We start from the raw sequence: 64,639 nt of genomic DNA, 5'->3' as shown, positions 1-64,639 counted from the left end.
GCTGGGTAACGTCACTTCTGTTGACATTCAAACAAAACAGAGAGCTAGCTCGCTACTTCCTCCCCCTCCCTCCTGTGCAATTGAAACTCTCCTATACGAGCATCTCGTCTGTGATTTGCTGGAACAGTTTGTTATGTTTTTATGGGCTAGGTTTACCCAGGTTGTTTTTGTTGCCGTTTTTGGAGACTGGGCTGTCCACAGAGATCGCGTTTTTTTACAGTGTATTCAGGACACAGGTAGCTAGCGGATGGTGAGGTGATGTTTGCTGTAAGTGACAAAAAATGTTTTAGCCTAAAAAAGTGTGGCATCACTTAGAGCACCTTTAACATAAGGCAGTGCGTGTATTACTTACATTCAGCCAATTGATCCTTGAGCGAATCCATTTCCTTTGAAAGTTCTAGGATCATCTCCTCCTGCTGTTCTACCTTCTGTTTGACCAGCTTCAGCTCCTCACGCATTTTCTTGGCACTCATTGCTGCAGTTGGAGACACAGAGCTGTTTCCATCTGTTGTAGACATGGTCGCAGGAGGACTATCTGGTACAACTAAAAAGAAACAAGTGGACAGAGTCTTTAACATACAGAATGTAGTTAGCAGTAACCTAGTGAAAGCTATTCTTGATAATACAGTAGTAAGTAGGCCTATAGGCCATTAAGTGTTTTCCATAAGCCATGAGTGTAGCCACATTAGGGCCTGAGTGAGAGTGCCATCCATGATGATAGCTGGCATGTCATAAAACAACTTTCAACAGTGTGTGTGTATGTGTACACACACTACCGTTCAAACATTTGGGGTCACCTGCTCATTTCTCCATTGAACTTCATTATACATTTCTAAAGAAATAAATTTTTTTAAAACAAAGCCTTGTATTGCAATCATACTTAGTGTGCTAGACTTCACAAGAGAAAACAATGCATCATGGTGCACATTTTAGGCTCTTTTAAACGGCCAACTTCTATTGTGTCTACACAGAATTTGGCACTCTTGGAATTCTCTTAATCATTTCTGATTAGACGATTGAAATGGTTTTCATTAAAAACTAGAATATTCCCATGCTTCTTGAGCACATCTTGAGTGATTTTCATAGAGCATTCAAGACCATCATTTCATCAGACTGGTTATAATGGAGTTCAATGGAGAAATGAGCAGGTGACCCCAAACTTGAAAGATATACATGCATGATAAGTAGTGTCATGAGAAAAATGAGGAGTGACTGCACTAGTCACGCTGGCTGGCACATTATTTCAGTATCAATTTAGCCAATAACCAGTGTTGGGCTACTTGACAATTGTAGTGAGCTAAGATTTAATGTTAGTCTGCCATAAAGAAAGCTTTACTGCACAAAAGCTACCACACGGTCAAATGTAACAAGCTAAGTAAGACAAACACAGCAAGTGCTGAGTGAAAAAAATAAAATAAAAAATACAAATGTAGTGTGTGTGAGATAGCGCTGAATTTACCCATTTCAAAGTTTCATCACCATAAATAGCACGAGTAACTTGACCGAGTTTAAAAATATACGGTACACAAGGAACATTAGGCCTAGCTACTAGCTTCTGTGTTAATGTGGGTAGGCTAGTGAAAAACATTAGCTAAAACAGACTTACCAGTGGCATCGCCCTCCTCATTTTCTTCCATTTGCTTCCTTTTCAAAGTTTTTTTCTTTGAGTTGGTTTTCGTCACAAATTTTGCAAGGGCAGCAGGTCGGGTTCGTGTGCGTTTACTACCTGACATGTTGCAGTAGGTGTAGCAGCTACTAAATGTCGTGCTCCGCTCTAGCAGTGTTGAATCTGGCTGGCTGATTCAACGGATGCATGTTCAAAATCTAGCCAATGACTAAGCAGGTTTACATGTCAAAGCAGATTCGCGGGAAAACAATAGCCAAAGCCTTGCTGTGCATCCAACCATCCACAGTGAATGCGAAGATGTCTTTACGAAGAAGGTTGAATAAGCTCATATATGCCGGCGGTAATTCCGAGAAAAATAGCCTGAAGCTGATCAAATGGCTTCAAAAAAAGCATCTCCTTAGGAGAAAAATGAGATGCAGCATCTGCCACAAAATAATGAAGCTAAAAAAATGGAGAACCAATGACCATTATAGCTGGTAGGTAGCAATTTAGTATTTTTCAAAAACTGTAGGTCCTACTTTTAGGCCTACAGCCTGTTTACACTTATTAGAATGTGTCTTGAGCTAGCCGATCACAAGTGGTCCGCCGAGATGCAGATGTGTTTACACCTATGTTCTTACATGCGTCTCAGCTGAGCACTTGAGATCGGTGTGTAGCCTATTCTAGAATTTTTGCTGTAGATCTACAGTAGGCTAAGTATTGTCACGCGTCATTGCAATTAGAATCGTACGGAATCGTCCCTTATTTGGCAATTAAATATTGCGTCCCATATTAAACCAATACGGGACGCGATTTGTTCCGTATTTCCACAAATGTCCAATACACATGTCTGTCACACACACATCAACACTAAATCTAACAATAATGATCAAAAGCCTCCGCTCCTTTGTGTGTCTTTACCGGTCTCTACCTGTCTGCCTGAGCGTGGCGTTGTCACTGTTGCCTAGAGACAGACACCACACACGGCGCTGCTCACAAAACCCCCGCCTTTTAAAAATGGCCACTACACCCCCCCGATACTCGACCAAGTCCACAAAAAACGAAAACGCTTGCAAAAATACAGACGTGAGTGGGGAGAGACACATCCTTGACTGGACAGCGTCAGTGGAGATGAGTATAATAGGGCCAACTGTAAAATGTGTCGGCAAGTGTTTTCAGTGGAACATGGAACAACTTTGACTGACTTATCATTTTCCGACATGAACTTGAGCTTGAACTTATGCAATATTTTCCAACAGGTTATGCCAAAGAGCAATTCACAGAGGCAGGAGGAAGGTCAAATCAATCAGACACAGGTCAATTTTCCACCGGTCCAAAGTGTCTTTGTTTAACTGGATGCATTTCATTTACAGGTAGTTAACATTAAAGCAAATATCAACTGTCCTTCAAGGATAGAACAACACAATTAATTATTTATGTACTGCTGTTGATGTAGATTTTCACAGGGCCTACGGCTTAGGCAAATTGATATGATGGAGGACAGTATAGCAGCAAGTTCTGCAACATTGACGAAGATGGCTAAAAAAATCCGGAAGGTCTGCATCACAGCGGTAAGAAAAATGAAACAATGCAACGGTCAGCTGATTGGTGGACGGCGTCAATTTGTTGCGATTGATGAAAGCCACTTCAGGCATAAACGAAAGGTAAGAGGTTACACTGTAATTCTGTTAAAGATGATGTGTGGAATATCATAGTCTACAGGTACTGTACCTGAGTCTCTTAAGGTCTCTGAGTGTTCTAGAATAAAATACTGCATTCATTGCCCACAGTAGCAACTATAATGCAGCTTCTCAGAATGAAGTTTGATATCTAATAGCCAATTGATTCTGATGATGCTCTTCTCATTCTATTATCAGACAAAGGAGAGCATTGTTTTTAAAAGAAAGGTAATGGTAGCATAGCCCCCTGATTCAACAACTAGTAGCAATATATGTAGGCCTAGTATAAAATTACATTCCACCTTAGGGATAAATAATGTGTATTTCAAAAGTTCTTTTTTTTCCCCCCCCAAATTTCTTTATTCATTTTCAGCAGACAATACAGTAAAGTATATCAACATCACATCGCTTTCATGTGCCTGCATTAGAGTATTTCAAAAGTTCTTTAGGGAAACGGGCCGTACTGAAGGATAGCCGGAATTCTAATAAATTGAAATGGAAAAAAGCAAAACAGAGAAAAGAACGGATTTTTTTAGGTGACAAATTTGCTAGGGAACAGCCAAAGCCTAACTGCTCTGTAATCTTAACATTCAGAAATAATAATAAAAAAGAAAAAATCTTAAACTTTGTTGTTCCAATACTTGATTGTGATTGGCTGAATCATGTTCCATGCCATTGTAAATTCCAGCATCACCTTTCAAGTTGTCCTCATAACATTCTAGGATGCATTCCATATCAACACAAATTATAGAATACTGACCACTGAGTCTGCGCCCAAATAAGCATTAGAAGACAGTTTTTTTACACTTACACTTTAAGTAGACAATTGGTTTAAGTGTTGAATTAATTTTCTATTTCCATGATACAACAGTATGGAAGAGGAAGAGTATCAGGAGCATGGAGGCGGAAGACGTGGGTATTTGGCATGCTGGGAGTACACAAAAGGCAGGGGAAGAGGGACAAACCTGTCCTGCGCCTCGTCGAGAGGAGGACAAGGCAGAACTTGGTGCCCATAATTGCCCACCACGTTCGCCGGGGATCGGAAATTATAAGCGATGAATGGCGGGCTTATCGTGTCCTAACTGGGCTTGGATACAGGCACTTTACAGTCAACCACAGCCGGAACTATGTTGACCAGAGAACAGGGGCTCACACGCAGCATATAGAGAGGGCTTGGCGGACCTACAAGGAACAGATCTGGCGACTGAGGGGGAACCAGAGTGAAAAGTTACTCAAAGAGCACCTTAAAGTCATTGAGTGGCAAGAGTGGCTGGGGAAAAAACACCGTCATGGGCCTCTTGGCCGAATTCTAAAAGACATAGCCAAGAAGTACAACTAAAGTCAGCTGTGTAGCCGCTAATTCTAGATAAAACCATAGTGCTGGTGTGGATGCGCAGAGCTTATACAACAGGGCCACGGGTCAATTTGCATCAAACCTGCACTTCACTGTTGAAAAGTTTCTTTATCTAGCAAAGCCCCATTAGTTGCGACACAGCTGTCTAAGCAGGAGGCATTTTCTGGCAGGTTCTGTTCTGTGGGTAACTGACCTTGTGTGTGTGTGTGTGGGGGGGGGGGGTCTTTCTCTCTCCTGTTGATCCCTGTATTCATTTGGTTGAATTGGTTTGTTTAATTGTTACATCTATGGTAATGTTACTTGTTAATTTGTTTTGTACAATAAAACAATAACCATTTTGAAATCATCTGGTCATTCATTGCCAGTAAAATGAATAAATTGCAATAAATAGATTGCTAATGAAATCCTTCTTAGGCCTAGGGCAGAGACGCTTGAGAAATTGTATTAAATTATTTGTTATTATCTGTGCCGATGCACTAGCTCTCATTGCAGGCAATGGGAGCTAGTGCTGCGCCTGCCTGTGCATGGCACATATATTACTATTGCTCGCGTTTATTATTCTTATTTATCTTCCGTAATTTTTCGGTTCGCTACTCCTCCCAGAGTTCTTAAGAAAAATAGACAAATTGTATATCCAGACGTGCGCCTTGATTGGGTGTGCTATGACTTTTCTAAGCGATTCCTCCAACGGGGCGAGAATAATCGGGCAAAAAGCGGGCGTTTTGGCCCATTGGAATGAATGGAGAAGCCCGAAAAAAGCGCCAACATTCCAAAATGTCAAGCTTCGCTTTGCCGAGCGATTACTCGGCCGTGCTTCGGAGTAGAAAAATGCTTGGAAGTTTGTACGAGGCACGGGAAGTGGGGCTTTCTTTTCCTGAAAACGGCGTTTCGATACCTTTTACGGTTTGGTCAGGGTCGCAGTTTACGTTTTGGAGAAATTTTGGAAAAAACGTCAGAAATCATCGTTTATAATGGATCTCTATGAGCACACTCTAACTGTCACTCTAGCTTCAGCGTTTCGTCGAAATTCTGAAAAAAAGAAGTTTAAATCTTACGGGGTGGCCACAGTTTTTGAGGTACAGAGATAAAAACTACATAAAAACGTAGGGATTTTTGTTGGCTTTCAGATGGTGTGGGTTTTATTTGTGTGGGACGTACGGTTTGGGCTGCAGGCTCCTCCGAGCGAGGAGTGCGCCGATCAGTTTTCGAATTTTTCCCCATGTGTGTGTATGTGAAAAGCGAGAGGGATTTTTCGACGATTTTTCGTGTCGCATATTTTTTTTCTAAAACGACTACGGCCACAATTTTCGCAGTAGGCGCGTGGGAACAACACTAAATTGTAGAAAACCCTCGGCTCACGCTCACAATGTGTTCGTTTTCCCGATAGGACTTGTAGTTTTTGATTTATGAGCATTTGTTCGGAGGGCAAATCCTAGGGTCCAGTTTTTTTTGGACCTCCCTCTCACTCAGGCAGAGGTGAGAGGCAGAAGGAGACTCCAGCAGCAGGTGGCCCTGGTAGCCGTGACAACCGGACCCTAACGAGCTTACACACGCTCACACACGCAGCAGAAGAGGAGCACATTCACACAGACACAGAGTGCCAAAACATTATGACCAATCCTGACGAGCAGACTCAGCACAGGTGCACACAGAAAGTGGAGGGAAAAGGGTTCTCAGTGGATAACAGGTTCTGCCAAAACATTAAAACCCCTCAAACTATTACTGCAGTGCTGTAGGGGGCCAGAACCTGACACTATGACCCCCCCACTCCAACCCCCCCACCCCCCTCCCACTATAGCATTACAGACACAGACTGCCAAAACATTATGACCCCTCAAGCCATTACAGGACTATAGTTGGGTGGCAGAATCTGACACTATGACCCCCCCCCCCCCCCCCCCCCCCCCCGACTCCATTTTAGCATTACAGTAATAGACTGCCAAAACATTATGACCCCCTAAACCCATTACAGGACTATAGTAGGGAGCCAGAACCTGACACTATGACCCCCCCCCACTCCAACCCCCCCCACCTCCCCTCCCACTATAGCATTACAGACACAGACTGACAAAACATTAGGGACTCTCAGACTGTTACAATGGGGAGACAGAACACTCCATGACCCCCCCCCCCCCCCCCCTCTCTCTCCCTCCCTCTCTCCCTCTTTCCCTCTCTCTCTCCCTCTCCCTCCTTCCCTCTCTCCCTCCCTCCTCTGTTGGTGCTATCACTTTATTAGGTAAGTGAGTTTCTAGAATTATTTATATGTTAAGTGTTTGTGCCCAACATAGCTGAACTGTTAATAGAAGTTAACTACTAGCCGCCCAATGTTTTAGCCTTAGGCTAGCCTTCCAGCATAGCTCATGTATGTTAGCGAGCTAGCGGAGCTAGCCGCTAGCTAACCGCCGCGGACGAAACCGCGGAGTTAGCCTCGAGCTAACCGCGAGCTAGCCTCGAGCTAACCGCAAGCTAACCGGGATTTAACCGCGGACCCGCGGGACTTAACCGCGAGTTAGCCGCGGGAGTTAGCCGCGAGCTAACGCGAAGGCTAGTGGGGTTAGCCACTAAAACTGTGTCAAACTGAAATATATATTATTCCACCACATAAAGTAGGAAACGTTTATGGCTTGTAACAACATTAATGACAGTATATATATATATATAATTGGAGTAATTTAATATAATATGATATTTTTAATTAAATAAATAAGCTGTTGAACACTCATAAGAGTTATATTAAGTATGTTACATAACATTATTTGACATGTCTATTTGTCTGCCTATAGTTTTCCTCCAGCTGATCCAGACAGACTGCAGTGACGAGCTGGACTCGCAGGACAATTTGAAGGTCATCACTTCATCACTGATTCCTTGTTACAGCCTGGATGTGTTAAGTAGAATACTGATGTTTTTCTAAATGTAAGACTGTGCCGTAAACTGTTAAACTATTGCTTAGATAGCAGAAATGAGTTTTATTATTAAAATGATTATGATTAATGATCAGTTATTACGATTTGCTCATTCTTTGTCTGGGGATCCTAGTGAGGACACCCCTCTTAAAGGTGGGGGTGTGACGATCCCTCCCACTCTCTTCCTTATTTGATGCTGGCTTTCAGGTGGAGCTGGGAGGGGTCTGCTGCCTGTACCTGCCCTTCAGTTTGTAGAAGGGCATAAAGGACGACCCTTCTCAGTGTCTCTCTCTCTCAGCCAGGCCTACTGCATCCTCCTCATCCTGTTTGGTTTGTTGTACCCTGCATGACATCAAACTCACACCCATCCAGTCACTTTGAGCCTAGCAGCCAGGCCTTTAGACCACGCACACTTGAAACTGGACGTCAGCATCATCGGCACAGTCAAAATTTCCGCAGGAATTTTCTAGTTATTATTATTATTGTTATTATTATTATTATTATTATTAGTACTAGTAGTAGTAGTACAGTAGTAGTATATTGATTTTCTGTCACAGTTATTCATCTGTATATAGCTTGGTAACTACTGAGACTCAGATGTGGGAGACCCGGGTTCAAATCCTAGTTGGAGCAATACTTTTGAAAGTGACTTTCAGAGACGAGCCATGTGAAATATAGGGATAAATGTTTGAGGTAGTGAAAGTATAGGAAGTAGTCCCTGCTTTAGATCCGGGCTCTGCAAATCTGCTTGTTAACTGTTAAAAAGCAGCTTGTAAGCGCTTATAAGCTGCTTTTAAGTTACTTACAAGTTGCTTTTTAACGCTCAACAAGCTGCTTGTTAACTCTTTAAAATATGCTTGTAAGTGACTTAAAAGCAGCTTATTAGCGCTTACAAGCTGCGTTTTAACAGGCAGGGACAGGAATCAAATATCAACCGCTGCATAGGGTTCATCACCCTTGCCGTTAGTTAACTATATTACATGGAATACACAGTATCAAGGTCATTACAGGAAAGAGTCACAGTTATTTCATCTGAATATAGCTCAGTTGGTAACTGCTGAGACTCAGATGTGGGAGACCCGGGCTCGAATCCTGGTTGGAGCAGTACTTTTGAAAGTGACATTCAGAGACGAGCCATGTGAAATATAGGGATAAATGTTTGAGGTAGCGAAAGTATAGGAAGTAGTCCCCGCTTTAGATCCGGGCTCTGCAAATCTGCTTGTTAACCGTTAAAAAGCAGCTTGTAAGCACTTCTAAGCTGCTTTTAAGTTACTTACAAGTTGCTTTTTAACGCTTAACAAGCTGCTTGTTAACTGGTAACAATATGCTTGTGAGTATTTAAAAAGCTGCTTATAAGCGCTTACAAGTTGCTTTTTAACACTTAACAAGCTGCTTGTTAACTCTTTATAATATGCTTGTAAGTGACTCAAAATCAACTTATTAACGCTTACAAGCTGCTTTTTAACAGTTAACAAGCTGTTTGTAAACGCTTAAAAAAGATGCTTATAAGCTGCTTACAAGCTGCTTGTTAACAGTTAGTGATGGGGAATAACTGTTAACAAGCTGTTAGTTATGCATTGTTAACGGCTTATTATGCACTGTTCAGAGTTATTAAGCACATGGTATTATAAAGCGTTACCAAACACGGTTTTAATCTCAATGCCTTATTTCACTATTCATGACAACTGTACGGGGGGTGAATTTTTTTCTAATGCGTTCGTTTATTTTTTATTAAGGTTTAAAATTCTGCATAATTAAGGGCGGTCCCGCCTTGAGTGACAGGTGACGTATGGGCGCGGTCACTTGGCGGTAGCAGCTAGCTTTGGTCTCTTGTTGCAGATGGTTTTGCTACAATGGCCCCAAAGCTCTGAAGTCTTCAGTTGCCCGATCATCAAATAGCATGACTCCATCTGCATAAGTAGAAAAAGACAAATGATTAGCCAGCTAGGCCTACTGTCGGAAAAAAACAACAAGAACAGTTATCCCATTGATTAACTACGACAATGGCGGCCCACCAAAGTCTCGCACAGGAATAGCTACTATCGCTCTGATAATGATAACGACCGACAGCTGTTTGCAATGTTGTTCACGTTAACGCTTCTGCAAACGTTAGCATGGTGGTCATGTTCAAAAGCTAATGAGCTGATGGGAAAAGATGTGTCTCGTAATGGAGGCGGGGCTTCCGCGAAGCCCGTATGGAGGCTTGCTTCATTTAGGGGAGGGGCCAAAAATAATGACGTCCGAAGGGCACTTAAGTCATGTGGATATCCCAACTGGGCCTTTCTAAAAGGCTCAAAATGATACCCCAAAAGGGACAGAGAGGAGGAGAACAACAAAAGAAAAAACATCGTCATCCCGTACGTGTCTGGAGTGTCCGAGAAACTCAGGAGAATTTTCAGAAATCACCGTATTCCAGTTTATTTCAAACCAGGAAACACACTTAGGCAAAGACTGGTCCACCCAAAAGACAAAACACCCAGGCAAAAACAGAGTAATGTGGTGTACGCTGTTCAGTGCAGTGAGGAGTGTACAGATTTATACATTGGGGAAACCAAACAACCCATCCATAAACGCATGTACCAGCACAGGAGAGCCAGCTCATCAGGAAACGATTCAGCGGTCCACCTACACCTGAAGGACAAAGGACACTCCTTTGAGGATAACAACGTCCAAATCTTAGCCAGAGAAGACCGATGGTTTGAAAGAGGAGTAAAGGAAGCCATCTATGTCAAACTGGAAAAACCTTCACTAAACAGAGGAGGTGGACTGAGATTTAATTTGCCATCTATTGACAATACAGTTTTAACTTCTGTCCCCAAGAAGTTTCAGTCTCATTCACACCTTGACACTGGAGCCTCTGACGGACAAGAGTCGTTATTCGTGATTCGACACGTGTCGAGGCTTCAACAAAGCCTCGATTGCACATCACTAATTACAGACACAAAAAATCAGTGCATCACACATTATGTGGTTAAGAGCTACAGCTGCCTGTGATTATACACCTGGCCAGTAGGTGGTTTCATGTGCACATGAAGCTTCGAGAAATTAACCCTTTCTCGAACCAGTTGGCTCAAGTGGTTCGATGCCTCATGAGGCTTCATCTCGCCATCACTACTGTTTAGATTAATATGCGACAAAGCTAAAACTGCAAACACTATAAATTAACATAAAGTTAACTAGGCAGTATGGGTTGACCGAACTTACCTACAATTTAGTGAACAATGATTTAGAACAGCTGTAGTAGAGGTCGTACCCTACGGTGCACAGAATCGGCCTTTGCTTCCACAGAGGAGTAACACCTGGGCCAATCGGAGTGGTTCTACGGTCTTCGTTGTGATGACACAATAGGCGTGTTCGACTTCATGCAGATCTGTGCAGATCTGACTTGACGTGATGCATGCTGGGTTGAACAAGTTCATTTTAACCAATCATATTCGAGGTCTATGAGCATGAACAACCCAGCATGCATCACGTCAAGTCAGATCTGCACAGATCTGCATGAAGTCGAACACGCCTAATGCCTCAGCCAGTTTGAGTGGCGTTGACTGGTTCAAATCATAATGGCCGGGTTCCGCACAGCCTGCGCTCCGCGAATTCGCACATATTTCGCCCGATATGACTGAGGCGCAGAAATCAGTTAAATTTAGCCTGACCGGATTGGTTTCACAAACTGCGATCCAGAGACCCTTAAATAAACCAGTAGGAAAAACACGAAAATGTAAAATAACGAAATATCGTGAGTTCAATAAATAAATAATAATGTTTAATCTCAAATCAACAATGAATATAAAATATTAATAATTCATATTAATGAATCATGCTGATAACAACAATTTTGATATTTGGCTTAAATAAAAAATAAAAAACATTTACATTTCCTGCACCTGTCTTAGACGTCCATATGACCTCCAAAAAAGTTATCTAGTCTGAGGATCAAATGTTGAACCGCATATTGACGTCTAAGTGGGGTCATCGTTAGACGTCGAAATAGCGGACCTAGTTTGCACGTCATAGACGTCCAGAATTGGTCATGGACCGACGGACGCAATATAGACATGATCTGCACGTCCATCCGACGTCTAATGTTTAGTGCTGACATGTTCTAATTTTAGCTAGCTCGCAAAAACGAAACTTTTCAACAGCTTTGTTCTAACACTGTTCTAAATGGCAGAAAATTCAACTGTATTTTGTGAATACTTGTGCAATATTGTTCTAAATGCATCTTACTTATTTTTATATATTTTTGTACAACTTTTATTCTATTGTATTTGCTCTGTTAACTAGCAACTGTCACTTTATGGGAGAAACAGCAACAAAACAATTTCCTTGAAGGATGAATAAAGTATTCTGATTCTGATTCTGATTCTGATTCCTTTCACCTTCCCATGATGCTCAGCTGTTTACAGTGAAGTTTGCAGAATAATCCTGTAAAAAAGTCATTCTCTTAAAGTGCTGTAATTTGCTGTAATCACTTTTTTTCTCCCAGATTGCATTGCAGTTTACAGTATGATACTGTGTGACAGTAATACAGTGAAATACTGTTCAGATTTCACTGTAAATTTACATCAAAGGTTTACAGTATACCAATTAATTTATGTGGACAAAAGTTCAGCCACTGACCATTTCAGCTTATATACTACATAAAGAACATGGTGATATCAGATGGCTCATTTTCCTCTTATTTCCTTTGACACACTGAGGGCTCACAGGGGGGCTCCAGAATTTTATACACTGCCTGGCCAAAAAGGTCACACACTCTAATAATTTGTTGGACCACCTTTAGCTTTGATTACAGCACACATTCGCTGTGGCATTTTTTCCGATAAGCTTCTGCAGTGTCACAAGATTTACTTCCATCCAGTGTTGCATTAATTTTTCACCACATCTTGTTATATACAGGAATACCAGTGTATATATGAATATGAATCCATTTTAATGAACATGCAATAATATGGGGTGAACACCAGAGGACACCTGTTTCTCACATGTTTTCTCTTTCCTACATCTTTTGCGAGGGGTTTGTCCATGTCACGCTTTGGTCACAGTGGCCTTATGTATATACACACACAAACAAACACACATCTTGGCAACAAAGACTGATGTTAGTATTACAAGTGTCAGTTTGCCAGGTAAGTAGCAGGGACGCTTATGTGTTTAGATGACTGTCCTGGTCATACAAGTGAAAGTTTCCGATGAGGCAATAGGTGTGTTCGACTTCATGCAGATCTGTGCAGGTCTGACTTGTCGTGATGCATGCTGGGTTGTTCATGCTCATAGACCTCGAATATGATTGGTTAAAATGAACTTGTTCAACCCAGCATGCATCACGTCAAGTCAGATCTGCACAGATCTGCATGAAGTCGAACACGCCTAATGTTTTTTAAATGATGACTCTTCTTTGGTCTTGATTTCACTGCCAACATCATGACATTAAAGAGCACTCCACTGGTGGTGAAGTATCTTCTCCTGGTGCATTCTGTATGTTATGCAATTTTATTCCTTTTTTTATTATTATTATTTCTTATGTTCTAAACAAATCTTAAATCGTTCATGAATCAACCATAATGGTTTTTCTTTATTTTAATTATAGTGGCTGCATCCATCTATCAAGGTGATAGTGGTTATGTTTATTATTCTCATGCCAGGTAAGCTTTTTGGCATTCACAACATGAGAACTTGAGTTTCACTAGTACCAGGGCAAGAGTTTGTTTCCTAACCACAGGTACTTTACACTCGCTAACTCACTAAAACTACTCACAATGAGAAAGAAATTCGGGATTGAACAGTTACTTGTTACTGTAGTTACTTGTTATTGTAATTTCTATCTGTTTAAAGTGTGCAGTAAACTCTGACGGCCTGTAATCAGAGCTGGCTCCATTCAATTTTCCTGCCAATATGGCGGTGTCAGTGTCAACAAAAAAGTCATTAATGTTCTGGCTAATGTTCTATGGCCAAGTTAGTTTTTGTAAACGCAGGTGAAGTTAGCTAATGTCCTTACCACTAGCAGCTATTTCTAAGACATTGTGTACACTGACTGGATGAGATAATAAGCCTAGGTTAGTACTTTTATGTCTTCCATCCTGAACTAAATAGTCTTGAATGTGAAAACACTTTTTAAAACCACCATTCACCAACAATAACAGTAAGTCAGCGAGCAACATTCTGATTTCATTATTAGACTATTATTGTTTGGGGTGACTGAGTAGTAGGCTGGCCCAAGGCTAAGCTACTTTTTGGTCCTGGAAAAATGTGTTAGGCAGTTTTTATGTAGGTGGTTAGAGACAATGAACAGAAATGAAAGAAAATCACACTTTTAAAAATGATATCATTTTGCCTGTTGCCTACTGTTATGCCCAAGCTAAGCTACTTTTTAGGCCTGGAAAAAAATTAGTTTGGGGCAGTTTTTATGTAGCCTAGATGGCTACAGACAATGTAGGCTACAATGAAATCACACTTTTTGACATCATTTTGTTCATTGCCAGTGTTATGCCAATGCAGCTGTGTGTCTGTTTATCAGAGAATCCAATAATTCTTCACCCAAAAAAACTCACCCCACAGTCTCTATTCATGTTTTGTTGAGCTAGGTTGAGATAGCATCCCCAGAAGAGGAGAGAGTTAGTGAGAGAGAGGAGAGAGTCAGAGAGAGAGAGGAGGACATATATTACTTTGCCTGTCCTGAGCCTTCTATGGTACAGAGCTTTTTGGATCACCACCCACAACAAAATGCCAAAAATCCAGTAGAGCAAAGGGTATTGACCAGTAAAAACAGATGAATGCTGCTTTAAGATTCATTACTGTGATGGAGTGGTGGAGTATACATTTTTGTAGTGTTAATAAATGACACTTTTTGGAAGAATTTAATGTGTCCACTCTCACTGATTCCCGTTAACTCGTTGCATGGCTTAAGGTACGTGGTTTTAAAGAGTTGCACAACTGGTATACATATTCAAGAGACCAAGAAGACCAAAAAGGTGTGCGTTATCGAATGAGGTGGGTCGGTCTGGTCCAAAATACCAGGGCCGATTTTTTTGTCCCAGTCTGCCCCCGGACATTACACTTGGAAAACGCTGGATTCTGCGCCAAAACCTGACCTCTACTTCAACACTAACTTTAACCAGATATAATTATTTAAAATTAAATAAAATGTATATGTAAACATGTTTGTAAAAAAATCCTGAAAATACTTTACACAACAGATATTCCTATACATTCATGTTAGCAGCAGAGCTTAAATTTCTAACTTGTCAACACACGGATACTAGATCATAGTATACAGTGAAGAGTTTTAAAAGCATTTTGTATCAATTTGACAGTTGTCATTGTTCTGTTCATTAATGCAAGGAATTGTTGGTTTACTGACTGTAGCGGCAAGATGATTGAAGGAAACCGAAAAAATGGAAAACTTTGAGGATATTTGAGGATATAGGGAGCACAAACACATCCCACAGTTTTATGAGGGCTGTGGTAACAGGTGTAGTTGAACACAAGAGGGAGACACTTTCCAGTAAATATCCCGACTCAAATATACTGTAGTGTACAGTATATTCAATAGACAGCTGAAATCAAACAACAAAATACACACAATTAATTCAATCTGTAAAGTGAATAAAATTTACTCATTCAACATTGAACATGAACTTCCTCACCAATTTAACAGAGCAGCTGGACACACACGCACAAAATCGTGGCGCCTCACAACGACTAGGTCTCTATGGAAATACAAAGCCAACTGGAGCTTAATTTACACTTATGAAAAAACGTATAAAACACACCACTTACTTAACCTGTCCCTGTGGCTGTTCCTCTGGCCACGACGATGCCAGGAATAAGGGTGTCTTTTCTGGGGCTCCTGGTGCCTTCAGGTCCCTGCTCCTGAAATCTGGATTGTTGATAAGAGTGGGAACGGTTGAGTCTTCATCATCCAAGGGACCATGGGGCTCTTCTTGTGAATCTCTTCCACTTCCCCCGTATCCATCCGGCTCTAGACCTAAAGACAAAGAAGAAAATATTTGTGAAAATACTGTGATGGTGTCGTATACTTACTTGTCTACATACTTGTCTCTTTTAAAAAAAAGTAGGTGTGCCGACTTCTTCAGCTGTTTACATATAGATGAGCCCACTGTCTCAGTGAGCTTTGAGTCGTTGAGTTTGACCCAGTGGTCAGTCAGCTTCTCTGGACAGTTGTCTGGATGGACAACGTCAGCAATGTAGTGTCCTTAAAGTAGAGAGAGCCTTGTTCAAAAAAAATTTGATTAATTCACAAGTTAGTTTCTGTATAAAAGCAGTGATCTGTTCACCAAAAAAATATGTATTAAGTTCCAAATGAAGTGTGATTTTCTTACCTCCTTGCATGGTGCCAAAGTGGCTGATGGCGCTGACCAGACTGTAGCAGCCGCACCCCTGAGAAGAAATAGATGACAGTTAGATTGACGAACACACGTTTTTCAATTTTTTTTCAATTTTTTAATATTTTCTTTCATTTTGGCTGAGTTATAGCTTGTGGCATGCATTACTGCAGGAACTATTCTTTTTAGTCAAATTTATGAAATCCAGTGTATTTTACTCTCTCATGTCATTTATACTTGTGATGCATTTTGCACCCTCTGGACTCCTTCGTGGCAAAAATGTACAGTGCCCCATAGACTTCCATTCAAACCACATTTTTTAAGCCGACTGTCATTACAGTATAAAACCATGCATTCTGTAATGTCAGCATTTCATTCAGAAGAAAAGTAGTGATATTTGACATTCTTACAGTTTTGTATGTGTGTGTGTGTGTGTGTTTGTGCGTGCGTGCGTGGGTGTGTGAGCGTATGAATTTGTAGCATGAACTGATCATTTCAGGGTTGATAAAAGTTAATCTTCTATTGATAGATGTTTTTCTTGGGTCTTTCTTTCATTCCAAAGAACTGGAAAGGGCTCATCATTTCAAAGAACTGAGAATTGAACACAACCTTACAACATGTCTGACCTACGCTACCTTCTCCCCTCTTCCTGTTTGATGGAGATAAAGAAAGTTTTCTCATTCATTATGCAGACGTTTACACACTTCTGAGCAATAACTGTAAAACTGCTTTTATTAATTTACTTATTCATTATAATAAAAGAGTGGCAAGCTCAGCTTGTTCTCAATCATCTGAGATATTCTTTGATACGAAGAGTTGTGTCCTTATTTTTAACGTTGAAACAACATTAATGTTTGAATCTGTGCATAACTGAGTTAAAATAATTCATTAATATTCATAGAGGGTAATGAAAGAAGCTCAAATATACTGAGACACCAACAAAACTCAAACTACTGATGTCATTATCAATTATTGTACATTATTACAGTGTCTAGCTGGACCTGTAGTGTTGGGAAGGTGAAAATTTAATGAACAGTTTTCTTCAGAAATAGAAAGCTGTAACTGATGATGTTTTCTGTGAAGTCTGATTTCTGATGCCACAGGGACTTTATGCAGTCAAATGAAACACATCTTCACAATTGAGGACAGTTGTTTAAATTTCACAATAGCATTAGTTTTGGAGATTCATTCATTCATTCATTCACCTTCTATACCCGTTTAGTCCTGTTAAGGGTCACGGGGTCTGCTGGAGCCTATCCCAGCTGTCATCGGGTGAGAGGCAGGGGTACACCCTGGACAGGTCGCCAGTCCATCGCAGGGCCAACACAGAGACAGACAACCATTCACACACACACACCTACGGCCAATTTAGAATCATCAATTAACCTAATGAGCATGTCTTTGGATGGTGGGAGGAAGCCGGAGTACCCAGAGAGAACCCACGCAGACACAGGGAGAACAAGCAAACTCCACACAGAAAGGCCAGCCGGCCCATGGATTCGAACCGGTGACCTTCTTGGCATCAGTGCTAACCACCTCGCCACTGTGCCGCCTAGTTTTGGAGATAAGTCCATTTTGAGAGATTTTGTTACCATTTTGCATGGTAACAAAATCTGCAATTTAACATACAATAAAATCTCAACCAACACAGGAGTACTCTTTGTGTATCACAGTGTGCATTAATGGAGCAGCAAAACAAACCAGCAAACACATTCTTGCTGTGAGTTTATTAGGAAAAGTGGAGGAAGAAAAATTCATCTGTGTCGTGCACAGTAATGATAATAAGATAATGATAACATTTATTTGTATAGTGCCTTTTACAGAACAAAGTTAGCAAACTGCTTAACAAGTAAAAGTAGGAAGATAGACACACTTGTAGTGTGTGAAACAACTTTATTAGACGTGTTTGGGCTTGTGGCCTAAATCAGGATCATCAAGAAATACAGTGGTAAGGAATTTTTAGATAGTGTATTATGTAAAACAAAAGTAGCACACAGGAAAATTACTAAACACTGATAACCCACATGAAAACATCCTGTCTGGATTTGAACCCCCAGTGCAGAAGTATGAAGTATTCAGAGCACTCGAATAGGTCATAAAGGCAACAAAGTATCTCATCAATGTATTTAACAATGTGATATTTATTAAAAGTCTTATTATTCATCATATAATTCAGAGAAACTGAGTGTATTGCAAAAAGGCCACACCAGAGAAGATCCTCTGGTACCTTCAATAGAATGAACACATAATGAACACATTTGAAAGAGTGAGATTTCTTGTATTGAAGAAACATGTTAACAACAAATGTTATTATTTAAAACAACATTGAAATAAACATTAATGTCTGAAACTCTACACAGTTGAAATAACATAATTAAAAGTTGTAGTGATAAGTGATACAATGCCACTCTCATCACTGTACAGAAGACTATGTAGACAGTTAGCTTAGCTTAGCTTAGCACAAGGACTGTAACAAAAGACTAAGATGACCAGCTGTGGTCTTTGGCTGCACATTGAACAAATAGCCATAGTAGTTTAAATATTTCTATTTGAATTTAAACAATGTATTTTCAAAAATGAGGGCACTGGAAACAGCCATGGAAAGTTGTGTGAAATACAACACAATGCCAACCGTTGCACTTTTCCACATCCAGCAAACATGAAGCCACATTAGTACATTAGTGACTTCAACCTTCTTTAGCTGCTAAATGCCCCAAGTTCTCCAGCTGGTTAACATTTTCTGTTTGCTGTGTGTTGCTGAGCAGCTCATTAACATTTTAATGATCATTTGTTCACAACTGTTAATATTAAACTACGTCATAACATTTTAAAGAGGAATCTGGAGAATCATTCATGAAGGTTGAGCAACACAATAATGTGAGGGCTGTGGTTTGACATAGAGCTCCACCCATCATGTCTTGGAGCCACCCTCCAGTCTGAACCAGGTAGTAACACTGTATAAATATGATTGATAACCACTTGACAATAACCATTTGAGACACACCAAAGAAGACAGTTTACTTCTCTGTTCACTTCAAGAACTTCATCAGAATGGCTATGTGTGGAGGATTCACAGAGACAAGACCAGCCACTGAGGACATTCAGCAGATCTGTGATGAGGTGAGCTTCAGTTCACATTTACTTTACATTTACACATGCTCCACTCTTAACTCTCTGCTCTGATTTTCTGTCTGGATTCAAATCACATTATATTTGTTCATACAGGTGAAATGCCAGGTGGAGAAAAAGACAAAGAAGAAGTATGAGGTATTCAGAGCCCTTGAATACAGAAACCAGGTCGTGGCAGGAACTAACTATCTCATCAAGGTAATTAAGAATATGATATTTATTAAAAGTCTTATTATTCATCTTACAAATCAAAGAAAATTGACTCTCAGATGTGTTTCTGGACTGAGGTTATTGTGCCATCCAACTGAGTTGTTAAACAAAATCCTGGTCTTCATTGTTCAGCTAAACAAGACTCATATTGTCTTTTTGAGAGTTTCCTCTATTTTCTCTGCAGATTAATGCTGGAGGATCCAGTTATCTTCATGTGAAAGTGTTTGAAGCTCTTCCATGTAATGGAGGAGAAAAAACAGTGAGTGGTGTAGAAGGCGGCCACACCAAAGACGATCCTCTGGTACCTTTCTAATGTGATCACACAGCCACAGTTTCATCTGTCACTGTCTCCAGGCTGCTGCCTCTGAACTATTTTGTTATCCTGAAAGAATTAAACAAAATAATGTTCCTTCACAGTAATGACACAGTACTAATATTCAACATTTGTTGTACTCGAATAAACTGTAAAGGAATAATAAAGAATGAGTCATAACATGGATTGGAACTGTTCATTTGTCACCTTCACTCATGAGGTTTAGATCCTCATTTAGGCTAATTTCTGAGCCAAAAATAATTTATTTTTCAATATTTTTACTTTATTAAATAGTTGTTAATATTTAATATCAATATTAATCTTTTATTCTTAATATTTTTTGCAAAACTATTGATTTATTTAAAAGTTTAAATTCAGATAAGTCATGGACTACCAATCCAGATTAATGGATACACAAGGAAGCAGTGAATATTCAATAGAACTATTGAAAATCATAATATAAATACATATTTTTAATTAAATTACTCACCGTTCAATCAACTTTTTGAGTTGTTCCTAAAGCGTTTTTGTGTGCCATCCTGCTGGGGATGGCTGCTGTCATCAAGGAGTGTCATTGCTATGGGGTGGGGGTGCCTGGTCTGGTCTAGGTGGGTGCTACATGTCTAAGTAACATCCACATGAATGCCAGCAGTCACAAGATGGATTTGCTTCTCCCGTCAGTGGTTTTAATTAACCAGGGACATGACACTCTCTGCCCACCTCTTACTTGTCTAGAACATCTGTTTAGTATTTAACATGTCACTTTCTTGAGCCTTCCCGAACCAATTCTTCTGTTACATTTTATCTGACCCATGGGAATGCTCTCAAGTCACTGCTCAAGGGTCAATATCCATCTTGAGGAATGCATGAAACAATCAGCAGGTTCCCTGCTGCAGAGACGATTCTAGACTGAACAATTAACATGACAAATTATTGTCCAATTTAGCATATTTTCCTCCTCCATAACTTATTTTGATTTGGGCACCATTGTCATACTACTTTAAAGATTCATGCACACAACATGTAACCGTGACTGAGTGCGCAGGTTTGTGTCAGGTGGGGGCCCCTTAGGGAGAATTATGACTGACTGAAAACTTGCCACGCTGCCAAGGAGTTGCCTGTTTTGCATGTCCACAAGCTGCACCTCTGCCACGGTGGGATAAATTAAAGGATTATCTTATTGCATGAAGACTACTGCAAAGACTTTAGATGTCTGGTCTGAAAGTAGCTTGTGCAGTTTCAGGACCAAAGTTGTGAACCCGCAAAGGAACCGGCTTCGACTTTCTCAAAGCTTGCATTGAATCCATAAGTAGAGTAGGTTTAACTCTACTACTTTATATTCACTGCACATAGAAAGAACTGAGTTACTCAAAAGCAAATAATGTAAAACCCAAACATCACTTGAAAACGTTTGTCTTTTTAAAAAAACTCTATTTATACAATAGCTTTTGGTAAAGATGCACACAGATGACTGTTTTACAGCGGTGGTAATGCAATACAATAATCACAATGGAATAAGTGAGCTGGAGGCGAGGTCAGAGAGGTCTGGATGGTGAACAGCCTGCAGTCAGGACTCAGCGGCAGGTCACAGTTCCAGCTCCAGTCTGGATTTTGAACCTTGAGTGCAGTAGCTCCTTTCATAAGACCAAGTTGCACTTCACTTTCACTTTGGAGGTGTGTAGTGGATTCTGCACCTTTCACTGAAAACCTGAGCAAAGGCAAATTACATAATATAAGATAATGACAGCTCATCTACATTAGGGGCAGAACACTGATTACAGCGATCATACTGTACCTTCAGACTTCTATCATTGACGACTTCTTCAACATTCAGCTCTGACTGCATTAGCTTTAACTGGAAGAAAAATAAATTATGCATCAATTTGTTTCTTACTTTAGCTCGGAGTAAGACGGTTGATTGGTCTTACAGCGCAATAATCAGACACATTTTTGTCCCATAAATAAATGTTTGAAGTTTGAGAGACCCATGTCTGAAATATATGTAGTGTCATCACCACACAAGAGGATAAAATTGAAAGTTTAAAGGATAGAACAATTCCTTTGGTTGCAATCTGCAGTCTCATCACTGGGTGTCACTAAACCCTACACACTGGACCTGACATAACCATGATGACATCCCACTAACTTCATGTCTTCATGTTTTTTCTGAACTTTGGGAAGCTGCTCAGAAGCCACTTGCCTCGACTTTCATTTACGTGACAAGATAAGTGTAAGGGAGGATATCTTAAAATTCTTATATGTGAAAATTTACAGTATTTACCTTGGTCTGCTCCTTTCTGAGCTGTTTGATTAGTGTCAGGTTTTCGTTGTCCTTTGCTCTTTCTTCACGCAGCTGCCCCACCACTTCAGATGTCTGAGCTATGCAGGCCTTGATAGCTTTGTCTCTGTTCAGATGGGCCTCCATCAACTGTGGGATGCATGTGAACCACAGAAAGTCATCCCTTCGGTTTAGTAATAGGCCAGGATATTTGATTTTTGGCTTCATAATCATACTCACAGATTCATAGAGTTGTTTGCAGGTTTGTGTGGCATCCACTTTGCCTGAGAAGGAGACTGTGGGCACGGTAGTGTTCAGGGCATGGACGATGCGGTCATCTATGGTGCGCATCACCTTCAGCACCTCCTGAGGAAACCACAGGAAGACACAGGGTCGGTAAGCAGCTTCACTTCAATTGACTTCGTTCACATGAGATGATAAGAGCACGAGATCAATAGGTCAGCTGGTGTTTCATAATGTTGATCAGTCATGGTGAAGCACATAGCCTCTAAATAATTGCCAGACACATTATATGTCAGACAGTTATCACTAGGATCAGGTATTAAACCTCAGCACCAATAAAAATATGTACACATGGTGTATTAAATCTCATCGAAAGCTAAAATAAGATTGTTTAAGCATATCGGTAAAGATCATGTAACTCTCAACCCACATGCTGCTACTTTTCGGTCTGGTGATTCAGTCTAGCTCCTTGAACTCTTGCAGAGTAGTTCAGGGTGCGAGCATTAGTTACCTGGAGGGTCAACAATCCACTGGATTATACAGAAAATAAACGACACGGCGAGTGAACTTCCGAGAGGCAATGATGTTTGCACGCATCGGTGAATCTGTCGTTAAAATTACCTGAAACATTGAGAAGTCCTCACAGTTTAACGTTCCAACGGGCGCCGCCATAGTGGACTGCGGGGACCTACTCGAGGAGACTGTTCAGGAGAGTGCCTGAATAAAACCCACATCGGCCACTCGACATTTATAACTACGCGATTGTTTATTTGCCGCATTTATTTCTTAAAACCAGTATCGTCATCTCCGAATAGCTCAGTCAATATATATATTTAAATAAATTAAAACAAAGTTGCTAAACAAAGTGTTACGTAATGCTGTTATGCCACGATGCCGTATCGTAGTTTATCCCTCTCATCGGTTTGTGTTGCTCGCTACTTAACTTTAACTAACCCGTCGTATATTTTATTTATAACTATAATCAAACCTCCACTCAAATAAAGCATAATCTCAGCCACAGAGAGCAGACACGGTTTAATTGAGACGTTTTTTGTTTTGGTTTGGTTTTTGTTCAGGCACACGGCACAGCCTCCTATGGTAACGTCACGGTCCTTTCGCGCAGGGAGACAGTAAACGCAGATAGTTGACTTTGAGCAGCTGAGTGGGGGGCTTCGAGGATTTCCACGCAGTTTAATGACTTTATAGAGGCATTAAATAACTAAAAACATGAATTTCATCGGATCTCACCTCTCCGTCTGCAACCTCCTCGGTTCGTATAGTTAACTTAAATCTCTGAGGTTCTTTAGTTTAACAATAACAGGATCGCACAATCTATTCTCAGACCTGCCACTTGTATCTCAGTTTATTGTGAAATTAGCTGCTGCAACCTAGTAGTAATCTTGCTTATATATACTTCCTTATATTGCTCTTTGACTGCATGTTGATAGTTTTACCTGTAAAATTCGTGTTTCATCAATTCATAAAAATCTCCACACCCAAACGCTTTGGTCGACAGATACTTTCATTATTATACATTTTTTCAGTCCTTGTTGACCTAAAATACTTAAACGTTTTTTCTACGGCGGCACAGTGGGGTGGTGGTTAGCACTGATGTTCCGGGTTCGAATCCAGGCCGACTGGTGCCTTTCTGTGTGGAGTTTGCATGTTGGCACTGTGTCTGCCTTGGTACTCTGGCTTCACCCTTCACAGGTGGGATAAACTCCACCCTTCACAGGAAGTCAGTTACAGAATTTACACGCATGCCTCTGTCCTCACCTGCTGAGTTGTGATGACTTGTGTTTTTTTATCATCTTGTCCGATGGTAAACTCATGTTGCCTGGTTTGAGACTGGACTGGACAAAATAAGAAATACATATATAAAAATAACTTTCTTCCTGATTGTCAATTTTGATTCCGATTATTTATCCATTAATCACAATTCCCTGACCTTTAGCAGAAACAGAAGTTGATTTCATTGATAATGAGAAATGTGTTTAGTTGCTGCCTGAATCAAATGTTCAAGTGTTTCAGCTCTAATGCACTAGAGTTGGAATAATTAGTTCATTGATTAGCTGTTGTAATAAGTTTGATAATTGATTAATCATATAAGTTTCTTTATAATCAAATTGTCAAACATTTGCTTATTTCAGATTCACTAATGTGATGACCTCTTGCATCGATAAATTATTATCATCTACAGATTAATGGATACTAGAAATAGTTATTGCTTGTGGCTCTACAGCACACTCAATTCCTGAATTGTTTTATATCTGAACAGGTCAGAGGTGCAGACAGGTCCCCAACACATGGAGCCATAGAGGGATGTGCAATAAACTGCAGGAGACCAAATCAGCGCCTCCAGCTGCAGCACCAGAGCAAGGTGGAGTTTTGGATCGCTTGACGGGCTGACGTGTCTTTTTTCCCTTTATCCCACGCATGTACACCACCACAAAGCTAAATCAAGTTCAGTCACATCCATTGTCCCTCCAGCTTTTTTCTCTTTCAATGCAGAATACTCCCACATTTGTGGAATTTAACAATTACTAACTTAAAAGGCTCGATACAAATTTGTAGTTTGAATTTTTTATGTAGTTCGTAACTTCTAAAAACAACAAAAGCAATCTCTAACAGTTGTCACACAGGTCACCGGGTACTTGTGAATATTTTCTTTCACTCCCAAAGGACTAAAGGAGGGATACAGGAAGTGGTATCTGCACCCCTTGGGTGATGGACTCCAGCTCTGTTTGTTTGTTCATTATATGTGTGTGTTTGTTCTTTCATACAGCAACACGTGCTACATTCAGAGTCCCAGGCTATAAACCCTCTGAGATGGACAAGAAGATGTTGGTCTGGTCGGGACGATTTAAATCCGCAGACCAGATACCAGCGACTGTGTCGTAAGTAGCCTTTTCCTGTTTATGCCAGACCTTCCAGCACACTGGTGTCCGATTGGCTCTTTGTGTGATTTAGTTAGGTCGCATTACAAGAACAGGGCGAACTAACTGGATGAGTGGCGGTACAGTGTGTAACTGGTGCTCCAAGACAGCTGCAGTTCAAACAAGACGGCTGTCTGTGCATGGAGGTAATTACTGAGGCTCCTGGCTTCAGGGTGGAGATCACATCTGATCTGCTGCTGTGATAAAAGATCTGCTTGTCATGCATAGAGGCTGCCGCCCGCCCGCCCACGTTCTGTACTCAAAGCTCCAAAACAAAACAAATGCGGGACGGACTCGAGGGAGTGTCGGATGACTGAAACATTCTCAGACTCTACTTGAATTGGTGTTAGCACTATCGCTGCTGTGCAAAGGAAGCGTGAACACAGAGCTTGAACTTTGAACTCTTCCGCATTATTTTATCATCTTGTTTGTTACGGAGAATACTTTCTAATAGGTGTTTTGTCTGCCGACCTTTCCACAGGTTCGAGATGCTTGATGCTGCCAGAAACAAAATCAGAGTGAAGGCAGCCTATTTGATGATCGCGGCCACAATCGGGGCCTGTGTGGTGATGGTGTATATGGGCAAAAAGGTGAGTAACAGAGGATGAATCCCTTTTGTATGGACACATTGTTTCTCTGTCAACAAAGAGGGAAATGTTATAGAAAAGTCTGAAGTAAAAGACCAGCTTTTGTACCTCATCACAAGCAACAAACTCTCCATCCTGTAAATAAATTTAAAATGAATCGAAACAATCTATTACCAAAATAGTTGCTGATTGTTAACTCTTTGCTTGCATTCATTTCAACAAAACCACCTGTATTTTGTCTTATTTGTACAGGCTTCACACAGAAACGAGACCCTGACAGCATTAAACATGGAGAAGAAAGCCAAATGGAGGGAGGAATTCAGAAAACAGAACACAGACACTACTCAGTAAAGTAGGACAGCCGCCCCGATACGGTCATAGTCAACACTTACCTCTGAACACCTCCCACTTTAAAGCCTCAGGCGGTGGGGTTTCTAAATTAGCTTGAGAGGTCTTTTACGTGTAGTTAGCTCGTGCCCAGTGTGGCATCTGTGTTTGTCTGTAGGAAGCACCAAACAAAGTCAGCTGAATAAAGTATTTCTTGAGATGTCTCCTCTGTTATATGGTTCTGGTGCATTTACCTCCAAAGCTAAAGGAAATGTCATTTCCCCAGGCACTGGCTGGTATCTTCCAGTCCTGTGTTCAGTGTGAACTGAAATGCTAACTTCACCTAACACCCTAATTATCTCAGTGTTTTGTGACATGTACTGTTTCAAAGCATTATGAAATAGCGTTTTAAAACCCTTAATTCAGCAGAATACTGAAGTAATTGTTAGTTGCTGTCTACCACACCAGGTTCATATGTATTTTGCCGTATGGAAAATATATTGTAATGACAGAAAATGAGAGTCTAATTAAACTGATTAAACCTGTAGTTCATGAAACAACTTTTATGCAAATGGTATAACAGGGGACAGATGCACAAACTCAATACAACAAACAGTAATCAACACGTGGAGCTGGTAATCTCTTGCAGAGATTTCGACAAAAAGTAAGCAATGTAAAGAGAACTTGGTAAACAAACATTCTGTTTTGCTAACTAAGGTGATCACCAGGATTTTCAAGTTTAATCTGGATTTTCGTTGAAATTATGTCTAAAAGGATTTTTGCAGAATAAGGATTATGGCACCATCAGCTAAATGACAGATGCTAACATCCAATTAAAAATGGCTTGTTTAAAAAAAAAAAAAAAAAAAAAGACCAACTTTGGGCCTAATCGCTGGTATATGTGTTTGGCATGATCAAATTGAAAAATACTACCTGAACATGTCGCGTTTTAAACTGCGCATAGCTAAACAGACAATTCTCCAATTAGAGTCTAACCGGTATAAGTTACTTAAGTCAGAATAAAATCCTTGAAGCTTTGCTGATGCAGCGTGATCCTCTGATTGTGATTAAGTGTGCGCGCAAACAGTTTCAGTCCCCAATCTGTTTGAGACCCATTATGGGGAGGGTAAACAGTGTTATCCTTGTCATAGCAGAAGGGGAATGAGAAAGCTGACCACCCCTCTTTACACCTCACTTCCGGAGGAGAGAGGAGCCGGGTCATCAACCAACTGAATAGCGAATGTCAAAACTATGGTATACTGTCGATGAACAGGCATCAGTCCTGAACTAAAGTGCTGCAAATGAAATGAAATGGATTTATGGTAAGATAATAATAAAAATCCCACTGGTCTGCGGTTAAACAGAATCCAGGGTTAAATAGTCTGTTTTGTCTAGTCCAAGTCTGTCCAATTGTCTCAGTGCGAGGGAAGACTCCAATTCCCATGGTTCCATGGGGTTATTCACATCACACCAGAAGGCAGGAGGCAGTCTAAACTCTTCAGAATGGAGCCTGTGCAGGTGGAGAAGTCCCATTACTGGATAGAGGAATGCATGATATGAGATCCAGGAGCAAATGCAAGCAGCCTGGTTTGTCACTGATGAGCTCCAGCCCTCAGCGACACAGTCTAGTTTCTAATCTGTCCACCTGTGGTCGGAGTCGTTTAGGTGCCTTTTGAAGAGGTCAGTTGAGTCCTTGATTTTGGACCGGCCACATGGCCCCAATGTGGGTTCAGTCCAGTGACCACGCATGTGGTCGGCGTCTCATGGTCAGTCCAGTGTTTAGGTTAGTTCATTCTTCTCCGTGTGTGGGAGGGGGTCGAAAAATCACATCCATGTTTGTCTGTCTTGCCAGTCATTAATGCATCAATCAGACAAGCAGTGCAGTCCAAATACTCCCACTTACTCAGAGATAGTGATTGCCAATCCTACGGGAACATGGAGGGGTCCTTTTCATTTTGGATGAGGTGAGGAGGAAATCCAAAAGGTAACACAGGGATGGTGTTAGAGGAACAATCTGCCAGTAGGAGACGCTGTGGCCTGAGCAGGTAGGAAGGGTTCAGGTGCTGAGAAAATCGGTGCAAGACAGAATGATGAGTGAAACCTTCACAAACTGGCTGATAAGACTGCAGAACTTGACCCATGCTGGACGTACGCACACACGTGCTCCTGTTACACTTTGTATAATCACAATAATGATTTATTTAACCTCTCTGACAATGAGAAGGGGAGAAAGGGTTGCTGTCACCCTGAATCGTGGCAGAGAGTGGGAGAAGTGAGCATAGGTGAAGATGAAGGTGGAGCACAGGGAGGGAGCATATAGCATTATAGCTGGAAGCCTTCCATCGGGGCCTCGCACTGCTGGAAGAGAAACTGCTGCTGCTGCAGGTCGACGGCCGGAGCCAGAGACGGGTCCTCGTCCTCAGTGTTGAAGTAGCGCTCGATCAGGTCGAAGGCTTTCTGGTAGATTTCCTGGTTCTCGTGGCCCTGCAGGAACTCCAGCTTGTCCAGACCTGAGAGAAAGAACAAGGGAGTCAGCCCAGAAATGATACTGTCCACGAAAACAACGGTCTGATTAAGAAAAACTAAAACTGCTTTGCAACAATCAGTCGATTAACAGAATAGTTGACTGACTGATAATTTATTAGCTATTTTTAGCAGCCGAAATAATAACAGAAATAGTTACTACCTGTAGGTGTTTCTACACAACCTCATAGCATCACTGACAGGTAAAACATTTCATTTCTCATTTGACACCAGCTGAGAAGTGTCTACTTGAAGATGAGTATTTAAATGGTGTGTTCACTTACCGTAGGCCTCCTCAATGAGCGCACAGTAGGGGTTGATGCCTCCCCCTCTCTTGGCCTCCAGTTCTCCCAGTCGTAGGATGTTCTCTATGCCATTTAGAGCCACCTGAACTATTTTGGAGTCCATAAGTGTGAGCAGGTCACACAGAGGTTTTATGCAGCCCATTTCCACTAAGAGCCTGTAGGAGGCAGCATACACACATGGATACTCAACAACAGTACAGTCTTTACTCATTCAAAACAAATAAAAAAGGTCTTTGGGTTAACGACTACTAGGCATCTGTGAGTAAACCAAACATATGGCATCTACAGATAGAAGTACACCTGAGGCCTTAGTACGAGCTATCTAATGCCACTGCAAGCCTACTGCCTTAAAATTGTAATAGCGTAATAAGGGATAATAGCTAATTTTCTAGCATGCCACATGTAGTTTTTGGATTTTTCCAAATGTATTCATTTTAAAATATAAACTGAGCCTTAAAACTGTGGGCTTTAAGACATCTAGAAATATGCAACAATGCCATAAATATGAGGCAACAGAGCTAAGATGTGAATTGCGTATTAGGAGAAGCCAAATGCTTGGACTCTTAATATTTTTACTCTGTCACATGACTTCATCGGTCACTGTCAACCATAAAAAAAAAACACAACAACAACCCACATTTCAATGGAGACACTCTAGCTGTGTACTGTATGTTAAACTGCATCGGTGCCCCACCTGATCTGCTCTGCAGAGCCGCCCGAGGTGGCGTTGGTGATGGCCCACGCTGCCTCCTTCCTTGTGCGAAACTCTGCGACCTGCAGGATATTGATGAGAGGAGGCAGCAGGTGTGCTTCTATCACCATCTACAAAGACGGGGAAAGACTCGTTAGATGCACTAAAATACTAATAACCTTTCCAGGTTATTCCACAGGATGCCACACACACACCTGTATCTGTGCTCGGTTCCCTGCAGTGATGTTGGAGATCGTCCAACAGGCTTCCTTCTTGATGGACTCCTTGGGGCTGCTCAGGAGGTGCAGTAGGGACTGCAGGGCCGAACAGTTCAGAATCACCTAGAAAAAAGTAGATATTACAAAGATAGTCCGATAACTCCAACTGACATCTGCACAAGTATTATAACTCTGTGTAGATGCTATTACCTGCGTCTGTAGATCATCTCCAGTGACTATATTTCCAACAGCCCGCAGTGCAGGAGATACCACTTTATAATCAGAGTGCCTGAAAGAAAGCAGCGTTGTAGAGTGAGATCACTCAGAGGATGTTACCCCAGGTTTGTAAAATGTTTGACCTCCAGGTTCAGGAAGGTAGAATTAAATGTTAATACATAATTTCTGTACATTTTAGAGCAGTTTTTCATAGCTGCTAATATATTTGTCAAACTTCATTATGGTCAGTGAAATATTGATAACACACCCACATCCGGACAGTTACTCCCAACGTGAGATTATGTGCATTTGTCTCTGTGAAATACTGGATGTGGGGGTCATTGATTATTTTCCATTAAACTAGAGGCTATTATGTTTATCAAACAATAAAAACATCAGCAGTATTATCTCTCTGAATTGTAAAAATGAATGTCTCACATCAGCAACTCAACCAGCCTGCGACAAACTCCTGAGTCAATGACAGCCTGGATTTTGTCATTGGGGCCATCAGACAGGTAAGAGAGTGCCCAGCACGCATCAGCCAAGATGTCTGTGTCATTGACAAACAGGAGCCAAGACAGCACGCTGAGACACGGGGACACCTAGAAGAAACATTGGGACAAAGAGAGGTGGTGGAAGAAAACGTGTTTGTAGGTCAAATAGTTTTCCAGTCTAGATGCAGCATATGCAACTTTGTAAAGCTCGTGAACTTGAAAAGTGAGATATGGTGTATTTGAGTGTGCAGTTGCCATAGTGACATGTTTGTCTTGGCAAAAGAAATTACCTTAGAGAAGTCTGGAGGTGGGTTTTTTCCTCTGCACAGGTTTGAGAGCGCCCACACTGCGTTCCTCATCATCGTTAGACGATTCTGTTTGGCCAGTAACCTGCAAGATTAATTTTACCAAGCATGAATTCTCAGATATGTGGGATCAAAGTTGACCTTTATTCCCAAGTATAACTTGATTATTTAGGAAGAAAACTGAGTCGCTACTTACTGCACCAAGGAAGGCAAAATGTTGCAGTCTATGACAAAATCTCTGCATTCTGTGCTGTCTCCTGCTATGTTTCCCAGGGCCCACACTGCCTGAGGGGCAGAGTAATTATTCAAGTCAGAAAGTAAACAACATTAAAATGTACGGTCATCATATATTCAGCCTCATTAAAACAGGCAGATGGGACAAGAATTAGCTGAAAGAAGGAAGTGATGACCAGGACAGTCAGGGAATCCTCCTTACCTGTTCCTGTACGTCTTCAAAATCCGAGCTTAGCATCTCTATGAATATGGGCACAGCCCCTGCCTGGATTACCACCCGTGTCTGGTGGGATGTACCTGAAGCAATGTTGGTCAACACCCACGCAGCCTCAAACTAAAACAGTATTCAAAATATAGAAAAAGAGTTTGAAACACACAGAAATGTATGTTAGGACAGGAAAAGCACACTAAAAACAAGGAGAAAATTTGAACTGTTTCATGCCTTGTCAGCTTAGTCAGCTGATTCACACCTGCACAAGATTTATTAGAGACATTTACCTGCAACGTGCAGTTTTCTCTTCTCTTCAGGAACTCAACAAAACGCTCTACCACCCCTGGAGTGGCAATGACTTCATCAATAGGTGGGTTGGGTTCTGTGTGCGATACCAAGTATGGGACGGTGATAAGGCAACGGTTAATACAGCCGTGTTTATAAGACAAATCAAAACATACTGCAGTATTTACCAAGTACTGAAAGTCAGGCAGATGTTGAACATTTACAGTTTTATTGAAGAAAATATACGTTTGTGGTTTCTAAAAAGTGCACATGAAACAACACATTATTTCTTGAGCTGAGGCATTAAACGATCACCCGCCTTCGTGGGACACATTGCACAGGGAGGTGCCACTGATACGAGTTTAAATACAAACATAGATGATGACTTATAACTAAGGTGCACCTACCTTTAGAAAGAAGCTTCCTAAAGCGCTGAGTACCTATTAGCTGCTGCTCGGGAGAGGTGGAGAAGATCATTTGAGTCATGTCTTCAGAGATCACCCCACCCTGTAAGACACGGCAATGGAGATTTAATGATATGCTGTCACAGATGACTTAATATGTGTAGTGAATGATGACATTTGAAATAAACAGACAGCAGGGTTCGTTTCATTAGTATAACAGGGTATTTGATGAATGCTTTTTCACCATAAGTGGGTCCATGTTGTTGGCCTGGGATTCCAGGTAGCCGCTATCGGCCATTCCATCATCCTCCAGGATACCATCATCCTCCACGGTGGCGACATTCCTCCTCTTAAAAAGCTACAACAGAATGATAGCCAGTATATGTAAACTCATGCGCCGTCTCCAAAGTAATGCCACATCACATTGCATGGATTCAAGTTTACGACTTGACAACACTGCCAGGACCTATAGGCCGGCCTGTAAAGAGACACAAGCCCTTCACTTCTATATTACACACAAGAATTTCTCTAGACTCTGCTCACTTGTTCGTCCTTCTTCTGTTTCCGTAGCTGCAGTCCTTCCTCTTCCCTCCTTCTTCTCATTTCATCTGTGTTGAGAGACTTGTTCTTGTAGCTCTTGAGGCGTGCATTGTCCTTACCCTGACTCATTGTGTAGCCTGAGAAGATCAAAAAAAAATATACAAATAGGTCAGCAAATCTTTTAACTTCCCAATTCAGATGAGCACTGAGCTGACATAATCCTATTTTACACCTCCATCTGGATGACAATAAATGTAATGCAGCGTTCACCAGTGTCCTGAACGTGTCAATGTCAGGGTTAAAAAGATAATCATCAACTAATGTAGCAGCGTTGACATCCAAACTTCAGCTGTAGTCCACAGAGCCTGCAGGATATGCTTCACAAAGACTGTTCAACAAACGGGGGCATCTAAGGATACTTGCTAGCTAGTTAGCTTTCTTTGACCTAACACTGTGTGATTAATAAGCCACCAAAGATAAGTATACATGTCAACTGATAAGGGACGAGTCTTCCTGTTATGTGCTGACAAAATAGCACAGAGCACGGCAAAACTAAAATAATGACGTACCGCTCAACTGGGAGGCTACACTTGATCAGCTGGTTAATGTCAAAGCCGTTGTTAGCCCCCTTTACTAAGGAAAGCTAGCAGGCAAACGGCGCCGAGCTGAAACAGCTAACGTTAGCTTAGCTCTGTAACCCACCGCTAACCTTAGCTCACGCGACAGCCTAATGTTTCCCGAGCGTTTTAAACTTCAAGAATTCAACGAGCAGCCCTTTATAAAACGTTGCCAAACACATACAGCCAAAGTCGATGTATTTATTATTTTCTGACCTGTCAGATTGGGCACTGTAATCCCCTTAGTCGCTAGGCCACCGTTTCTACAGCCGTCGCCGGTATGACACTGCGCATGCGTGATATTCACCCTCTAACTCCCCCGCACTTGCGTACACTCCGCCCTGCCCACGCCACAGTTTTCCTTTGTAAACAACAAGAAAATGAGAAGAAAATCCTCTCCATTCACGTAAAACATTCTAAAAATAATATTTAAAAAACGATTTCTGCACCTAAAAACTCTCCCTTCCCAAAAACTAACTAGTTTTTTTATTTAAATATACGTATATTACTCCCTGCTTGTTAAAATAACACATACTGAACTATAATTGTGAACAAGTTGGTTGAGTACAGCAAAAATTATTTCTACTACACTGAGAGATTTTTTTCAACTTAGAAATAAGATAAGCAACTAAATACAGGTCCTTCTCAAAAAATTAGCATATTGTGATAAAGTTCATTCTTTTCCATAATGTAATGATAAAAATTAAACTTTCATATATTTTAGATTCATTGCACACCAACTGAAATATTTCAGGTCTTTTATTGTTTTAATACTGATGATTTTGGCATACAGCTCATGAAAACCCAAAATTCCTATCTCAAAAAATTAGCATATCATGAAAAGGTTCTCTAAACGAGCTATCAACCTAATCATCTGAATCAACGAATTAACTCGAAACACCTCCAAAAGATTCCTGAGGCTTTTAAAAACTCCCAGCCTGGTTCATTACTCAAAACCGCAATCATGGGTAAGACTGCCGACCTGACTGCTGTCCAGAAGGCCATCATTGACACCCTCAAGCAAGAGGGTAAGACACAGAAAGAAATTTCTGAACGAATAGGCTGTTCCCAGAGTGCCGTATCAAGGCACCTCAGTGGGAAGTCTGTGGGAAGGAAAAAGTGTGGCAGAAAACGCTGCACGACGAGAAGAGGTGACCGGACCCTGAGGAAGATTGTGGAGAAGGGCCGATTCCAGACCTTGGGGGACCTGCGGAAGCAGTGGACTGAGTCTGGAGTAGAAACATCCAGAGCCACCGTGCACAGGCGTGTGCAGGAAATGGGCTACAGGTGCCGCATTCCCCAGGTCAAGCCACTTTTGAACCAGAAACAGCGGCAGAAGCGCCTGACCTGGGCTACAGAGAAGCAGCACTGGACTGTTGCTCAGTGGTCCACATGGTGTATCCATTTTGCATGTCATTCGGAAATCAAGGTGCCAGAGTCTGGAGGAAGACTGGGGAGAAGGAAATGCCAAAATGCCTGAAGTCCAGTGTCAAGTACCCACAGTCAGTGATGGTCTGGGGTGCCATGTCAGCTGCTGGTGTTGGTCCACTGTGTTTTATCAAGGGCAGGGTCAATGCAGCTAGCTATCAGGAGATTTTGGAGCACTTCATGCTTCCATCTGCTGAAAAGCTTTATGGAGATGAAGATTTCATTTTTCAGCACGACCTGGCACCTGCTCACAGTGCCAAAACCACTGGTAAATGGTTTACTGACCATGGTATTACTGTGCTCAATTGGCCTGCCAACTCTCCTGACCTGAACCCCATAGAGAATCTGTGGGATATTGTGAAGAGAAAGTTGAGAGACGCAAGACCCAACACTCTGGATGAGCTTAAGGCCGCTATCGAAGCATCCTGGGCCTCCATAAGACCTCAGCAGTGCCACAGGCTGATTGCCTCCATGCCACGCCGCATTGAAGCAGTCATTTCTGCAAAAGGATTCCCGACCAAGTATTGAGTGCATAACTGAACATAATTATTTGAAGGTTGACTTTTTTTGTATTAAAAACACTTTTCTTTTATTGGTAGGATGAAATATGCTAATTTTTTGAGATAGGGATTTTTGGTTTTCATGAGCTGTATGCCAAAATCATCAGTATTAAAACAATAAAAGACCTGAAATATTTCAGTTGGTGTGCAATGAATCTAAAATATATGAAAGTTTAATTTTTATCATTACATTATGGAAAAGAATGAACTTTATCACAATATGCTAATTTTTTGAGAAGGACCTGTACTAGACTAAAGTAACAAACAAAACAAAAAAATAATATTTTATCATACTCAGGGATGACATAATGTGTGAGGAATGAGAGCAAAAGAAGAAATGGAATTAGAAAAAGGGATAGAAACTGAAATGGATGGAGGGAGTTGACTCAAAACATCCTATAAAAGTGACCACAAAGGAGCACAAAATTAAAAAAGTTATGCAACTCTTTCACTCAGTGTGTCTTACGTGATATGGGAGGGTTGAGTTGTCTTATAACATTTAATGTAACGTGTCTATGTAAGTTTATGGAATTTGCCCTCAGTAACTCAGTAACAAGCATGTCATCGGCTCTTTTTTCATCCCACCCATAGAAGTTATAGAACTGTGACAAATTTTCTCCAGTTCACAGCGGGTCACCATTTCATAAGTCTGACAATTAAGTTCCTCATTCGCCGACTGCAACGGAACAAATTCTGGTCTAACCTGCAGGGGTGGGTCATTAAGACCTGTTACCAAACATGACATCCATTCCAAAGTCCAACTCTTATATATTTTTATAATCCTGCTCATAAAATAGTTTACATATAGCTAACTGCATTGTTCTTTTTAATTCACTCAACATGGAGGGAATCTGAGGACATGCACACGTGCTGAAGTGCCATAAAAACCCCACTGTTGCACAACTAGCTCCTTTTTATAGAAGAAAGCCCCTCCACTGCAAACAGTGTTCACTGCTCTCACCTGAGAACGCACAAGAAACGGTTCGAGGTGACTTGATTCATGCTTATATTAATACCACTGCGTATTTTATTTTAAACATTGGTAAATAACTTACATTTCAAGGCTGATTTAAAGTACTTTTGTTTTCAGATAAGCTGACTTCTCTACAATGGCAAAACACAGCATTACCCTTTTGATCGCCATAATGATGGCATTGATTTTCTTCATCATCACCATGGTGTTCACTGCTCTGTCAGCTCCAGGAGTATGTAAGTCAGTCTTTGAATGCTCTGTTTATACACATTATGTTGAGATGTAAGAATTACGTATTATTTCCACCCTACATGGTATCTTTTGTATGTGTTGTAATGTCTTTTTTTTTTTTGTTTGTTTGACCCCAGACCCATTTTTGACGACTGCCAGAAATGTTTCAGATGAGTTTGTGACCGAGATCACTCCGTCAGGATGGACCTTCACGATATGGACGATCATTTACATCTTTCTGTCTTTGGTGCTGGTCTACATCATCTCTGGCATCTTCAGAAAGTAAGTTTTCCTCTTGATCAAGGAAACACGCAGCTGTACTGTCAAATGCCATGCACCATATTTGGTTTGTTGAAGTGTACTTTATTGTCTCTGTGATTCATAGGAATGCCTATGGCTACGTCTATTGCAGCCCCGCTGTTTTGCCCCATGGATTTTTTGCAGCTTGGTGCTTAAATCTAGGATTTAATTTCGGGTGGCTGTTCCTGTGGGACAGAAAGTAAGAGGAGAATTTTTCTTCATGTGCAATTTGCAGTTCATTTCACAGTTCTGAGAACCAGGTTTCACTTAATTGTTAGTCATGTTCATTGCATTGATTTTAGAGGCACTGTAGTAAACCTGAGATGAGTAACAAAGTGAATTAGTATTGGACTGATACTGATTTCACAGAAAAAGGGGTAAAACAGATGGATGTTGTTCTGTGGTTTAGCATCACTGGAATAAAATGTGTTTTTTTCATTTCTATTACAGGTTGGCATCTGCTTCTCTGGTTTTCCTCATCCTAGTTTCCTTGTCTAACTACGCTGTGATATTCTTCTCCTGTCTTGGTCTACACAACTATGGAGCCTGGCTCAATAAATACCACAAAGCAGATCTGTGGCTGCACCGTGTGTTGGTTAGTATATGTGATGAACTGCAAATGTGTGTTTATCTGCTTCTTCAGCTCTGCTCTCTTTTGAAATATAGTGCATCCCTTTCTGCATCTGAATCTGTTCTGTCGTCTCAATACAGGTTCAGAACGGAGTTGCCATTTATGCAACATGGACGACCATTGCAACCTTAGTAAACCTGACCATTGTGCTGATTTATGAAGCAAACATGTCCCAAACGGACGCTGCAACTCTCTCGCTTTCTCTTCTGACTGCAGTGTTGGTTGTGTGGTAAGTGCAAAACCAAGAAAGAAAGTACTAACTTCACTAAGCTACCAATAACGCCCAGAGTAAATGGATCGAATCTCTCACAGGTTTATCGTGGAAAACTTTGTCCTCGACAAACACGTGAGGTTCATCCTCACCATTTACCCTGTTGTGATTTGGGCGTTGGCGGGGGTGTTCACGAAAAACTACAACGCAGAATCTCCCACACGCAATAACATCTTCATCGGTGAGGAAAGAATTCATTTGCATTGACTGTGAATGATTTTTCCATGCGGACACATAACGGACAATCAAGACTTTTGACCTGCACACTAATGATACTTCTCTGTTTTCATTATAGCTTCTCTGCTGGCTGTGGCCTGTGTCTTGTTTGCCGGACGAATATTTCTGGTCATCTGGAAGCAAATCAAAAAGCCATTTTATGAAGATGAAGACCCAAATGCCATGTCTCCTATGGACATTGCTCAGAAGCAGAAAAAGATATTTAAGTGATTGTTGGTGGATCGTGTTTTTGATGAACCTTTAAGTTTCGGTGCAGTGTGGTCACTGTTTCATATGCGCTTTTAAATCCTTTGTATATATTGTAAATGATTGCCTTGGAGACACTGCTGACACATAACCAAGCCTTTTCAAATAATTGTGACATGATGCTGAAGTACATTTTATTTTAACTGAACGCATTTAAATCACTCTTGTGCTCTGATATCCCTGACACACTGGAGTCTCGTGTACAACTCTATTTCACTTGTATTTTTCACACCAGTATGAAAAGTTTTTGTTCATGCACTGTGAGTTTTGTTTTCTGCAAAAATAAATACTGTTGCTATTCACTTTTATGCTTTTGTGGAATCATTTGAAATACAAGCATCCAGCTTTTTATTGAAATGCCCCTGAGAGTAATGATAAGTTGTACAGAAGCTCAGTTAATAGAAGATCCAGTGATAGTTAATAATGATGAGGATGGATGATGATAAAGGGCCAAGGTTAGCCTTATCTGTGTAACGTTACAGCTGATGTAATATTATTAGATATATTTCTTCATCCTTAGCATTTGTAACATTATAATGTTTCACACTGGCAAGAGCAACAATAGACGAAAAGCACATAAATGAAGGTGTAAGCATCAGGTGGCTTCATAGTGTAGAAATCAGTACATCATAACAGCTGCTGAGGAGCTGTTGTTACAATAAACAACACAAGCTACTGGTTGCTGGTTTCTCTTTATCTTTTGGTTCAAGGGGTCTCAGCTCCCTGGCTGGATTTGTGAGGTTGTCTGTAACTAAAGCGCCCCTTGTTCCAAAGTAATCCTCCAGGGTGCTGTCTATTTACCCATCTGAAAGGCTGACACATCTCCCTCATTATTAGAGACGATTTTGGAAGAGATGTTTTTGTCTTGTCCACTCTTTGTAGGTCTCAGCTGATCTTCAGATTTGAAATAAACTATATTGTTAAGCTGTGTATTCTGCATACCTTGTTGTGTGGACATAATTCTTAGACCAACCTTGACTAAAACCATAATGCGTGATCAAAATCAACCAATCTCAAAACTGTGCACAGTCCCTGTCTGTTTCAACTTGTTGACAGCGACATGTGAGGCTGGGGAAGAACACCTCTACTCCTCTGACCAAGAACCACAGGCAGGCGCAGCTCCAAGTGCCTGGAGCTAAATACCCTTAAGGCAATATAGAAGACGAAAGGCCTGAGGAGAGCCTCTCAGTCTACGTATTCATAGCTGTTCACCTCTCGTTTGACAGATTCTAATTATGAAAGATATTAGGAGAAACGTTTGTCAGTGTTTTATGATCCACTGAACTATAGCAGCAATGTATACCTGATAAGAGATGCACGTGGCGTTTTGAACGGCCATAAAACTTCTTCTGCACAACTAGCAGTTTTTTGTAAATACCAGGCAGTCCCCTGTCCTCTGTATAGTTACTCTGGATCTCAGCTCACGTAAGGAGGAGTGAAGCACGGTAATCGCTGTTTATTCTGTAATGCTGCCAACATTTTTTTTTTCATTTAAGACGTAATTCGATGCACCAGCTGCACGTGGATCCATGTGTGACGTTACACAAGAAGTTTTAAAACTTGACTTTAAGCTTTTGATTAGAACGACGGATGTTTAAACTGTGTATAGTGGTGATCCTTAAATGAAATCTGGTAGTTTATATATGTAATAAAACAAAGATAGGAATGATGATTGACTAAATTGCTTCTGTATATGAGCGAAATCAAATGATTATGATTCCTCGGGTTAAAACACAGATCATAACGGCTGAAGTTAGAAGAGATTAAATGTCCTGTTCCTTCAGCAAGATTGAATCAGTAAATGTGGAACAAGTTGACTCATTTGAAAATAATATCCTCTATGTGTTTTACCTCAAAAAGAAAGTCCGTTTTTGAATCATTTTTCTTTGTCACAGTGTCACACATTTAAAGGTTGATTTAAAGTACTTTTGTTTTCAGATAAGCTGACTTCTCTACAATGGCAAAACACAGCATTACCCTTTTGATCGCCATAATGATGGCATTGATGTTCTTCATCATCACCATGGTGTTCAGTGCTCTGGCAGCTCCGGGAGTATGTAAGTCAGACTCTGTTTGTAACACATCATGTTGCAATGTAAGAATTACCTATTATTTCCACCCTACAGTGTATCTGTTATGCTATTTAATAATTTATTTTTTATTTGTACCCCCAGACCCATTTCTGTCAAGCACCGGCAACGTTTCAGATGAGTTTGTGACCCAGATCACTCCGTCAGGATGGACCTTCGCGATATGGACGATCATTTACATCTTTCTGTCTTTGGTGCTGGTCTACATCATCTCTGGCATCTTCAGAAAGTAAGTTTTCCTCTTCAAATAAAAGCAAATGATCAAGAAATGCACAGCTGTACTGTCAAATGCCATGCACCATATTTGGTTTGTTGAAGTGTACTTTATTGTCTCTGTGATTCATAGGAATGCCTACGGCTACGTCTACTGCAGCCCCGCTGTTTTGCCTCATGGATTTTTTGCAGCTTGGTGCTTAAATCTGGGATTTAATTTCGGATGGCTGTTCTTGTGGGACAGAAAGTAAGAGGAGATTTTTTCTTCATGTGCAATTTGCAGTTCATTTCACAGCTCTGAGAACCAGGTTTCACTTAATTGTTAGTTGTGTTCATTGCATTGATTTTAGAGGCACTGTAGTAAACCTGAGATGAGTAACAAAGTGAATTAGTATTGGATTGATACTGATTTCACAGAAAAAGGGGTAAAACAGATGGATGTTGTTCTGTGGTTTAGCATCACTGGAATAAAATGTGTTTTTTTCATTTCTATTACAGGTTGGCATCTGCTTCTCTGGTTTTCCTCATCCTAGTTTCCTTGTCTAACTACGCTGTAATATTCTTCTCCTGTCTTGGTCTACACAACTATGGAGCCTGGCTCAACAAATACCACAAAGCAGATCTGTGGCTGCACCGTGTGTTGGTTAGTATATGTGATGAACTGCAAATGTGTGTTTATCTGCTTCTTCAGCTCTGATCTCTTTTGAAATATAGTGCATCCCTTTCTGCATCTGAATCTGTTCTGTTGTCTCAATACAGGTTCAGAACGGAGTTGCCATTTATGCAACATGGACGACCATTGCAACCTTAGTAAACCTGACCATTGTGCTAATCTATGAAGCAAACATGTCCCAAACAGACGCTGCAACTCTCTCGCTTTCTCTTCTGACTGCAGTGTTGGTTGTGTGGTAAGTGCCAATGAGAGAAACTAAAGTACTAACTTCACTAAGTTACCAATAAGCGCCCAGAGTAAATGGACCGAATCTCTCACAGGTTTATCCTGGAAAACTTTGTCCTCGACAAACACGTGAGGTTCATCCTCACCATTTACCCTGTTGTGATTTGGGCGTTGGCGGGGGTGTTCACGAAAAACTACAACGCAGAATCTCCCACACGCAATAACATCTTCATCGGTGAGAAAAGAATTCATTTGCATTGACTGTGAATGATTTTTCCATGCTGACACATAACGGACAATCAAGACTTTTGACCTGCACACTAATGATACTTCTCTGTTTTCATTATAGCTTCTCTGCTGGCTGTGGCCTGTGTCTTGTTTGCCGGACGAATATTTCTGGTCATCTGGAAGCAAATCAAAAAGCCATTTTATGAAGATGAAGACCCAAATGCCATGTCTCCTATGGACATTGCTCAGAAGCAGAAAAAGATATTTAAGTGATTGTTGGTGGATCGTGTTTTTGATGAACCTTTAAGTGTCGGTGCAGTGTGGTCACTGTTTCATATGCGCTTTTAAATCCTTTGTATATATTGTAAATGATTGCCTTGGAGACACTGCTGACACATAACCAAGCCTTTCAAAATAACTGGGACATGATGCTGAAGTACATTTTATTTTAACTGAACGCATTTAAATCACTCTTGTGCTCTGATATCCCTGACACATTGGAGTCTCGTGGACAACTCTATTTCACTTGTACTTTTCCAGTATGAAAAGTTTTTGTTCATGCACTGTGAGTTTTGTTTTCTGCAAAAATAAATACTGTTGCTGTTCACTTTTATGCTTTTGTGGAACCATTTGAAATACAAGCATCCAGCTTTTTATTGAAATGTCCCTGAGAGTAATGATAAGTTATAAAGAAAGCTCAGTTAATAAAACATCCAGTGATAGTTAATAATGATGAGGGTGGATGATAATAAAGGGCTAAGGTTAGCCTTATCTGTGTAACTTTACAGCTGATGTAATATTCTTCTTGAATAATTAAATTCAGCTCATGTAATCATTCTTACTATTTTAAATATTCAGTTGTTCATCCAATGCCTCAAAAATATCTGCTTCTGTCCATATGAATATAAATATGTGTACACTGTGGAGCGAAACTGATGCAACATGACGTAGACCATGCAAGTTAATACATTTATTATAATGTTTCACACGAGCAAGAGCATCAACAGGCAAAAAGCACATAAATGAAGGTGTAAGCATCAGGTGGCTTCATAGTGTAGAAATCAGTACATCATAACAGCCGTTGAGGAGCTGTTTTTGCAATAAACAACACAAGCTACTGGTTGCTGGTTGCTGTCTGTCATTTGGTTCAAAGGGCTCTCTGCTCCCTGGCTGGATTTGTGAGGTCATATTTTTAAGCTGTGTATTCTGCATACCTTGTTATTCTTATCACAAGCCCCCAAAAGCAAAGCATTAACAGAGCTCAGTGTCCACAAGCATGTTGCTCTGACCCCTGTGGCCATGAAGGTTTTTTCAAATACCCATTCTGTTTCAGTAACAAACAATCTGCAAACCCCTGGAGCACCTCGTGCAGTTAACACACAGTAAATTATGCAGTCAAACCTAATCCTGCATTTCATCCTCCATCCTGTTTCATGACATTACTTCTTCAGTTAATAAGGTTGATGTGGAGCTTCTTCTCTCCGAGCGCCGACTGTGCCTGAGCTTCTCAGTCTGTGGATCACTAACTTGTTGACAGTGACATGTGAGGCTGGGGAAGAACACCTCCACTCCTCTGACCAAGAACCACAGGCGGGCGCAGCTCCAAGTGCCTGGAGCTAAATACCCATAAGACAATATAGAAGACAAAAGGCCTGGGGAGAGCCTCTCAGTCTACGTATTCATAGCTGTTCACCTCTCGTTTGACAGATTCTAATTATGAAACATATTAGGAGAAACGTTTGTCTGTGTTTTATGATCTACTGAACTATAGCAGCAATGTATACCTGATAAGAGATGCACGTGGCGTTTTGAAAGGCCATAAAACCTCCTGTTGCACAACGAGCAGTTTTATATATAACAGGCAGTCCCCTGTCCTCTGTATAGTTACTCTGGATCTCAGCTCACATAAGAAGGGGCAAAACAAGGTAAGCGCTGTTTATTCTGTAATGCTTTTCTTTTTCATTTAAGACGAAATTCATGATGCACCAGCTGCATGTGGATCCATGTGTGATGTTACACAAGAAGTTTTAAAACTTGAGTTTAAGCCTTTGATTAGAACGACAGATATTTGAACTGTGTATAGTGGTGATCCATAAATGAAATCGGATTTATATGTGTAATAAAACAAAGATAGGAATGATGATTGACTAAAATGCTTCTGTATATGAGCTGAATCAAATGATTATGATTCCTCGGGTTAAAACATAGATCATAACCGTTGAAGTTAGAAGAGATTAAATGTCCCGCTCCTTCAGCAAGATTGAATCAGTAAATGTGGAACAGGTTGACTCATTTGAAATTAATGTTTTACCATAGTTTCCACTTTTTGAATCATTTTTCTTTGTCACAGTGGATCACAATGGGAAAACACAATCCTGGGCGTCTCGCTGCGATAGTCGTGTCTGTCATCGGCTTTGCCATAAGTCTGGTGTTCAACGGCCTGTCTGTGGTTGGAGTGGGTAAGTTGAAGCCTTGTTGATCTTGGGTTCAGTTTCTGTCGTTTAACACGATGTTGAAGCATTGTGTACGCAGCAGGTGTGTCAGGAAACCACGTATATCAGCCCAAGTCGTCACATTCCTCTTTCACTGTAAAACATTACGGTGCCATTAAGTTATGTGTACACTTGTCTTCCCTTTAACTCCAATAGTCTTGACAAGATTCTGATGCTGAACTCAGTTTGTTTTCAAAAACTAAACTTAAAGCAATCCATTGATTGGACTCAGTGTGAGTTTTGTCTGTGTGGTCAATCCATCCAAAGCTGAGGTGAACTTTAAGAACATGGCATTTATCGTCAAGATGAGAAATCTAACTAGAGACAATTTATCTATGAGTATCAGTACTCTCAACTTGAAATGGTAGGTGATATGAATAAAGTGTAGTTGTTTAGTTGAAATAGTGAGGAACTGTGAGTTTATTTGACAAAATAAAATTAGTTTTCTTCAATGGATAATGTAACCTAATAAGTTTTTTTCTAACTCACAGTGTCAAGCTGAAACAAGAAATGATCATTAGTTATAACTTAGATTTTTGAGTAGAAACAGTTTTACCGACTTGATATGTATTGCCATGTGTAATCCAACTCAGTGTTTGTGTTTTTCTCCCTTTAGGTCCCTATTCCACCACTACGGCCAACGTTTCTGCGTGGTTCGACACCGAGCTCACGCCTTCAGGATGGACCTTTAACATCTGGAGCGTTATCTACATCTGGCTGACGGCGATGGTTCTCTACATTGTCGCGGGTCTCTGCAGAAAGTTAGGACCGGCTTTTACTTCCTTCGATTAGACTCAACCATTGCAATGAAATGGACAAACATACATGAAATTTGGATGTTTAAACGGTCAGCTGTGTCTCACCAAAGCAGGAATCTCTGGATCTCAGGACCTTTTGTGGCTTTTTCTGTCTTGTAGGAACGCATATGGATATGTTTACTGCAGCCCGGCTGTGCTGCCTTATGGATTCTTCATTAGCTGGTGTTTGAATCTGGGTTTCAATATTGGCTGGCTGCTTGTTTGGGATAGAGGGTAAGAGTCTCCACTGAGAGCATTTAAGTGGCTTCTTTGAAATTAAGCAGGATTAGTTAAGCAGTACATTTAAATGCTTCCCTGTTGTTGTCGTCCTTTATAAAGACAGATGATTCCTGCACTGGTGTTTCTCATCGTGGTCATCATCACAAACTACTCCATGATAAGCTTCGTCTGCCACGGGCTTCATATTTACGGGCCCTGGCTGAAGAAATACCACAACGTAGACCTGTGGCTCATCCGCGTGTTGGTCAGTGTACAATATTTGATCTACAAGGTTTTAATCATGCATGTATGAGGTTATGTGAGCCTACAGTGTTCATATAGAGTTAACACAGTGTGGTTCAGGTGTTTGATCTAAGCTTGGAAAGTGTTTCTTTATATTAAAACAGCTGTTTGATGTTTTTAGGTTCAGAATGGAGTGATGATCTACACGACATGGACAACCATCGCAACACTTATTAACCTGACCATCGTGCTGTCTTACGACGCAAAGATGGCCCCATCAGACGCCGCCACCCTCTCGTACTCTGTTTTGGCTGTTGTGTTGCTTGTTTGGTGAGTGAAGCTTGTTTTAAAAAAATACTTGTTCATAAAAGGGAATTTTTTGCAATCAGAATCTCAAGGAGCGTGTTTTGTGTTTCGTAGGTTTGTTCTGGAAAACTTTGTCCTGGACAAGCATGTGCGGTACATCTGCATCATCTACCCTGTCGTGATCTGGGCCCTGTCTGGAAATCTGGACAAAAACTTTGATGCTGCATCACCCAGTCGCAATGGCATCTTCATTGGTAAGGCACAGAAGAGACCTCCACGTTGTGTGTGATAAATATATGTGATTCCCAACGTGCACATTGCATCGGCAACATTTTCAAACACAGTAAAACAAACTTAATCAGAGCTCCCGTTTGTTGTTTGCTTTACCTCCAGAATATGAGGAACTGAAAACTGTTGTCTCCAGTTCAAAAATGCTAAATCTCATCGTATGCAGCATCAATTGTGGTGCCAACAGACATGTGTTAAACCCGGATTTATTTTATTTTCCTAGCTGTGCTGCTGGCTGTAACTGTGGTGCTGTTTATCCTCCGGCTTGTTCTGGTGATTTGGAGACACTTCAATCAGCCGCTCTATGAAGATGCCAGTACTGAAGCCATGGAACCGATGGAGATTGCAGACAAGAAGAAAAAGCTATTTTTGTGAGCAGTTTCATGATAGTGACTTTACGTGCAAGTGACGTATAAAGGTTTGTCATAGAAGATTATGTTGTCACATTTATTATTCAGTGTTTTGAAGACATTCATGAAAGCGTTATACTAATATTAATAATAATAATAATAATAATAATGGTAAATAAACCATAAAAATTCACTCTTGTATAGATTCTCCTTATATCAAACTACATGCTTTTTTAACTGTGGCTGAACTATGAGCCTTTTATGGCCGTTTCCTAACTCACTCATCAGGCACTGATAAGGAGACGAAAAGAACGAAGAGGTAAAAACATTGTTATCAACCACTTGTGTGGTAATAAATAAAAATATCCATTGTGGGATAAATAAATGATTATCTTATCTATCTTATCTTAAACAATTCATTTTTTTCTTGTTGTTTTTTGTTTTGTTGTCGTTGTTCCAAAGCCAACTGTTGTAATCATATCTTGACATATTTATTTAAATAAAGTACACATCAAGTCTAAACATCACGGGCTAGATCATCTGTTGTTTTTGTATTTATAGATACTATATATATATACATATATATATATATATATATATAGTATCTAGACCTTATTCATGTAATAAGTTGAAGGTCTCAGGTGAAAAGGCTCAAAGTCGAGGATGCAAAAACGGAAATATTTTTGTTTTACTACCAATAAACATTATAAAACATGTTATACCAATATTTTATATGGTCACTTTTTTTCTTCTATAAAAAAGTGGTATTTTTGTAAGTGGTTGACATAGTTAACCAGTAGGGGGCGACAACTTTAGATCGAGACCGATGGAAAATAATATGATACAAGAAGAAGAAGAAGAATATCCTGTTTTGAGATTTAGTAAAGCCCTGAACCTGATATTTAAGGCAGCATGTTTATGCAAGACGATGCCTTTTTCACTTGCAACACGCCCCACTATTCAGACAGTTACATTTACTTTTTTAGTATACTCACGTTTCTGTCATAGTATGCTCAAACTCTGACTTGGCGTCTGACATAATGGCGACATTGCTGCCTGTGAGGCAGTACCCAGGGCAGGACGTAGCAGCGTTTCTCAGCAGTGCGCGGGATAATTCCAAATTCTTCACAGCGCCATTGTTTTGCTAACACTGACGTTGGCTATCAGTTGAGCAAAATAGCTTATCCACCGGCGTGTATATGGATGTAAACTTATTCCTAAATTGATTGTTACGGAGCGGGTTCACGTACATACATTCGGGAGGCTAACCGAAAAAGCAGTTATTGAGAATGAGATGGTGGCTAGCATTAGCTAACCGTTAACTGCGTCTAGCTGTCGGAAACAGACGTCGAGCGATACCAGTAAAAGACCAAACCAATGGAGACAAAGTACCCTGTCTTAGTAAGTAAATGTCTTCTTTTTGTATTCTCAGTTGTCCTCCTGCGAATGTTTGACTGAACAAACACGTCACCTAATTTCCGTGTCTCACCCTATGTGTTAGCAAACAGTCGGGTCCGAGACATAAACAGTGGTACATCTAAAAGGCAAATGCTGGTTTGTTGGTGTCTAAAACACTTAAACGTGACTTTAAGGTATTTCCAGAAAGAGAAGACTCTTGTAACAGTGTGAATTAAACTGTACCATGTCCTCTTCACGTTTAAAAATGTTGTTGTTCGGCTTATTTCTCATCCCGTGGCAGGGGACTGACATGTTTGTTTTGATTCGGGAACTGGGAGGCAAATTGCGAAACGTGTTCAAAGTAATTTGTCTTTTTTTTTTTTTTTTTTCACTGTAAGTCTGAGCCCACTGGTTGATTAATTTAAGATTAATTTACACTCCATTGCCATCACACACACACATACATATACACTTACACATAGAGTCATCATATGGCCATATCACAACATCCCTGCAATAAACACTATTGTGGATTTTTAGAGATGTGTTGATTCATGATAATTTTTCATGCTGCAATTTGTAATGCTATTAAATTGTACAGCATGCCGAGGGATGGCTATACCAGTAGCAACAGTTAAGGAGTTACAGCTAATATTTTCTGTATATCTTGTCTGTTCACAGAGGAGACCCAAGCGGAAGCTGTGCTACGTTACAGCCAAAGAAAAGTATGTTTAGTAATAATACATTTCAAACAGCATTTCTTGCAGTTATACATTAATTGTTTGTAATTTCCAGACCACTTTGATTGCGAGCTAAAATCTGGGCATTATGCGTAATAATCCCCGCTATTTGTCATAAATAATTCATACGTTGTTATGTGCTGTTTATGTCTTTCTCCACCAGTTTGGGTGTTTTGTTCGACGGTTATTGTAGATTTATTAGTATTGGACATATTTGTATTGAAATGCTTCAGCTACTCATCTTTTTATTTTTGGATGTTTGTGTTTTAGTCCGTGTAAGCAATGGGAAGGAACGTTGACACTGGAGGATGTTGACAAGATGTTTGATGACTTGGGTGGGTGTGATTTACGTTCTTTCAAATCTTTACAGACAGTGTTGCATTTTCACAATATTAACGTGTACTTAACGTTTTTCTTTTTCACTGTATTTACTCTGATTTCACGTTTTCTTTTTTAGATTCATCCTCTCAAGGCGATCTGATTCCCACATCTCCTCTGCTTCAGACCAGTGATACTGAGACGAATCAGAATGAGATCAAGGTCTCTTATGTCCGAGAGAGAGGAGAAACGATGGAAAAACTCAGAGGACCCCAGATGGTAGTACAGTCCATCAGTGCAGTGCTTCTGTATTAGAAATACATTAGGAAAAACTGTAGCCTTGTTGATAAACATAGGTCTTCCATTTTATAATTAGGTGCTTGTTTATAGGCTCACCACTGACTGTACATCCAGGCTTCATTTAAATCTATTGAATTAGACAAGCCTTTACAAGGTTTAACCCATACATTTGAAAATGTTTTGTGACTCTTTAGGGTCCTGAAGGAGACGTCCTGCATCCTTCAACAAGATCACCCAGCCCTAAACTGGAAGGTAGTAAGAGACTTGAGTCTGTATTTTACCAAAAAAAGTACAGTGTGAAATATTTCTCTTGTTAAAGGGCAGCTATTTTCTTTGCGGCAGATTTGGACATCTCTTTTAAATTGGATGGGCCTGTGCAAACATCTAGCCCTATTGAGCAGCATACAGATGTGGAAGGTGTACAAAAGCAGGACAAACAAATATGCAAAGCTGTGTCCTCAGTTCTCGCCCCGAAATCCCAGGGCAAGGGACGACTCATAAAGAAGTATGTACATCTTTTGCAGGATATACAGTGTTTGAGATTATTTTTTTTTTGCTGTTGATTTTTCTGAACAATTTAATTCTCCTTTCCTTAAGGAGTGATGAGTCTAAATCGGAGACCACTCCAATCAAGGTTGCTTTAACCAAGATGACTAGTCTCAGAAAGAAGGCTGAAGCATCACAGTATGATTTTTTTATGTAGATACAGTGGGGAAAATAAGTATTTGATACACCACAGATTTTGCAAGTTTCCCCCCTTTATAAAGAATGGAGAGGTCTGTAATTTTCATCGTAGGTACACTTCAACTGTGAGAGACAGAATCTAAAAGAAAAATCCAGAAAATCACATTGTATGATTTTTAAATAATTAATTTGCATTATATTGCATGAAATAAGTATTTGATACACTAGAAAAAACAGAACTTAATATTTAGTACAGATCCAATAACAGAGATCAAATGTTTCGTATAGTTCTTGACCAGGTTTGCACACATTGCAGCAGGGATTTTGGCCCACTCCTCCATACAGATCTCCTCCAGATCTTTCAGGTTTCGAGGCTGTAGCTGGGCAACATGGAGTTTCATCTCCCTCCAAAGATTTTCTATTGGGTTTAAGTCTAGAGACTGACTAGGCCACTCCAGGACCTTGAAATGCTTCTTACGGAGCCACTCCTTAGTTGCCATGGCTGTGTGTTTCAGGTCATTGTCATGCTGGAAGACCCAGCCACGACCCATCTTCAATGCTCTTACTGAGGGAAGGAGGTTGTTGCCCAAAATCTCACAATACATGGCCCCATCCATCCTCTCCTCAATACGGTGCAGTCGTCCTGTCCCCTTTGCAGAAAAATGCCCCCAAAGCATTATGTTTCTACCCCTATGCTTCACAGTTGGGATGGTCTTCAGGGGATTGTACTCATCCTTCTTTTTCCTCCAAACACGGCAAGTGGAGTTTATACCAAAAAGTTCACTTTTGGTCTCATCTGACCACATGACCTTCTCCCATGCCTCCTCTGGATCATCCAGATAGTCACTGGCAAACTTCAGACGGGCCTGGACATGTGCTGGCTTGAGCAGGGGGACCTTGCATGTGCTGCAGGATTTTAATCCATGGCAGCGTAGTGTGTTACTAATGGTAACCATTGAGACTGTGGTCCCAGCTCTCTTCAGGTCATAGACCAGGTCCTCCTTTGTAGTTCTGGGCTCCACGAGGCGAGATCTTGCATGGAGCCCCAGTCCGAGGGAGACTGACAGTCATCTTGAGTCTCTTCCATTTTCTAATAATTGCACCAACAGTTGTTGCCTTCTCACCAAGCTGCTTGCCTATTGTCCTGTAGCCTATCCCAGCCTTGTGCAGGTCTACAATTTTGTCTCTGGTATCCTTAGACAGCTCTATGGTCTTGGCCATGGTGGAGAGGTTGGAGTGTGATCGACTGTGTGTGTGGACAGGTGTCTTTTATACAGATAACGAGTTCAAACTGGTGCAATTAATACAGGTAACGAGTGGAGGATAGGAGGGCTTCTTAAAGACAAACTAACAGGTCTGTGAGAGCCAGAATCCTTGCTGGTTGGTAGGTGATCAAATACTTATTTCATGCAATAAAATACAAATTAATTATTTAAAAATCATACGATGTGATTTTCTGGATTTTTATTTTAGATTCTGTCTCTCACAGTTGAAGAGTACCTATGATGAAAATTACAGATCTCTCCATTCTTTATAAGGGGAGAAACTTGCAAAATCGGCGGTGTATCAAATACTTATTTTCCCCATTGTATATTTAATGTGTTTACTTGGTTTTCAAGAGTCAGGTGATCGACTTATCAATGCATATGTTTACTTGTTTACTTTACTATGCAGCAAAAAGGAACACGTGGCTGAAGATAAAAACAATAAGAAACCACAGACACTTGTTTCAGAAAGAAAAATGCAGAGGTATGAAGTGTTTACTTTTTGTAATAAATGTTGTACTTTTACTTCAGCTCTGTGGCTGAATAATACTGGACACTGAAACCAACAAACTGCTGATAATATGATGATAGCTGATACAAACACTGTGATCATAAGAGTTGTGACTATACACTGTGGTAAAATATCACAATGCTGTAATGATTATTATACAGTCTGACAGAGAAAATACACTGTACTAAAGTTTCAGGTGCTGAAACTAAAGTGACAATGCTTTCAAAAATAAACGCCATACACATTTCTTTTAAAATTACACTAAACAAAAAACAGTCAGCAATGATCTAGTGGTTTGTCAGTAAGAAATAGTGGCACCATTAGATAGTTTTTCCATCCAAGAGCAGAGACTTTGATTTTTCTTTTCCCCTGTAAAAAGTTCTCCCTAATATTTTAAATACTTTAAGATTCTTTAAGATATAATTAGATTTTTCAAAACAGTACGTCTATGATATACAATTATATATTAATACCACAGTTTATGATGACAATGAGAGAGAATCAACAACTAGATTAAATATATATTAAAAAAAATCAAAAAAAATCATAGCCAACACAGTGTTTGCAATAAACTTATATCAGCTTTATTTGAATCAATATTGCAGGGAGCAATCTACCACATCACAAGATTGCAAAGTGTTGCATTTATTGCTGCGGTATATTGTGTCAGTGCTAATACAGTTGTTTAATCTTATTCTATTGTTTTTAGCAGAAATGACGACACCGAGTCTGAGACGGATGCATCAGTGAAGCCCGAGCCTGAACTGGCAGGTCCTCAGAAAAACTCGGAAAGCGTTCCCAAGCAGCTGCCTGTGCAGACCTCCACACCAGGAGTAAAAGACATGACTGCTTTCCTGCAGAAACTCAAAGACGCCATACAGTCAAAACCTGCATAGTGAGTTGAGACAAAAGTACACCTTAATGAATTTGTTTCTGTGACCATGTTTATGTGAGCACACCTGAACGTGTTGACTCGTCAAAACCTCAACAATAGCCCTTGTGTACGTCTTCATAAAACAATTAATAAACCATTTATTATTTGTTTATTTCAGTTCCCGGAAAACACTGGCTAAAGTTCCCTCTCCTCTTCCTGAGCCAGAGGACAATTTTCTTATTCTTGAAGATGATAAACCTTTTATCATTTCCATCCCAAGTAAAAATGACACCAGTAAGAGACAAAGGCGGAGCAGGACTTCCAGCACAGACAGAGACAGCACAACAGACAAGGGGACAAAGAAAAAACAAGGGAAGAACGATGAGGTGACTGAGCCTGATAATGATATCGATGAATTGACCAGTCCCCAGGAGCCTTCTGCAGAGGACTTGGTGGAACAAAAGAAACCAAACAAAAAGAAACCACAGCTCAAGAAGGTCCCGTCTAAAGAAAGCAACAAAGCAGAGGATGAACCTGAAGATAGAGCAAACTTGGAGACAGGAAACAAACCCTCCGGGAAAATGGAATTTGATGAAACAAAGAAGTCAAAGTTTTCAAAAGATAGCAAAGAAAACACAAAGTCGAGCCGAGCTAACTCAAAGGGCAACAGAAAAGGACTGCAGCGATCTGATGCTGTAAAGGACACGGTGCAAGTTGATGTGAAGGAACAAAGTGAGGAGGATAGCCATAAGGAGAATACAGATATAAAAGACCCGGGATCTCTTACAGGTAAAATCTTTCTGTTCTCAAAACCTGTTCCTGTGTGTTGCCATTGAATCTTTCGTCTAGTTTAAGTATTAGCTAATGCTGACGTTTTTAAGTGTCTACAAAATCCATGGTGGGTAACATCAATATTTGAGAATAAAACAGTTTTTGGTTAAGTTGGAAGCTAATCCTTGGTTATTTATTTAAAAATGATTTTCTGCATTTAAAGTCTTAAAAAGCACTGAATTGAATTTTCTCAAAGAAGGCTAAAATATTTTATTTCTCTTGCCTGCAGTAGTCTGCAAGGTTAGTCAGAAAATATTATGTACACAATTTCTGGCTGATCACAGTAGACCTTGAAACTGAACAGTGGTTAAGCTGCAGGATCATTCAATCCTCGTAGAGTTTCAGCTACGGCTAGCTAGGACTTAAATGAGTAAGAGAATAAACAATAACAAATACTCAAAACCAACATGTTGTGAAATGTTCCAACTTCTCTGATTGACTGAACATATAACAAATAATGTGTATGTAATGTGTGTTTTCCTGTGGCCCTACAGACAAGGAGATGATGAAGCATGACGCAGGTGGAAAGTCTCAACAAAATAAACAACCGGTTGCATCTGAGAGGACTTCAGATGACGGCTGTTCATCAGACGACCTTCAGGTTCTTGGAAAGAGGAAAAGGAAGCCGACTGGACAGTGGTGGTTGAGTCGCCCTCAGAGCACTGACGTAACAGACAACCAGCAGCTTACACCCAAGAAGTCAAAACAGATTAATGAGGAGGCCCCTGCAGTAGTAACATCACCTGTAAAGGCTAAAAAAGACAACGTTTTAAAGGAAAGTCAGAAACGACTTGCGCCGTTGTCTGGTCAGAACACTGGTAGAGACAAGAAAACCAAACGCAACAAAAAAAGAAATGCCAGAGGCGACAAAGCAGACAAGGGGAAAGCAACAGATGAAGTCTTCAGCACAGCTGAGGCAGAGCAGAGCGAAGAGCAGGAACAAAAGGACGTCCCTGATCAAGACCAGGTTCAGGAGCAGTCTAGCCCTTTGATATTCACACACAGAGACCACGGCTATAACTCAGGTAAGGTCACTGCTGGAGGATGCTATGAGCTCTTTTACTTTAATAAATGTACCAGTATTACAATTTAAAGATTTTGAGCAATTTTACATACTGTCAGGTTACTGGTCTCAAATCCTGAAACGATCAAGAGGTACGCTATAAGATTATTAAACGTTAGGAAAGAAGAAACACTACATTTGTATGTTAAATACAGAAACAGAAATGAAATAATCAAACCAACATGTTGTGAGATGTTTCTGACTTTTCTTCCTCTCTTTGTTCATTAAGTGGTAGTAACTGACTGAACCTATTACAAATATTGTGTATGTAATGTGTGTTTTCCTGTTGCCCTACAGACAAGGAGATGATGAAGCATGACGCAGGTAGAAAGTCTAAACAAAATAAACCACCAGTTGCATCTGAGAGGACTTCAGATGACGGCTGTTCATCAGACGACCTTCAGGTTCTTGGAAAGAGGAAAAGGAAGCCGACTGGACAGTGGTGGTTGAGTCGCCCTCAGAGCACTGACGTAACAGACGACCGTCAGCTTACACCCAAGAAGTCAAAACAGATTAATGAGGAGGCCCCTGCAGTAGTAACATCACCTGTAAAGGCTAAAAAAGACAGCGGCTATAACTCAGGTAAGGTCACTGCTGGAGGATGCTATAAGCTCTTTTACTTTAGTAAATGTACCAGTATTACAATTTAAGGTTTTTGAGCAACATTACATACTGTCAGTTTACTGGTCTCAAATCCTGAAACGATCAAGAGGTACGCTATAAGATTATTAAACGTTAGGAAAGAAGAAACACCACATTTGTATGTTAAATGTGTGTTTTTAACTTCTAATTAAGTTTTTACCAAAAATAGATTTCACTCTCACTGAGTCCTAAACTGGTATTTAATAGACATTTGGCTTGTTTTACTTAGATAACCTGCTGATAGACATGCTGTAACATACAGACAAGAACTTGGTGTATATAACCGTTGGATAAATGTTGTGAAGTAAATAGAACATTTATATGGTAATAAATTGAAAATCTGAAGTGAATTGAGTAAATGTATTTTGTTACAGGAGGTCAGATATTTCATAGAGTATATCATCACACCTCTAATGAAAACATTTCCATCACAGCAGCAGCAGCAGCAGCTAGACAACCAAAAGAGCAGCTCGGTGAAGCAGGACCAGCAGAATGGAAGAGGAAACCACGAGGTAACAGGTGGATGGTTGACAGCATGTCGGAAGACTTCGAGAGCATGTCCTCACAATCTCAGCAGCTTCCTTCTAAGGAGGCCAAACCTCGTAAAGAAAGAAAAAAACTGTCTAAACAGAGCAAATCTTCCAAAAAGGGCACCATGGCAGCTTCATCAAAACCACTGGGGGGCGCTCTCGTGACTTCTCAGAAAACAAAGCCATATTCATTCCCAGAGACGGGCAAAAGCTCTCCTGTCACATCTAAAGACAAGCGTCAGAATAAACGTGGTAATGTCGCTTTACATCCTGCTGAGGAAGCCTCTCCTACTGACTGTGCAACACAAAGTAAGACTGATACAGATGTACTCTGTATGGATGTTGGTGTATCCATCTACACACACAGCAGCCTCCACAAGACACAAGACCGGATCTGTCAACAAGAGAACATGTAAGAGAGTCTAAACTACTCTTAACCTCTGTTTCTCTTATTATGCATGTTTTTCTTATACTATTATAAATTATTTTTGGCAGGTTTAAAACCCCCAGGAGTGGACCTGCCTCCCTTATTGATCTACATGACTATGAAGAGAGTGACATCACAGGTTATGACATAAGTATGTTATAAAAGCATCAAACTAGTTTCCTCTTTTTGTTTTTGTGGGATTTCCTGTTCTCCTGCCCATTTCCCTCAGTAAGATTTGACGTATAATCACCTTTATACCCCCAAATATACTGATTTATGGTGGTTATATTAATTCATATTTCTGTTAAAGTAATGAAAATTAATCATTCATATGCTACTAAAAAGTGTTTCTGTATATCAAGACTGAAAAATTGCAATGTCCTAGGCTGTCCTTCAGGGATAAGTGGACCGCTGAGTCCTGATGTCACATATCAGTGGCAAAACATGACTTTCTGTTCAGCTACAATTCTAAGGGTAAAATTTACATAACCAATGTGTTCCTTGTCCCAGATAAATTACCTAAAAGGGACTAACGTTCTGAGTTGGAATCAGGTTCAGTAAAATGCAATTAACAACAGAAGTGGGAATACACCGCCTGGCCAAAAAAAAGTTGCCACCAAAAAAAAGGTCACACACTCTAATATTTCATTGGACCGCCTTTAGCTTTAATTACAGCACACAGTCGCTGTGACATTGTTTCGATAAACTTCTGCAGTGTCACAAAATGGATTCATTTTTCACCCAGTTCTTGTATTGATGATGGGAGAGTCTGACCACTGCACAAAGCCTTCTCCAGCACATCCCAAAGATTCTCAATGGGGTTAAGGTCTGGACTCTGTGGTGGACAATCCATGTGTGCAAATGTCTCATGCTCCTTGAACCACTCTTTCACAATGTGAGCCCCATGAACCCTGGCATTGTCATCTTGGAATATGTCCGTGCAATCAGGCAAGAAAAAATCCACTGATGGAATAACCTGGTCATTCAGTTTATTCAGGTAGTCAGCTGACCTCATTCCTAGACCTGAGCAACTGCAGCAACCCCAGATCATAGCACTGCCCCCACAGGCTTGTACAGTAGACACTAGGCATGATGGGTGGATCACTTCATCTGCCTCTCTTCTTACCCTGATGCCCCCATCACTCTGGAACAGGGTAAATCTGGACTCATCAGACCACATGACCATCTTCCATTTGCTCTGGGCATAGTAGAGAATGAGTATGTGCCAGTGTGAGCTCAGTCTTGAATAAATGAAATAAGTAAGCCACATTTGACGGTTGCTCCAACATGCAATGTTTACACTCAATTCTTTTTTTACATCCTGTGGCAAAATTCATCAGGTCACATTCAGTTAACGTAAAGACAAACATGACGAGATGATTGTATTGTTGCTAATGTCTACTTTTATCTTTCATGTGTTCCAGCTTTGCCACGAATCCACAATGTGTTGTCTGGATCCGATCTGTGCGCTCTTCCTCTCAGACCATTGATCCTCCAGCCGAAGGATAAGGCCAATCTGACTGAGTGGTTTAAGAGTCTCTGGTCCACTACTACTGGCAGTAAGACAACATATTGTCTGAGTAATAACCCACTGTTTTTAAAGGATATATAGGGTTACTTGCACCAACTACAGACACAAAATGGCACTTAGTTCTCATTTGGTATTTAGATGATCAGGTTGTGTGACGGAGGTTAATGTCTTGTACGGAAGTTCATTAACACAATTAAAGTTGCAATGACCTGTAATGAGCAGATTAGTTTCAAAGATATTATTTACAAGTAGCTGTTGTGTTACATCAAGTGTCCTGTTAATCTGTATGGAAGGAGAAATGTTTTTGGGAAGCTTCATGACAAAAAATAAAAAAATAAAAACCTCAGGCATCAGTTTAATTTACTACAATCTTGAGTCATTAAGGACAAAATGTCCACTTACAAAAAACTGCTATAAAAACTTAACTGATTAATAGTTTTTTGTACCCTTTTCTGAAAAAACCTCTTAAACCGCTTCAGCACTTTACAAAACTACCAAAAATTCAATCATTTTGAGGACTTTAACCCTTTAAATGCCAGTTTGATTCCTTAAAGTCACTGTTGTTTTTTACAGAAAAAATAAATTGGAAAAAATGATGGTCAAACGGACAAAAATGTCCATAATGATGCGTGAGGGTTAAAAACAAAATTTGTACTATGTGCATTGTAATAAACCTACCCTGCATATCATCATCAAATAATTTTCAAGTACAGTAAATGTTTAAAATGAAGTGATTATTGTCCATCTCTATTACTGATTATTTTTCACTGTTAACATCATTCCAGATGATTGCGACATCACTCCAGACCATTTTGACTGGTACTACTATCAAGACAGAGCTATGGGCTTACAGGTTGACTTGAAGACTGGCTCCATCTGCAATGGAAAGATCCTCCTGGGCTCCTTCATGAAGAAGCCTCTCTGGGTGGATCACAGTGCGACAACAGTGCGTACACGACTTCCTCGTTTCTTTAGATACTCTCAGTGTTCATTTTCCCTCCATTCATTTCTTTCATTATTGTCTTTTTTTTAAAAGGTTTTTAACTTGATTACAAGCTCTCTGAGAGTGATCATTGACGGCACAGAGTCCCGCTTCAGTCCAGGACAGTCCTTCATGGTGGAGTGTGGTACGTACGAGATCATCACACTGTAATAAGTCAGAATCAAAGAGCAGTTTTCCAATCATTTAAGCTGCTGCGATCACATGTCTTGTTTATGATACTCATCTGTTCACACAGGTCACGCCTACAGCATCCAGAATTTGAACGCACAGCCTGCAGTTGTGTATTTCACCAGGATGTCGGCAGAGAGCTCCAGCTGAAGCTGTTGCCAACGCATTTTAACAAACACCTAACAACATTTTGAAAGAGACAATGTAAGGATATACAAAATGTTTTACCCATTGACTGTATTTTTTTTTAATGATCTGCTATCTATTGTTCCACTTCAATTGTTAATAAAAAAAATAGTGGGTTTTTTTGTTACTTTCTGTTGAGTTTTTGTTTTCTGACTGTTCATGCATGTGTTACTATCTGCAAAGAGCCCTTTATACCATCTACGATAAAGCTTGCAGTATGTTGAAAACACATAAACACCAGTATAGTTTAGTTGGAACAACTCATTTGTTGTTGCACCTTTGGCAGCAATTACAGCCTCAAGTCTTTTTGATTATGATGCCACAAGCTTGGCACAGCTACTATATCTTTGGGCAGTTTTTTCAGATCTCTCCAAAGATGTTCAGTCGAATGCAAGGCTCTGGCTGGGCCACTCAAGGACATTCACAGAGTTGTCCCGAAGCCTGACTAGTCTTCCAGTTCCTGCCGCTGACAAAACATCTCCACAGCATGATGACGCCACCACCATGCTTCACTGTAGGGATGGCATTGGCCCAGTGATGAGCTGTGCCTGCTTTCCTCCAAACATGACGCCTGGTATTCATGTCAAAGAGTTCAATCTTTGTCTCATCAGACCAGCTCTAAGAAGAGTCCTGGTGGTTCTGAACTTCTTCCATTTACGGATGATGGAGGCCACTGTGCTCATTGGGACATTTAAAGCAGCAGAAATCTTTGTGCACCTTCCCCCAGATCTGTGCCACAAGACAATCCTGTCTCAGATCTACAGACAATTCCTTTGACTTCGTGCTTGGTTTCTGCTCTGACATGCACTGTCAACAGTGGGACCTTATATAGACAGATGTGTCTTTCCAAATCATGTCCAATCAACTGAATTTACCACAGACGGTCTCCAATTAAGCTGTAGAAACATCTCAAGGATGATCAGTGGAAACAGGATACACCTGAGCTCAATTTTGAGCTTTATGGCAAATCTGTGGATACTTGTGTATATGTGATTTCTTTTTTTTGTTTTGTTTTTTGTTTTGTTTTTTTAAATAAATTTGCTAAAATCTCACAACCTTTTTCATGTCGTTATTGGGTGTTGTGTGTAGAATTTTGAGGGGGAAAAAATATCCATTTTGGAGTAGGGCTGTAACATAACAAAATGTGGAAAACGTGAAGCGCTGAATACTTTCCGGATGCACTGTACTTTAGAAAAGTTAATTCTCCAAGATGTTTAGGGTTAACACAAATAATAAATAACATTCTGCTGTTACTGTTGTGCTCTGAGAGTGTCAAGAAGTGGCTTTTCACTGGAACACAAGGTCCAGGACAATTGATTCTTTGCTTGTGGATACACAATGCTGTTGAGCCACTAGTGTTCAGAGATTGTAGAGGATCAGAAGGATCAGAAGGATCTAGGATCTAAGTATGGTAGGACTTAAACTTCATGGCCACTTTGTCATGATTTCACATCTTGGTATGAAGGCATGGCCACAAATGTTGTGTCAGACAAAACAATCCGATCCCTATATCTTTCAGAAAATGGTTAAAATGCAATTGAAATCTTTTTGCCTGGACTGCAAAATCAGTTTAGATTTTCAATCTACCCAATCAAATTAATGTGGTAAACCATTTTAAGCAGCCTCAGTTACAGTATTATGCAAAGACCATGGTTCACAAATCAAGATCACTGACATCCTTAAATCTGCCAGAGGACTTTTAAGTCACAACCACAGCTCAGTCATGAAACATTTACTAACCTATTATATTGCAAGAATCTGTGATATTTTCACCTCTTCCATACTGTTTAATAGTTTATGATAGACTGTTCTCTGACAATTGAATATACATGTGTCGTATCTTTATAATGCAACTCATTTAATGATTAAAAAAAATCTTTTCTTCCTTGTTAAAAACAAAAGCTCTTCTGATTAAAAAGCTTAGCCTGTTCCTGCAGGCTATAAAATATCCGTCCTGGCAGACGCCCTGACAGAGACGCTCAAATTAAACGAATTAACATTCACGACTTGAATACAAAACAAAGGAGAAGAGCGTCTTCTCTGCAGATTCCAACAGACTTTCAGCTTGATAATTTATCTCTTTGGGTTGTCTACTTTTAGCTCTGCATGGTGCACTGACAGCCAGGCTTGCTCCAGGGCAGGATCTCCTTCAGAGAAGTGGATGCTGCTTGGACCACCAGAGTATTCCGAGAACGGCCCCTTGGTTCTTTAATTATAAACCATGTCTATGACTAAATATGCTGGCCGTAACGCAACATCTGTGAAGTGAAGTGGCTAGGATATGTCAACTGGAGACATGGTGACGTATGTGCCTGCAGCTTTCACAGGAAAGAATGAAGTGCCATCATAAATGCAGTGTCCACTTCTCCTTAATCCGTCCACGATGTTGCCATAGGGCCATGGTTTATGTTGTGGAAAAGCTGAAGCTCGGATATTCCATTTTCAACCAGAGGTCATTAGGTCTTGCCCACAGTGGATAAAGTTTTTAATCCTCCAGATGGCACACAAGCAATTAAGTTGGTAGTGACGCTGGTGTTGCAGCCATGTTTGTAAAAAGTAATTTACCTAAGAGTCTGCAGTCACGATAGCAGCTCCGCGAAACCCAGTCAAGTGCTTTCCAGTCAATGCTAACATGCTGACAGTACAACTATTTCATGGAATTTGGGGCAATAAGAAAAATATTCACACTTATCCTTTATCGACGACACTTATCTGAATTTCTAAAATGTATAATTCTGTAAATGAATAATAAATACATTTACAACAAGGGTAGTCCATGAACAGCCGCCTATTGTGGTATGTTCACAAGTTGGGACATGTTTGCTGACTTTTTCACATGTGATTTAAGTGAAAGTAAAGTGTGAGTAAAATGTTCATATTCCCAGTGGTCTCATCCTTTCAGTATGCCGTTGTATGTCCTATATCAAGTTACCTGGCCATTAGCTTGCAAATCTCTCTAAATGGCGACTGTTGCCTAGCAGCTGGGTTCGCGTGACTCATGGCTGATGTTATCACTTGAACACCAAGCATTTTGTGTCCACAACTTGTCGTAACAAGGTCTTGAGCCCTCTTTGAATGGAAACTTATTTCTTCATCATAAGCTAACTAAACTGTTAACTAGCTGGTAGCTAACTATTACATACGGACAATATTACCAACTAAACGACAAAAGCAACCTGTATTAATTACAAGCTCACCAGTTCTGTCTGAAGGCAGCATTAAATACTATTCTTCTGGTATTTAGCAGTAAAATTGACTGTGATAGCCATTGTAGTTAAACGCATTAGCCACGCTAACACTTGCGAATTAACGCAACACAAATTACGCCTCAAATATCATTAGTTTTGCAGGTACAGTATTGAACATCAAATTATAGTTTGATAACTACGTAAAGATAAAAAAGTTTAGGAATGACCAACATTACTAAAAGTCCTCAGGTCATCGAACAGTGTCACTCAAAACCACTAATATTAAACTCTTAAAGTCAGGGAATCACCAAAACCATGCTAGGAACCATGAATGTTTACAGCCTAGACAAAAGCTTTCAATGCTGAGAGATTTATCTCTGTAAACCTTTTGTCTCGTTGGTGATACCATGAAAATTATACAGAATCACTGAGGTTCATCCACTGTGGAACACCTGAACCAAATCTGAACCAAGATTTAGTGAGATACTCCAGTCATGAACATTAAGCAGCAAGTAAAGAAAAATCTGTATAAAAGAAATGTGCCATGCATTTGTCTTGGCTGTCTTAACTTGAGGTAAAGTGCAAATGCAGAATCCCTTCCTTGATAATGTGGTTTAAATAGTAGGATGTGCTCTGAATAATGTATTCCTGAGAGTCTGCCTAACGCAGAGCTTAATCTCAGCCCTCGCCAGCGAAATGGGCTCCCTTTCTCTCATTGCAATCCAGTAATGCAGTGCCATGACTCATTTAAGCACCGCAGATACTTACCTTGCTGGTGTTCTCATAGGGATCAGCATATAGTTGGATAACGTTCCATACCAGATGTAACATTGCTGAAATGAAATGGCAACACTCTAGAAATATAGATTAATTCTGCTCCAGTGTAGGATACCAGTGTTACATACTGTCTGTACTATAGTTAGATCAAACTCAGCATATTAAAAATTCAGTTGGAAGTGCAAAGAGAGTGCAAAGAGAGTGTGAGCAGCTTGACCTTTTACATTTACGTCCTCCTGGAAATGAATGAGTTTGGTGGAACTTTCTTCAGCAAAGAAGTACTTTTAGAGAACTAGTGTTCACATTTCTGATATAATATTATATATTCTGACAAATTTTTGACTTACAAATTTGCTTTTCACTCCAGAATTAAAGCAGCGAGACGAGCTAACAGTGAGAACTGTGGGTGCTCTCGCATTTAATAGTCAGAGAATATAAATCACACAGAATTTGCCTTCACTGAACTTTGCATGCCACATATTCATTTGTCCAAACAAAGGTTATAGAAGTTTTCTCAGTCTCAATTCTTGGAGCAGACTAAAAGCATTGAATATGACTTCCTGCCTTTGTTCGAACGGGCTCCGAGCCTTTGTTTGGGGCTGCACTTTCGCTAATAGGAATAAGAGTGTATGATAAACTTGTTTACAATAAAGCTGCTGTGTTGCCTCGTGAATCATCCTCATACAATTGAGGAATTCTTCCAGGTTTCTGGCGAATAACGGGAAATTAATTTTTAATGTTCATCTGAATTTTTTACACAAAGACCTGATTAATCTAGGAGGGAAATTAAAGTCTTTTTATACATTCTGAAAGCTTGGTTTGTGTACCCAATATGCATTCTGAGTTAAATAACAAACAGCAGAAACAGCTGCATACCGGAGTCTAAAGTCTCCTTCCCCGCTTCCCCCTTCTCCCATGGAGCTGCTGAACCTCCAGTGTGTTGTTTACGTCCTGGTTACACCCTTGTTGACAGCTGACAGACGATGCTGACATATACAGCACAGATGCAACATGACTGCACTTTCGCTGATGAATTATCTACACTGCGTTACACTGAAGAGTCCTGTCTCGTAAACACACAAGACTCCCTGTTTAAGTCACCGGGACAATAAATGATATACACACCCATTGTGCAAGAAGAAACACAAAGACACCAAGAAAATACTGTTTACGACATGACAGTTTGAAAGATCGTTTCCATGCCGCGGTATTGTTTCGGTTATTTATGTACTGAGCTTGTTTAGAATTGAACCCAAAAACCTAACTTTATCCAAGCGTCTGCACACAAGGTCTTTTATGATTATGTCTTGCATCTGTTGAGGATGATGTTGCAGGAATGCTCTACTTGCACAGTTCCCTAGCCAGAGTCACTAAAGGGTTAATCTGGCCTTGGAACAGAGATGTGTTCTAATGCACGGCATGATGATGGGATGATGGGAATCATTTGAAGGGTGCCATACAACTGGAAATGAAAATGCCCCTTAAATGAGTGCAAGTTATGCTCATGGCAGAAGATAGCTATACAGCTATACAGTCGGTATACAGAGGAGCTCGGGGTGGATGGATGGGTTGTTACTCTTTCCCTGTTTGTTTTATTTTAAACTTGGCAGGCCCATATCCTTAATTAAGCCAAATCAGAACTTTGCCATAGCATTTTTTTTCTTTTACCAACATGAGCTTTCAGGTCAGATGACGTCTTGGACACTAGACTGTGCAAAACCGTGAAAGATAAGATTGCATGCTGCTGAGAAGTAGAAGGTGTATTTCATGTGACTATGTGAAAGAGAATGAACCGAGCTACATTACTACAATACCACAATGAATGCACACTGAAGCTTTTTCGGTAAACTCAATGAATGACATACAATTTAACCTGAATTATGGAGTTTATTATGGAGCTAACCAGACTTCTGTGAAGGGTCTCAGTCATCCAGGCTTGTAGAATTTCTTGAAGACGTTTCTCCACTCACCCGAGTCTTCTTCAGTTCTAAAAGACTGGTGGCTTTTAGTTCTAAAAGCTGAAGAAAAACTCGTATAACTAGACACTAGTCTTCTAACGAGTTTCTGATGAGTAACGCCCACAGATGTGCCCATTGAAACCCCAACTACCCACCAGTCTTTTAGAACTGATGAAGCTACTTGGATGAGTACGTCTTCAGGAGACTCAGCTTTTTTGGAGATGACCGGACTTGATTGCCCATTCTAATGTTGTGTCATTTATGTATTTTTTAGGCTAGGTCATACCT

General features: G+C 40.4%; 6 protein-coding genes across 8 annotated transcripts; 4 read left to right on the top strand and 2 right to left on the bottom strand.

Moving 5' to 3' along the window:
• Nucleotides 1–18,374: 18,374 nt before the first annotated feature.
• On the top strand, nt 18,375–19,716 carry LOC311503112 (cystatin-A1-like). The gene is made up of 3 exons (XM_084565647.1): nt 18,375–19,010; nt 19,116–19,217; nt 19,414–19,716. Exons 1-3 carry the CDS (start codon nt 18,942–18,944, stop codon nt 19,540–19,542), a joined length of 300 nt encoding a protein of 99 aa, XP_084421773.1. The 5' UTR covers nt 18,375–18,941; the 3' UTR covers nt 19,543–19,716.
• A 1,222-nt stretch (nt 19,717–20,938) lies between these two features.
• Nucleotides 20,939–23,103, bottom strand: mix23 (mitochondrial matrix import factor 23). 2 transcript variants are annotated; one of them, XM_084566008.1, is made up of 5 exons: nt 22,685–23,103; nt 22,061–22,186; nt 21,824–21,970; nt 21,338–21,397; nt 20,939–21,250 (listed from the first exon to the last, which is right to left on the bottom strand). In XM_084566008.1, exons 1-5 carry the CDS (start codon nt 22,733–22,735, stop codon nt 21,206–21,208), a joined length of 429 nt encoding a protein of 142 aa, XP_084422134.1. In that variant the 5' UTR covers nt 22,736–23,103; the 3' UTR covers nt 20,939–21,205. The 2 variants fall into 2 exon arrangements, with proteins under 2 accessions (XP_084422134.1, XP_084422135.1); XM_084566009.1 differs by lacking the exon at nt 22,685–23,103 and adding an exon at nt 22,575–22,593.
• A 71-nt stretch (nt 23,104–23,174) lies between these two features.
• fam162a (family with sequence similarity 162 member A) lies at nt 23,175–26,137 on the top strand. Its single transcript, XM_084566007.1, has 5 exons — nt 23,175–23,333; nt 24,342–24,443; nt 24,849–24,960; nt 25,481–25,589; nt 25,839–26,137. The coding sequence occupies exons 1-5, from the start codon at nt 23,291–23,293 to the stop codon at nt 25,935–25,937; spliced, it is 465 nt and encodes a 154-aa protein (XP_084422133.1). The 5' UTR covers nt 23,175–23,290; the 3' UTR covers nt 25,938–26,137.
• Nucleotides 26,138–26,275: 138 nt separating this feature from the next.
• Nucleotides 26,276–33,250, bottom strand: kpna1 (karyopherin alpha 1 (importin alpha 5); the record flags this gene model as incomplete). Its single annotated transcript, XM_084566006.1, is given in 15 exon segments — nt 26,276–28,423; nt 28,721–28,896; nt 29,436–29,563; nt 29,648–29,773; nt 29,861–29,939; nt 30,305–30,468; nt 30,651–30,750; nt 30,862–30,950; nt 31,102–31,233; nt 31,398–31,492; nt 31,803–31,902; nt 32,044–32,157; nt 32,343–32,476; nt 33,173–33,218; nt 33,221–33,250. Coding segments are annotated over 15 exon segments (1,701 nt in total). The 3' UTR covers nt 26,276–28,235.
• Nucleotides 33,251–35,535: 2,285 nt separating this feature from the next.
• Nucleotides 35,536–37,472, top strand: LOC311503789 (uncharacterized protein). The gene is made up of 3 exons (XM_084566661.1): nt 35,536–36,430; nt 36,899–37,043; nt 37,160–37,472. Exons 1-3 carry the CDS (start codon nt 36,243–36,245, stop codon nt 37,310–37,312), a joined length of 486 nt encoding a protein of 161 aa, XP_084422787.1. The 5' UTR covers nt 35,536–36,242; the 3' UTR covers nt 37,313–37,472.
• A 9,435-nt stretch (nt 37,473–46,907) lies between these two features.
• On the top strand, nt 46,908–60,797 carry LOC311503346 (uncharacterized protein). Of its 2 annotated transcripts, none has more exons than XM_084566005.1 (18): nt 46,908–47,358; nt 48,037–48,080; nt 48,366–48,430; nt 48,553–48,692; nt 48,908–48,965; nt 49,056–49,218; nt 49,311–49,397; nt 51,072–51,146; nt 51,886–52,068; nt 52,226–52,836; nt 53,373–53,903; nt 54,239–54,523; nt 55,018–55,525; nt 55,609–55,691; nt 56,965–57,099; nt 57,857–58,017; nt 58,108–58,198; nt 58,310–60,797. In XM_084566005.1, exons 1-18 carry the CDS (start codon nt 47,335–47,337, stop codon nt 58,390–58,392), a joined length of 3,327 nt encoding a protein of 1,108 aa, XP_084422131.1. In that variant the 5' UTR covers nt 46,908–47,334; the 3' UTR covers nt 58,393–60,797. The 2 variants fall into 2 exon arrangements, with proteins under 2 accessions (XP_084422131.1, XP_084422130.1); XM_084566004.1 differs by having other exon boundaries at nt 51,883–52,068.
• The last annotated feature ends 3,842 nt before the right edge of the window (nt 60,798–64,639 follow it).

This window comes from Chelon labrosus (assembly GCF_963514085.1).
Source record: "Chelon labrosus genome assembly, chromosome: 18".
NCBI classification, from domain to species: domain Eukaryota; kingdom Metazoa; phylum Chordata; class Actinopteri; order Mugiliformes; family Mugilidae; genus Chelon; species Chelon labrosus.
Note: the sequence above shows the minus strand (reverse complement) of the source record. Positions and strands in the feature narration are given on the sequence as shown.

Excerpts from the sequence above, each read along its gene's own strand:
- LOC311503789 (XM_084566661.1), top strand. The coding sequence starts at position 36,243 with ATGTGTTGTAATGTCTTTTTTTTTTTTGTTTGTTTGACCCCAGACCCA. Across the intron at positions 36,431-36,898 it reads ATCTCTGGCATCTTCAGAAA|GTTGGCATCTGCTTCTCTGG; the intron begins GTAAGTTTTCCT and ends TTTCTATTACAG. Across the intron at positions 37,044-37,159 it reads TGTGGCTGCACCGTGTGTTG|GTTCAGAACGGAGTTGCCAT; the intron begins GTTAGTATATGT and ends GTCTCAATACAG.
- fam162a (XM_084566007.1), top strand. The coding sequence starts at position 23,291 with ATGAATTTCATCGGATCTCACCTCTCCGTCTGCAACCTCCTCG. Across the intron at positions 24,444-24,848 it reads AGCTGCAGCACCAGAGCAAG|CAACACGTGCTACATTCAGA; the intron begins GTGGAGTTTTGG and ends TCTTTCATACAG. Across the intron at positions 24,961-25,480 it reads CAGATACCAGCGACTGTGTC|GTTCGAGATGCTTGATGCTG; the intron begins GTAAGTAGCCTT and ends ACCTTTCCACAG.
- LOC311503112 (XM_084565647.1), top strand. The coding sequence starts at position 18,942 with ATGGCTATGTGTGGAGGATTCACAGAGACAAGACCAGCCACTGAGGAC. Across the intron at positions 19,011-19,115 it reads TTCAGCAGATCTGTGATGAG|GTGAAATGCCAGGTGGAGAA; the intron begins GTGAGCTTCAGT and ends TTGTTCATACAG. Across the intron at positions 19,218-19,413 it reads GAACTAACTATCTCATCAAG|ATTAATGCTGGAGGATCCAG; the intron begins GTAATTAAGAAT and ends TTTTCTCTGCAG.
- mix23 (XM_084566008.1), bottom strand. The coding sequence starts at position 22,735 with ATGGCGGCGCCCGTTGGAACGTTAAACTGTGAGGACTTCTCAATGTTT. Across the intron at positions 21,398-21,823 it reads TCAGAAAGGAGCAGACCAAG|TTAAAGCTAATGCAGTCAGA; the intron begins GTAAATACTGTA and ends TTTTTCTTCCAG. Across the intron at positions 21,251-21,337 it reads TCAATGATAGAAGTCTGAAG|GTTTTCAGTGAAAGGTGCAG; the intron begins GTACAGTATGAT and ends GCCTTTGCTCAG.
- LOC311503346 (XM_084566004.1), top strand. The coding sequence starts at position 47,335 with ATGGAGACAAAGTACCCTGTCTTA. Across the intron at positions 54,524-55,017 it reads AGACAGCGGCTATAACTCAG|CAGCAGCAGCAGCAGCTAGA; the intron begins GTAAGGTCACTG and ends TTTCCATCACAG. Across the intron at positions 55,692-56,964 it reads CATCACAGGTTATGACATAA|CTTTGCCACGAATCCACAAT; the intron begins GTATGTTATAAA and ends CATGTGTTCCAG.